The 72,089-nt window shown below is 33.4% G+C and overlaps 1 protein-coding gene and 1 non-coding gene across 2 annotated transcripts; one reads left to right on the top strand and one right to left on the bottom strand.

Moving 5' to 3' along the window:
- Positions 1 to 42,482: 42,482 nt before the first annotated feature.
- LOC139860834 (small nucleolar RNA R71) lies at positions 42,483 to 42,589 on the bottom strand. The gene has a single exon (XR_011763449.1). It is a non-coding gene; the product is annotated as a small nucleolar RNA R71 (small nucleolar RNA).
- Positions 42,590 to 43,400: 811 nt separating this feature from the next.
- Positions 43,401 to 43,745, top strand: LOC139859377 (uncharacterized). The gene has a single exon (XM_071848166.1). It carries the CDS (start codon positions 43,401 to 43,403, stop codon positions 43,743 to 43,745), a length of 345 nt encoding a protein of 114 aa, XP_071704267.1.
- The last annotated feature ends 28,344 nt before the right edge of the window (positions 43,746 to 72,089 follow it).

The raw sequence follows: 72,089 nt of genomic DNA, 5'->3' as shown, positions 1-72,089 counted from the left end.
TCTATTCTTGATTGAAACTTACTTTACACTTTTTGATTAATGATGAATGATGATGATACTTAAGACCTAATTTACATACTTTTAAACCTTTGGGAATGATTTACTGAGTTAGTAACTTTTGACTTAGGTTGAGGACCTTTTGGACAAACTACTTGCTTACTTTCCCGAATCAACTTTACTACTTTTCACTGTAAGTTATAGCATCCCTTTTTTACTTTAACTATTTTGGGAACTGAGAATACATGCACATTTTACGTTTTACATACTAGGCACGAGTACTTAAACTTTATATATGTGTGGGTTATATAGCATAAACTTTCCCCTTAGCTCGGTAACGTTTAGTCATTGGTCTTTGAACCGGTGAACGCAAATCTTAGATATGGATCCATAGGGTTTGACATCCCCACTCGGGCTAGTCGCGCTAGCATTTAACGGGTGTTTAATACTTCGTAAACTTACGCACTCGCCAAGTGTACTTTTAGGGGGTGTTATTTACGTTAAGTTAGTTACCAAGTGCCCACAGTTATACATATACTTTTCATACTGTTTTGAAACACTGAAATCTCGTAGCCTATCTTACATTACTGTTACATTAAACTATAGCTCACCAACCTTTGTGTTGACATTTTTAAGCATGTTTTTCTCAGGTGGATAAGAGGTTTGTTTGCTTCCGCTGTTGTAGTCTTGCTGTAGACACCCGCTGCTTGTGTTAGAGATGTCTTCGCATGAAACGTTTATCTTGCATTCACAAACTTTATTACTTTTGAACAATGTATTCGTAATGACTATTGGGTCACGTACTATTATTAATTGCTTCTATTCATAGAAGCATACTTTCATTGTAAAATATTTGATGTTGGTTAAGACATCACCTTTTCTTATGAATGCAAAACTTCTTTTAAAACAACATATAGTGTTTGACCTTGTAATGATCCTGTTGTTGATGATCCGTACACGTTGATTTTGTAAGGGGCGTCACATTTGGTATCAGAGCATTGGTTGTAGGGAATTAGGTGGCATTAGTGAGTCTAGACCGGATCGAGTAGGATTCACTAATAGGACTAATCTACAACTTGCTAGTTTACTTGTTTCTGCGGAACTTGCTGCATGCTGCTGCTTACTTTTACTGCTATATGCCGTATGCTACTACATGATTTCACTACTGCATGCTACCATCTGCTTTTGCTTGCATGATACTTCTGTAGGATTCGTTATTATTGTCATGCTATTTACTGTTATAGATGATCTAGACTGTCGTAGTTACCTTGCCTAATACGTGCTTGCTATATGACTTACTGACATGGAAAAAGTTATTTTTCCTTGTTCAGATGTCGGATGTCCCGCCCGTTATCATTTTAGAGAGCGACTCAGACTCATCCACCACCTCACCTGCTACTACTGCAGACACAAAGATCCAGTCCTCTTTACCCTCCAGCGACTCTGGCGCTTCGTGTGACGACCCGGAAATTTTTGACCAAATTTAAACTTAATCTTTATATAAGTTCGATACGATAAGCAATGTATGTATTGTCGAGTCTTGAAAATTTTAGAACTACGTTCATTTATTCATTTACTCTTTGACTATTCCCGACGATTCGCGAACAATTGTTATAAATAAAGTATGTATATATATATATATATATATATATATATATATATATATATATATATATATATATATATGTAAATATAAATAATAGTATATATAATAATTTGAGATAATAAAATACAATTTAATCTTTTGAATTGAATTGAATATTCAAAGTATTACATAAAATAATTAAGTTGCTATCAACATGAATATATACACATATATTGTAATATAATAAATATTCAGGATATATTATCATAAGATATATTATCCATATGACATAAATATTAATATATAATAGTAATATATTGAATTTAATTACAAGTTTAAATATAATTGTAATATTTTATTTTTATCAATAATATAATACTTATTACCATTACATTATTACAAAGTGTTATTATTATTATTTATAAAATTAAGAAGTATTATTATTATTAGTATTATTATCATATATTACTAATTAATAATTATTAATATTAAATTGAATATAATATAATTCAGATAAATAATTCAGATATATAATATATAAATAAGCGTAATATTTATGTCTTTATCATTTTTTTTTTCCTGTTTGGTTACTATCTGCTCGTGATTTCTGGTCGAACACTCAACTGCTATATGGCAAAATCGATCCTTGTTTGCTTCCTTCAGTGTTACAGATCGTAATCACTAGTACAAAGTTGTTTCCAATCACATTCAGCTTTTAATTCTTTATTATTTATATTATTGATCGAATTTCTTTATTTGTCGACACTTGAACTATAAGTTAATCTAATTGCTTTTGACATTGAGGAGTTTAATCAGTTCTTTTATTCTCACTATCAATTATCATCTTAGATTACTCTAAATCACTGAATTTAATTAAATTGTTTTATTTATTTTTCTTTATTTTTTTACAGCTCGTTGCACTCCGTTCCATTTTTTTTTCAAAGACTCGAAATTGAATGAATGGTTAAAAACTAAAATTACAGAGTTATTAGAAATCATTCACTCAAACTTTCTTTAAAGTTTGGACTTCCAATTTTTCAAAACGATATCGAATTTGTGAGTCAAAGTTTTGAGATAAAAAGTCAACCGAGTGTTCTAGGATTAAATTGGAGTTATAGAAGTCGTTTCAATTGAAATTAATGATTCATAAAGCTTCTATGAATCATTTGCAACATATTTCGTGTTATGAAGTTTGTCTAATATGCTCGAAAAATCTGAATCAATTTTTTTTTAATTTCAAACAGCGACGCTGTATATAGCTATATTCATTTTTTTTTCGTTTTATATATTTTTTTTATTATCAAAAACATAAATTTCTGATTTCTTATTGTCCACAAGTCTTAAATAAATCACGAATTCGTTTGCCTTGGTCCTCTGGTCGATTAGCTCAGTGAAGAAGGGAAGGAGATAGAACACTATGAGGAGGGGTTAAAGAAAAATAAAACGAGTATGCATCAGGAAAAACACAATAGAGTAGTTGGTTAAGGTGTTGGGGGTGTAAGCGGGAGGTCGCCGGTTCGAGTCCCGGCTTGGACGGTTTGATATTTTTTTTGGAGCTTTTTAAGGTAGTAACCATTATTATTATTATCATTATTATTATTATTATTATTATTATTATTATTATTATTATTATTATTATCATTATTATTATTATTATTATTATTATTATTATTATTATTATTATTATTATTATTATGATTGTTATTGTTATTGTTAGTACTAATTATTATTTGTTATAATTGTTATCATTACTAAGTTATTATAATTACTTAGTATTATTATTATTATTAAGTATTAGGATTATTATTATTATTATTACTATTATCATTATTAGGAGCATAATAAAATTATCATTATAAACATTAATTAGTGACAAAAATAATGTAACTTATTATTATTTTTGTAAATATTAGTAATTATACCATTTCTAGTACTATTATTATTAATATGGATATGTTTAGGATTATTATTATTGTTGTTATAAAACAATACAAGTTATTATTATTCTCACTAATATTGGTATAAATATCATTTTTCGTAATTATTAGTTTTACTATTATTATTATAAACATATTTTAACAATATCGTTATTAATATTAGTATTATCAATATTAATAAAATTATTAGTATTAGTAAATCATTATTATCAAAACTATCATTTTCGTTACAAATAAATATTTTGTACCTAAAATATACTTAATACATATATTATAATCATATTAATAGTTTATATATCACATATCAAATATGATAACATTATTTATATAAATACTTATATATAACGAATTAAGAATATTTTTATATAATACTAACCATATATATATATATAGATATATTAATATGACCAAATATATAGATATTAAACATTTTAATTATATACACAAACTAAATAAGTATAATATATAATTCAAGTTATAGTATATAAACTTGTTCGAATACGATTACACATTTTAATATATATACAAATTATATAGGTTCGTGAATCCGAGGCCAACCCTGCATTGTTCAGTTTGTCTAATGTCGTCATATGTATTTTTACTACAAAATACATTAGGTGAGTTTCATTTGCCTTTTTACCCTTTATATTTTTGGGCTGAGAATACATGTGCAACTTTTATAAATGATTTACAAAATAGACACAAGTACGTGAAACTACATTCTGTGGTTGAATTATCGAAATCGAATATGCCCCTTTTTATTAAGTCTGGCAATCTAAGAATTAGGGAACAGACACCCTAATTGACGCGAATCCTAAAGATAAATCTATTGGTCCTAACAAGCCCCATCCAAAGTACCGGATGCTTTAGTACTTCGAAATTTATATCATGTTCGAAGGAGGATCCCGGAATGATGGGGATATTCTTATATGTATATTGTGAATGTCGGTTACCAGGTGTTCAATCCATATGAATGATATTTTTGTCTCTACGCATGGGACGTATGTTTATGAGAAATGGAAATATGAAATCTTGTGGTCTATTAAAATTATGAAATGATTATTTATGTTAAACTAATGAACTCACCAACCTTTTGGTTGACACTTTAAAGCATGTTTATTCTCAGGTACGAAAGAAATCTTCTGTTGTACATTTTGATCATTTTAAAGATATTACTTGGAGTCATTCATGACATATTTCAAAAGACGTTGCATTCGAGTCGTTGAGTTCATCAAGATTATTATTAAGTCAATTATAGTTGGATATTTTATGAAATGGTATGCGTGTCATCAACTTTTGATGTAAAGTAAGTTTGTCTTTTAAAAACGAATGCAACTTTTGTAAAATGTATCATATAGAGGTCAAGTACCTCGCGATGTAATCAACTATTATGAATCATTTGTAATCGATATGGACTTCGTCCAGATGGATTAGGACGGGGCATTTCAGTTGGCATCAGAGCTGGTATAACGCCGTCCATGTGTGGCGGGTTAGTCGTAATGGAGGTTCTCACAGTGTTACCTGTGACGAAGCATTGGCTCTTACTCCTTGCGATCCCTTACGAGGGTTGGCAGTAACCGAGAGGCAGGCCCTATTATCAGTATCTGAGGTACACTCAGTGGTCACCAGGCGGTTAGCTGGGAAAGCACTGGGTGGGACGGTGGTTGTCCCCACTGTAATTTCAGTTGGTATCAGAGCGGTGGTCTTAGCGAACCAGGTCTTGCATTAGTATGTCTAACTGATAGTTATTTAGATCCATTAGTGAGTCTGGACTTCGACCGTGTCTGCATGTCAAAAGTTTTGCTTATCATTTCGTGTCGAAAATTACCTGCTTATCAATCTTAGGGAATCACTAGCTTATCATTCTTAGTCTAGACACATCATACTGCAATGATTGCATGAATAGTGTATAGACAAAATTCATATCTTAGCGTATCTGCTAATTCATATCTTAGCGTATCTGTTATTGTTACCTTTGCCTGACAGATTCCGTAGATTCCTCTGTAAATTTATGAGATTTTAGTATTTTATATGCATATGTAAATTATGTATTGCAGGATACTAATCTACATCCTATAATCTATTTCTTATCGAAATTCCTTCATCTGATCGTACGAGATGAATCCCATAACCAGTTCGAATCCCTCAGATTTCGATAGCTATTCCAATAGTTATTTCGACAGCTATTCCAACATGGATATTCACCTAAGCTCTGAAGGCGGAGTCACCAGAATAAATCAATCAATCAGCCATTCCCAATTCACCTGATGGGTTCGTAGTTGACTTAATAAATGGAGACGTGAAGAAGGCGATCCTTTCCGTCAACCAAATTCACCATTTGGCGAAGAGCCTGAAGCACTTACCGGCAAACTCATTCGAAACACCATTTTCACACTCATTTCCTGAATATCTCTCCACGATTACATACTATCTCAAATTCAAAACCTTATTCATCCACTCGTTCTGACTGACAATCATCCCATAATAATAGAAGAAGTCAACGAACTTCGCGCTCGAGAAATAAATTTGGAGAATATGGTGCAAAATTTACCAGCTTCAGCAACATCATCGGTACCAACGGTACCATCAGCGACAGCACCAGTATCATCAACAATCCATGCCTCAACATCTCATTATGTACCTCGAGTATAACCAACTTTCTACGAATCGTTCTAGATCAATTATCTTCATTCGACATAGCGATTATGTAATCTCTAATGTTTTAGAGATTATATATCCTAGTTTTGACGGTAAACCAAATGAGTTTAATACAAAATTAACTCATTAAATCCATGATTACATCTGAAGAAAATATATATGTATATATGTTTTCATAAAGATTGTAATTAAAAATTCTTTTGTACAAACTGTTAATGGTGAAAATATTTTTAACGGGTAGGTAATACCCGAGGAATATTTAAGATTTCACATTAATAAGTTACACTGTACATTCTTCAAATCTGATTCAACATTCATTTACTATCCTATTTACATCTACAAAGATACGAATCCGTTCACCGCAGAATAACCATTTTCATTCAATTTCATATTTGGATTTTGACCTATCAGAATCCAACAAGTGGCATAATGAAGAAAACATTTGAAAAATAAAATTTGTTAGAAACAAACAATTTAACTATGAAAGGAATTTTGTTAAGAATCCACGCTAACTGTTCCTAGCTAACTGTTCCTAGCTAACTGGTTACATTTTATTTATTGCAATTTAATTATCGCAATTTACATTATTGCAATTTAATTATCGCAATTTACATTCTCGCAATTTTATTTATTGTCATTTAATTTCTATATTTATTTTACGCACTTTAAATATCGGGACACGTATACAAGGTTTTGACATATCATATCGACGCATTTATATATATTATTTGGAATAACCATAGACACTCTATATGCAGTAATGATCGAGTTCTCTATACAGGGTTGAGGTTGATTCTACAATAATATATATAATTTGAGTTGTGATCGAGTCTGAGACATGTACACGGGTCACGATACGTATTAATTAATTCGAATATTATATATTAAACTATATATGAATTATTGGACTATTAACTGTGGACTATCGACTGTGGACTAATAACATTGGACAATTAAAATGAATTAAAATATGGATTATAACATATGAAACTAAATATTCTTCAAGTTTGCCACTTGATTTCATCTTACACCTCATTTGTATCTTGACAATCACAATCTGCGTTCAAACCTTTCATGATTCTTGAAAACACCACAATCGAGAGGATGAACCAACCGCACTTCATCTACGGAAGAAAAGATTGATACATATAGTTATGCACCTGAAAAACTCTCGGAAACTGAGTAAACATTTAAAACGTAGCTATGCTAATTTCTTAGTGTTATTAGTACCCAAAATAACTTTACAATTCTTTTCCAAATTAGTCAATTTCGTCACAGCTCCAGCAAGTCAACTTCGACTTCTCAGTAGAATTAACTTTATTATAACCTCGATATCTAAGTTTGCCTTTCGTCATCGTTATCAGGAAACCGTTCATATTCCACCGCACTAACAGTAAACTTACCAGCAATATAATTGATCTTTGACTTTCCGAAAAATCATTAACTTTGTTGAAACCTATTCATATACTCATCCACATCTTGTAACGAGAACTGCCATACCAATTACTGAGAATCAGCAATCAGTATTTCGAATCTCGTAGCCTTTCTACATCAACAGTTATATGTATAACATTTATCATTTAGAATTATGGTCTTTTATTCTGAAATTCTGAACAGCACTCAGTCTACAAATCAATACTCTGAATATTGAAAAAGCTGAATGAAGCAGCAGAAACTGTAGACAACCGTAAACGACCTTAATCGTCAGAAGTTTAATGATAAAGAATTGTATATTGGCAAAGCTTAGAAAAAGTTTGAAACTGAAAAACTGATTGAACAAACTACAAAGGAGTCTCTGAACAAATTACAAGTACTAAACTTGTACATTACGAATCCTGATGATTCTGTTTCTGATGAAATCTTTAGTGAATACCTTGCTTCTGACTCCAAACTCTTGCGGACAAATTTTCTTCACCATCTTTCGATATTAGAAATTCCAAGATATCATCATAATTTTTCATTATAAATATCCTCCATATTTCTGAAGATATTTTCATAACTATTCTTATCTGAAATCATTAATCTCTTAGTGCTATCAGTGTTACATCATATAGAAACTGTTAGTTTCTATGTTCTGTAAACTTTCGAACTTAAAATATGAATGTTATTGAAGTAATGTTGGGAATTGATGCATGAGTTAGTATAATATAATGACACTTGATCAACGTGATTATATTACAGTAAGTCATGCTGAGTTTCTAATGAAACGTGATGGTGGTTCACAGTAGATCATACCATCATCATCTGTCATGTTACATAACCTTATCATTCTACTTAACTCCTGAATATATCAAGAAAATGTATTCTTGATGGTTCTATCTTCCGTGATGTTGATAAATTTAAAAATCAAATCGTGCTATCACGTTCCTTCCTGCCTAGAACATTATAATCATTCGAAACTCTATATCTACAAATTATGGACTATTATTCGCTTGGTATAGAGTCGGGATGAGAAAACAAAAGCATGAAGCTCCGAAATAGAAAAAGGGTATAAATCACAGCAAATAAAAGAGAGCATTAACTGTGAATGACGATAATTATAGAAGACGGAAGCAGGGACTCTAAATTGTCAGTGAAAATATAAAACCCAATAACAACACGGAGGTTACAAACCATGAATATTAATACGAATAACAATACAAAGAGACGGTATAATTAAGAATAGTATCACCCCAAGGTAATAGTAGAAGTAAACAGATTCTTCTGGTGGAAGATTGAAAAGAAGGATGACAGAAATGATAACTAGAAAAATATCAAGGATTAGAACTGGATTAAGCATTTTCAAAATCTTTTGGATGTATGAACTAAGAAGGAAAGTATAGGAATGATGAAAATAATGGGACGCAAAAAGCTTAATTTATAATGGAAATATCAGACAGAGTAATCGAGGCAGATCACCGTATTTAATTATAGAGATCTTAATTTCCTTACTCGCCGAAGAACCAAATCTTTTAGATTTCGAAGATTTTCTTTAAATCCTTTGAATTTCTAAATTCAACCCTCTACGTCAAAAGTTAAGACGTACCTTATTTTCTAAATTCAACCAAGACTACGTCAAAAGTTAAATACTATCTCAATCTTTTATGACAACTTCACTCGTACGCTCCGCATAATCGAATCGTTCTATCTATATTAATCAATAATGATAAAACTCTATTTATCAACTGATATTCGTCATAAAAATATATTTATCATTAACCATGACGACCTCACTCAAATTTCGGGACGAAATTTCTTTAACGGGTAGGTACTGTGACGACCCGAAAATTTTCGACCAAATTTAAACTTAATCTTTATATAAGTTCGATACGATAAGCAATGTATGTATTGTCGAGTCTTGCAAATTTTAGAACTACGTTCATTTATTCATTTACTCTTTGACTATTCCCGACGATTCACGAACAACTGTTATAAATAAAATATGTATATATATATATATATATATATATATATATATATATATATATAAATATAAATAATAGTATATATAATAATTTGAGATAATAAAATACAATTTAATCTTTTGAATTGAATTGAATATTCAAAGTATTACATAAAATAATTAAGTTGCTATCAACATGAATATATACACATATATTGTAATATAATAAATATTCAGGATATATTATCATAAGATATATTATCCATATGACATAAATATTAATATATAATAGTAATATATTGAATTTAATTACAAGTTTAAACATAATTGTAATATATTATTATTATTAATAATATAATACTTATTACCATTACATTATTACAAAGTGTTATTATTATTATTTATAAAATTAAGAAGTATTATTATTATTAGTATTATTATCATATATTACTAATTAATAATTATTAATATTAAATTGAATATAATATAATTCAGATAAATAATTCAGATATATAATATATAAATAAGCGTAATATTTATGTCTTTATCATTTTTTTTCTGTTTGGTTACTATCTGCTCGTGAGTTCTGGTCGAACACTCAACTGCTATATGGCAAAATCGATCCTTGTTTGCTTCCTTCAATGTTACATATCGTAATCACTAGTACAAAGTTGTTTCCAATCACATTCAGCTTTTAATTCTTTATTATTTATATTATTGATCGAATTTCTTTATTTGTCGACACTTGAACTATAAGTTAATCTAATTGCTTTTGACATTGAGGAGTTTAATCAGTTCTTTTATTCTCACTATCAATTATCATCTTAGATTACTCTAAATCACTGAATTTAATTAAATTGTTTTATTTATTTTTCTTTATTTTTTACAGCTCATTGCACTCTGTTCCATTTTTTTTTTCAAAGACTCGAAATTGAATGAATGGTTAAAAACTAAAATTACAGAGTTATTAGAAATCATTCACTCAAACTTTCTGCAAAGTTTGGACTTCCAATTTTTCAAAACGATATCGAATTTGTGAGTCAAAGTTTTGAGATAAAAAGTCAACCGAGTGTTCTAGGATTAAATTGGAGTTATAGAAGTCGTTTCAATTGAAATTAATGATTCATAAATCTTCTATGAATCATTTGCAACATATTTCGTGTTATGAAGTTTGTCTAATACGCTCGAAAAATCTGAATCAATTTTTTTTTATTTCAAACAGCGACGCTGTATATAGCTATATTCATTTTTTTTTTCGTTTTATATTTTTTTTATTATCAAAAACATAAATTTCTGATTTCTTATTGTCCACAAGTCTCAAATAAATCACGAATTCGTTTGCCTTGATCCTCTGGTCGATTAGCTCAGTGAAGAAGGGAAGGAGATAGAACACTATGAGGAGGGGTTAAAGAAAAATAAAACGAGTATGCATCAGGAAAAACACAATAGAGTAGTTGGTTAAGGTGTTGGGGGTGTAAGCGGGAGGTCGCCGGTTCGAGTCCCGGCTTGGACGGTTTGATATTTTTTTTGGAGCTTTTTAAGGTAGTAACCATTATTATTATTATTATTATTATTATTATTATTATTATTATTATTATTATTATTATTATTATTATTATTATTATTATTATTATTATTATTATTATTATTATTATTATTATTATTATTATTATTATTATTATTATTATCATTATTATTATTATTATTATTATTATTATTATCATTATTATTATTATTATCATTATTATGATTGTTATTGTTATTGTTAGTACTAATTATTATTGTTATAATTGTTATCATTACTAAGTTATTATAATTACTTAGTATTATTATTATTATTATTAAGTATTAGGAATATTATTATTATTACTAGTATCATTATTAGGAACATAATAAAATTATCATTATAAACATTAATTAGTGACAAAAATAATGCAACTTATTATTATTTTTGTAAATATTAGTAATTATACCATTTCTAGTACTATTATTATTAATATGGATATGTTTAGGATTATTATTATTGTTGTTATAAAACAATACAAGTTATTATTATTCTCACTAATATTGGTATAAATATCATTTTTCGTAATTATTAGTTTTACTATTATTATTATAAACATATTTTAACAATATCGTTATTAATATTAGTATTATCAATATTAATAAAATTATTAGTATTAGTAAATCATTATTATCAAAACTATCATTTTTGTTACAAATAAATATTTTGTACCTAAAATATACTTAATACATATATTATAATCATATTAATAGTTTATATATCACATATCAAATATGATAACATTATTTATATAAATACTTATATATAACGAATTAAGAATATTTTTATATAATACTAACCATATATATATAGAGATATATTAATATAACCAAATATATAGATATTAAACATTTTAATTATATACACAAACTAAATAAGTATAATATATAATTCAAGTTATAATATATAAACTTGTTCGAATACGATTACACATTTTAATATATATACAAAAGATATAGGTTCGTGAATCCGAGGCCAACCCTGCATTGTTCAGTTTGTCTAATGCCGTCATATGTATTTTTACTACAAAATACATTAGGTGAGTTTCATTTACCTTTTTACCCTTTATATTTTTGGGCTGAGAATACATGCGCAACTTTTATAAATGATTTACAAAATAGACACAAGTACATGAAACTACATTCTATGGTTGAATTATCGAAATCGAATATGCCCCTTTTTATTAAGTCTGGTAATCTAAGAATTCGGGAACAGACACCCTAATTGACGCGAATCCTAAAGATAGATCTATTGGGCCTAACAAGCCCCATCCAAAGTACCGGATGCTTTAGTACTTCGAAATTTATATCATGTTTGAAGGAGGATCCCAGAATGATGGGGATATTCTTATATCTATATTGTGAATGTCGGTTACCAGGTGTTCAATCCATATGAATGATATTTTTGTCTCTATGCATGGGACGTATGTTTATGAGAAATGGAAATATGAAATCTTGTCGTCTATTAAAATTATGAAATGATTATTTATGTTAAACTAATGAACTCACCAACCTTTTGGTTAACACTTTAAAGCATGTTAATTCTCAGGTACGAAAGAAATCTTCCGCTGTGCATTTTGATCATTTTAAAGATATTACTTGGAGTCATTCATGACATATTTCAAAAGACGTTGCATTCGAGTCATTGAGTTCATCAAGATTATTATTAAGTCAATTATAGTTGGATATTTTATGAAATGGTATGCGTGTCGTCAACTTTCGATGTAAAGTAAGTTTGTCTTTTAAAAACGAATGCAATGTTTGTAAAATGTATCATATAGAGTCAAGTACCTCGCGATGTAATCAACTATTATGAATCGTTTGTAAGCGATATGGACTTCGTCCAGATGGATTAGGACGGGGCATTTCACTTCGTCCTCTGGGGACAGTAGCCATGCACCCGACCCAGTGATCATCTCAGACGGACACGAGGATCCACCAGAGATTCCAGATCCACTTATCCCAGGGCCTTCGGAGCCACAGCACCATTCCGGTGGTGCTGTGATTCCTGGGGAAAATGGGGAGGGTGCTTTTCGTAATGAGCGTAACCATTGGGTCAGACGCCTTCCTGATAGACGTGTCGTGCCGATCCCGCCTTGCAGATACCGACTTATGATTACTGGTCAGGCACATCCACCTCCAGATGATTCAGATGACTCATCATCTGACGACTCATCATCCGATGACTCCAGCGACGAGGATTCCGACGAGGACCCTGAGGAGACACCCGTGCAGCCGCCCTCTACCTCGCCGAAGAAGTAGTATCATTTTGATGGTACTGTTATTCCAGGGGTTAATGGAGGTAGATCGTTCGTTAACGCACATGGACTGAAGGTTAGGGTCACCGCCCACAAGCGGGTTGTGCCTTAGCCTACCGATCCATTCGTGCGTAAGGCTTCCCGTTATGCAGCATCCACTTCGGGTGCCGGACCGTCTGCACCACCAGCTCCACCAGCATCATCTGCACCACCAGCTCCACCGGTACCATCTGCACCGCCTGCCCCACCAGCATCCCCCGTCATCGAGGAACTGACGAGGGAACTGCATATCCTTCGTGCTCGGGTAACTGAACTCGAGGATCAGATGTCCCACATAATGGACATCCTTTACCCACCATCACCATAGGGCTTTTGTATTAGATTTCTTTATGTAATCCCGTTTGTAGTTTCATGTTTCACTCATGTATTGTACGAATCTTATGTGAATGTATGCAACTTTTTAGTAATGAATGGAATTTAGTGTTGTTTAATTATAGTATGACGTTCTATTTATGTTACTGTATGATGATTTTGTGGTATCTGTATCTAGTTGCATTACTTAATTAACATTTGTTGTGTTAATTCCTTGTTGGTTACCATATACTGTATTATTATTATTTGAATGCTGGATTTTGATTTGAGTCAAAATTTTTGTTTAGAAGATCAATGGCCAACGCAAGATCAACGCTCACAGCAGCACAGATTGAAGAAATGATAGCCGAACGGGTGGCTGCAGCTATAGCGGAAATGAACCCCCAAGCTCTACCGGTTATCCAACAAAATCATAACGGGTGCACATATAAGGAATTCCAAAGCTGAAAGCCCCACAATTTTAGTGGTACTGAGGGGCCAGTTGGACTTACAAGGTGGTTTGAGAAATTGGAAGCTGTATTCCGTGTAAGTAACTGCTCAGAGATGAACAAAACCAAGTATGCCTCATGTACGCTGTCGGACGGCGGCTTAACCGGGTGGAACACACTTGCTCAGGCTAAGGGTATCGACGAGGCATATGCTACCCCGTGGGAGGAATTTAAAGGGGCCATGATCGAGGAGTATTGCCCTAGAACTGAGATACAGAAAATGGAGGCTGAGTTCTGGGATTTGAAGGTTGTAGGAACCGATCTCGATGATTATAACCGTAGGTACCAGGAATTAGCTCTGATGTGTCCCACGATGGTTACCCTGGAATATAAGCGTATGGAACGGTATTTATGGGGACTCCCTAAGACCATTCAGGGGAATGTCACATCTTCTAAGCCAACAAGTGTCCCGGAAGCTATGCCCATGGCGCATACCCTGATGAACCAAATCACCAGCAAAGAACCAGAAAAGGCTAAATCCGAATCAGGGGCTAGCAGTGAAAAGCGTAAGTGGGACAACAACAAGGGGAGAGTCTTTGATCAAAACCCAGCTAAGCGACATGAGGGTTTCAAGGGAAACAACGATGGGAGGAACCCCAATCCGAACACTAGCGCGAACTCTAACTACAAGGGTAGTCTACCGCAGTGCAAGAGATACTACAAGCATTATACCGGGTACTATAACGTGGTATGTGAAAAATGTAAAAGGACCGGGCACATTGGCAGAGACTGCAAGATCACCACCCTAACTGGGAAGACGAACCCCACTGGACCAAGAAAGTGCTATAAATGTGGACATCAGGGCCACTTCAGGAATGAGTATCCCAACAAGCGAAAGGATGGCTGACCACCGCGTGGCAGAGCTTTCAATGTAAACACAAGGGATGACCGTGAGAACCCCGACTTGGTTACAGGTATATTCACTATCAACAATCTATTAGCTTCTGTCCTATTTGATACTGGTGTCGATCAGAGTTATGTGTGTAGACACTTTTGCTCCAAGATAAATTGGTCGTTAGTTCCTTTAAAGGAGAGTATGCTTGTCAAGGTAGCCAATGGAAAACTTGAGAAAGTTGACCAAATTAGCCGAGGAGGTATTATCAACGTAGCTGGTGTGGATTTCGAGATTGACTTGATACCCATCAAATTGGGAAGTTTTGATATGATTGTCGGTATGGACTGGTTGACCAAGGTAAGGGCCGACATTATCTATGGAGATAAAGCTATTCGTATACCACACGGAGATGGTGAGCCACTGATTATTTACGGAGAGAGATGTAACTCAAAGTTGAATCTCATTAGTTGCATGAAAGCACAAAAGATCATGAAGAAAGGATGTCTTGCTGTTTTAGCACATGTGAAAACATTAGAAACCGAGGTAAAGAGCGTGGATGATGTAAGAATTATGAACGAATTTCCCGATGTCTTTCCAGAAGAATTGCCTGGATTACCGCCATCAAGAGCAGTAGTGTTTCAGATCGATTTAGTGCCAGGGGCTGCACTTGTAGCTCGCGCACCTTATCGACTCGCACCTTCCGAAATGCAAGAGTTGCAGAGCTAATTACAAGAACTGCTAGACCATGGATTTATCCAACCAAGTTCTTTGCCTTGGGGTGCTCATGTTTTGTTTGTGAAGAAGAAGGACGGATCATTCCGCATGTGTATCGACTACCGTGAACTCAACAAATTGACGATCAAGAATCGGTATCCTCTTCCCCGAATTGACGATCTTTTTGATCAACTACAAGGATCGAGCGTTTACTCTAAGATCGATTTGGGATCCGGTTATCACCAGTTGAGGGTGAAGGAGAGCGATGTGATGAAAACTGCGTTCAGAACCCGTTATGGTCATTATGAGTTTCTCGTGATTCCATTCGGTTTAACCAACGCACCTGCCATGTTCATAGATCTCATGAATCGTGTATGCAATCCATACCTGGATAAGTTCGTTATCGTCTTCATAGATGATATCCTCATCTACTCCAAAAGCGAAGAAGAACATGAACAACATCTTCGTCTAGTGTTGGAACTCTTGAGATAAGAGCAACTTTATGCAAAATTCTCCAAGTGTGAGTTTTGGTTGAAGGAAATCCAATTTTTGGGTCACGTTGTGAGTGATCAAGGTATCAAAGTTGATTCCGCAAATATCGAAGCTATTAGCAAGTGGGAAACCCCCACTACTCCGACTCACATTCGCCAATTTTTAGGCCTCGCCGGTTACTACCGAAGATTTATTGAAGGTTTCTCTCTGATTGCGCGTCCTTTGACCGCGCTGACTCACAAAGGGAAGAAGTTCATTTGGGAATCCGAACATGAATCAGCATTTCAAACCTTGAAAAAGAAGTTAACCACCGCACCTATCTTATCACTTCCTGAAGGCAGTGACGATTTTGTCGTTTATTGCAATGCTTCGAAAAGTGGTTTTGGTTGTGTACTGATGCAACGAACAAAGGTTATCGTTTACGCCTCTCATCAACTGAAGATTCACGAGCAAAATTACACAACGCACGATCTCGAGCTTGGAGTCGTTGTCTTTGCATTAAAGCTGTGGAGGCACTACTTTTATGGAACAAAGAGCACTATTTTCACCGATCATAAAAGCCTCCAACACATCTTTGATTAGAAGCAACTAAATATGAGACAGCGTCGATGAATCGAGATGCTGAACGACTATGATTGTGAACTTCATTATCACCCTGGCAAGGCCAATGTTGTAGCTGACGCTTTGAGCCGAAAGGAGAGGATGGAACCTCTTCGTGTTCGGGCCCTGAACATCACCATTCATTCGAACCTCAATAGCCAAATCCGAGCAGCCCAAGATGAGGCTCTCAAGGGGAAGAATATATTTCATGAACACTTGAACATTCTCGTCTCTCGATTCGAAGTTAAGGAGACTGGACACCGATGCTATACCGGAAGAATTTGGGTACCCCGTTATGGAGATCTACGGAGCCTTATACTAGATGAAGCCCACAAGTCGAGATATTCGATTCACCCAGGAGCCGATAAAATGTACCACGATCTTAAGGAACAGTACTAGTGGCCTAATCTTAAGAAGGACGTTACAACTTATGTTGGGAAGTGTTTGACTTGCTCGAAAGTTAAGGCCGAACATCAGAGGCCTTTTGGGTTACTTCAACAACCGGAAATTCCACAATGGAAGTGGAAAAGGATAACAATGGATTTCATTACGAAGTTACCAAAGACGGTGGGCGGATACGATACCATCTGGGTTATCGTTGACCGTCTTACCAAATTTGCACACTTTTTAGCCATGAAGGAAACTGATACGATGGAGAGACTCGCTTAACTATACATAAAATAGGTTGTATCTCGTCATGGTGTGCCCTTATCGATCATCTCAGATCGCGATCCCCGTTTTGCTTCCAGATTTTGACATTCTTTGCAAGATGCCTTGGGGACTCGTCCAGACATGAGTACTGCGTATCACCCGCAGACCGACGAACAAAGCGAACGCATGATTCAAACTTTGGAAGACATGTTGCGTGCATGTGTTATTGATTTCGGAAAGGCTTGGGAAAGGCATTTGCCGCTAGCCGAATTCTCTTACAACAACAGTTATCATTCGAGTATTAATGCCGCACCTTTTGAAGTTGTATGGCTGCAAATGCTGATCTCCTATTTGTTGGGCCGAAGTAGGCGAAAAGCAAATCACCGGACCTGAGATAGTCCATGAAACAACTGAGAAGATTGTCCAAATTCAAGCGAGACTCAAGACGGCCCGTGATCGCCAAAAGAGTTATGCAGACCTTAAACGTAAAGACTTCGAATTTAACGTGGGTGACCGTGTAATGTAGAAAGTCACACCTTGGAAAGGTGTAATTCGTTTTGGAAAACGTGGGAAGTTCAACCCGCGATACATTGGTCCTTTTGAAATCTTGGAGCGTGTTGGACCCGTTGCTTACCGTTTGGATATTCCAACTCAATTGAGCTCAGTTCATCCTACCTTTCATGTATCAAATTTGAAGAAGTGTCTTGCTGAACCGGAACATGTCATACCATTGGAGGAACTTACAATTGATGACAAACTCCATTTCAGGGAAGAGTCTGTCGAAATTATGGACCGTGAGGTCAAAAATATGAAACACGACAGGATTCCGATCGTCCGAGTCCGATGGAATGCCAAACGAGGACCTGAGTTTACCTAGGAACGAGAGGATCAAATGATGCAGAAGTATCCTCACCTTTTCCCAACTCCTCCATCTCCCTCAGCTTAAAATTTCGGGAAGAAATTTTCTTTAAAAGGTGGGAATTGTAACGACCCTGGATTTTCCAACTTATATTTATTAATATTTATTATTAATACTTGTGTTTTAATAAATGTATTCTTGTACATTTACTTGTCACCGTATTTGACTTTCCATGTCCCGACTTGTCTTTGTGACACACGTACTTTTCACGAATAATATTTCGAATATTATTTACATTCATAATTAATTATTATTAATTATTTTTAATTAACTAATGCAAGTAGTTAATTACTTGGGCTTTTTATTTAATTTGTTGCTTACTTGGACTTGGGCTTGTATTAATGGACTTGGAAGCCCACCCTACTTCTCTTAATGGACTAGTTGTGAGCCCACTATATTACTAGTAACTTATTAAGGCTTAAACTAGATTAATTAGTGAAATAAGGAGATAAATACTTCAAGCATGCTTACACCTCTTTTCCATGCAATTTAACTTTAATCCATTTTAAGCTTACACCATCTCCCAACACTTGAAAGATTGCTTTTGACCTTGCCTCTTTTGGCTCCTTTGGCCATCGGCTTTGATGGGCATGAAAGGGAGTTCAAGTTTCAATTTTTGTTACTTATTTGCTAGTGTACTACTTCATTTTCTCACATACAAACTTACACTTTCTTTCTATCATCTCTTTTCTCTCAAACTTGTAAGTAACAAAGCTTTATTTTCTTTCTTTTTCTACCATTAAAATCGACATCTATCATCATCATTTCTTCTTCTTTTGTTACTTGTTGTTTGTTGTTGTTAAAGATCAAGTTATCTAGATTGTATCTCCATGTAATCTTCTTACTTTCATCTTTGTTTGATGAAGAACCAAGAACAAGGATCTAAGTTTCCATAACTTATGGTTCTACACTTAAAATGTTATAAGATTTAAAGTTCATAAGCTTTATAACCATACTTTTGTTCATGTTTTGTAGACTTGAAGCTTATTTCCTTAAGATCCAAACTTTGATTTGAATCTTCTCAAGTATGAAACAAACATAAACATAATACTTGTAACTTTAGTTTATATCTTCATTTTATTTATTTAAAGTTGTGATATTGTTAATTTGGTCAAGTATTACTAGTTAAACTTGATCTCATATTTCTTGAAACTAAAGTTAAACTTTGTAAGTTCAAGAATATGGAAGTATAACTTTCTAGTTATAACTTTGTGCACTTATGTTAGATCTAAGTTTCTATAGCTTATGGTCTTCTAATTTTGTTGTAAATAAGAGCTTATAAGCTTACTGATATTGCTCAAATTAGACATATCTTTAGTCGCAATATCAAGTTCTATCGTTGTTTATTTCGTGTGTAAACATTGTATTCTTGTTTGTATTCCATTTTATTGTAAAATAGTTAGAATCATTGTGTAATTGAAGAAATATGGAAGATTTTGGATGATACTACTCAGAGATCGAAAACAAGTCAAAAAGTCTATGAATAGTAGAGTGCGCCAATGAGTGCGCCACGGGTGTGCGCTCAGCTCACTCGTCCAAATTTTGATCAGAGAATTCTGGGATCGAAAACAAGTCAAAAAGCATGAATAGTAGAGTGCGCCAAGGAGTGCGCTCAGCGCACTTTCTCCGCGCACTCTGACATGTAAAGCAGATCTGAACGTACAACTCGAGCTGTAAAGTGAAATTGTGGTAGGTGAACAGTGCGTGCCGCGCACGTGCTTTTGTGCGCTCGGCGCACCCTACTTTCCAGCTACTGTTCTGCCTTTTTAAACCCCTTTCCAGCTTCATTCTTGAGACACCACTACACAGTCATTTTCAGAGGTAGAGGTTACGATTCAAGGTGATCCTTGGAGTAATCCAGGATCACCTAATCCATCATTTCAATCCGGAATCAAAAATCATCAGGATCATCATCCAAGATTGCTTCAAGAGGTCGATTCTTGTTACTTCAATGAATTCTATCTTTGTTTGCAGTTTGTTATTGTCTTTAAATATGATTGTTAGCTAGTTCTTTTTATGCTTGTCTAGATTAATAATCGAGATGTTGATTGTTTACCTTTGTTGATTGATTGTTCTTATGCATGATAGTTTGATGTTTGAATACAAGAACCATTCTTGTTAAGTTTAATCTTTTCGATTCAATTAGTTAGTATACTTGTTCAACTAAGAAACACCTTCTTGTTGATTTAGTATATTGATTTGCACCTAGTGACAAGTGTTTGCCCGTCTTTTACCAAAAGGGGTAAGTTGCGTTCAAACGATTAATCTATATAGGAATGTAAGAACGACTCTTGTAGATACTTTCGGATAGCTTAATTGATATGTGTAGTTGTCTAGGAGAACGATCAATTCCCTAGAATCTGTTATACATATTTTCATTACTTAATTCCATATAACTAATAGGTGTTAGTAATTTGCCTTATCTAGTGACATTTATAAGGATCCTATTGCTACATTAAATTGATTACTTGGGTTGGGTAAATTGGGCATTTAACCGGACCAAGGGAATGAACTAAGCTAAACCATTAGTTGACATAGGAGTGGATCATGATCAACACATCATTGGCATGATCATCATTTAAGTCTTTAGGCTAGTTGAATTAATTGATTACAAATAGGAGGTCATAGATGACAAGAACATCACTTGCGTCGTGTAATCCCATTTGAATGTTTGCACAAGACTACTCTTGGTAAACCAATTAATTAGTTCTCGTGCATAACCAATCAATCCGATCTTAATCCTAAATAACAATCAACATTAAGGGTAAAAAGTCTAGATAAGCATATTTCTTTAATTTGATATCAAAACTATCTTTTTGTTTTCATAAACTTAAAAGACCAAAAATATTGTTCTTTAAACTTATTCCTTTATTGATTTGTCCATCGTTAAACGGCAACCCAATATCTTGTATTTGTTTGATTTCATTTTATCTAGTTAAAACTCAATTTAGTTTATGCAATCTTAACTTGCACATATAACTGTCCTTGGAACGATACATGGATTTTACCATTATCTATACTACTACACGATTGGGTACACTGCCCGTTAGTGTGTGTAATCTTTAAAATCGGTATTTTCCATACAACAATTCATATACCACGTTTCGCACATCAAGTTTTTGGCGCCGCTGCCGGGGATAGTTGTGTCAAGATAAGAATTGTTAACTAAGTTGTGATTATTATTTTTTAGATTTTATCAATTTTTGTAGAGTTTTTATTATTTTTTTTATCACTGTTTAGTGTCGGTGCTTTTATTCTTTTCTAGTTTTTGTCAGTTGCAGGGAAATGGTTGACCACAGAAATATGACAATGGGTGAGAGAATGAGAGTAGAACGAAGGGAAACTAATCGAATTATATTTATCTCCTAGTGTTACCAACGAGGGGTACCAAGAGAAAGAAGAAGATGAAGTTGTGGTTAACACTAAAAACATGTCTATGAAAGAGAGGATGATAGTCGAAGGTTTATGCCCGTGTTTTTATGGGTCTTGGTAATGTTGCATGAATCCGAACGTAAAACATTCGAGTCCCCTACCCACTATGCAACTCTCTACCGATCATTATTCACCATTGATTCTGTTTCCAGAACATTCGAATGTGACAGAGTCCAGTCTAGCTCCACAACTTATAACTTCACAATTTATTTTGCAAGACGAACTGGTTGTTGAAAAATGTACTCGTTTAGATCCACTTTCTGAGCTTTTGCAGGATTTCCCTGAGTTACATTCTTACTCTTCTACTTATAAAGATGAGATTGTGGTAAAGGAGGAAGACGGTTTGCTACTCGTTCTCATGGCTAATGGTTATGAACCTACAACTGAAGAATTAAAGGAATTGAAGCTGGAAATTGAGCCCCGCTCAATAGTTGAGATTCACAGCGGGTCCACGCTTATTCCAGAGGATGTCAATTTGGGGAAGACAATCTTTAAAGACCCATTTGACCAAGATCCACCAATAAGAATAAAAGTTTTACTGAAATCCGCACTGGAGAGGAGTCGTATGTTAACCCTCTGGTTAGGTCATCCTTTTTCGGGAAACTAAAAAAGGATTTATCACATATAATATACACCACCCGAGGTGTAAATGATTGGCTCACTATTCTGATTCGTGGAACTTTTTCCACCAACTTCACGTCTCGTCCGATAAAGTGTGGAGGAGTTTAACCCCACTAGGCATTAAATTCTGGGGTCCAGTCGAGTGCATGACGCGTTAATAAAAGTGCACGATGTTTTTCAAAGATTTTAGTGACACTAGCATTAAAATTCAGCAAGGTACCTATCAAATTAGAATTTGTGTGATGAAGATCAAGGAATGAAGGATGCGCCATCGCTCACCTATATTCCACGATCTCCGGTTTTTGAACCTAGGTTTTTCGAACTCCTTTTTCTCAATATCGTCCTCTCAAATTTAAATTTTACTGATTTTAAGTAATGTGGGCATTACTTAATCTTAAGTGTGGGGGATGGTATAAATTCTCGCGGGTATTCAAACAGTATTCAACTTGGCTCATTTTTGTAATTTAATGGGAAATTTTAAAATTTTTTTGAAATAAAAGTCTTAACGAAAAAGCCAAGTGTGGGGGATTTTACTAATCTTTTCGAATTACTATCACCAAATTTTGCTAAGAAAAATGTTTAAAATACTTTTGGCTTGAAAGGAAAAAGAATAATGTCACTAAACCTAAAGGATGTATCTAGTCCATCCTTGAAGGAAGTAAAGTCTTCTGAATGTTACCTTACTTGATATAGCAAACTTCCTAAACTATGTCATTTCATACCAATATCATTTCACGATATAAAGGTAAAGTGGGAAGGGAAAGTTTTGAACTTTCAAACCCGAAAATAAACTTGGTAGGGTAAATCCAAGTCGCTATCCAGTGTAAGACCGATTACGGTGAATAAACTGGAGCAGGATCTATCCCACGCGATAGCTTAGTCTTCGCAATTTTAACCCTTAAATTAAAATGTACAAATTGTCATGAAAGACCGATATTAATATCGCGTCAGGGGACGCTCGGTTAAGAGTTCCATGATACTACAATCATGGGGGCGGATAGCTTGCTAATCGCCGACTGAGACTTCGGTTTTCAGTTACCCTCAACCGGAATTTGAGGTTAAAACCGGAAAACGTGTCTAGTTTAAAACTAGCATTAACATTTTTTTTTAAAAAAACTTAAAACGTTTTCTCAAGATCTACTTTTCCCTAAGGATCCAAATTTTTAAGAACTTTCACCAAAGTTCGTTTCTCCCAAACAATCCAAATGTGTGCGTGTGATTCATAAATTGTGCGTGTACCTCAACGTGTGAGTATTCCATTTGTGTATTATGTGTTTCATATAGCGTGAGTTTGGTGTTCCAAAAGAACGTGTGTGTTTCGTGTACTTCGTGTGATTAGTGTAAACTTGTGTACTATATTGTGTGAGTGTGATTCCTATTATTGTGTTCTCCAATAAATGTGTGTGTATTCTATTTTGTGCTCTGTATTAGTATTTTTGAAACAAGACTTGCTTGAGGACAAGCAAGAGTTAAGTATGGGGGATTTGATATTGCTCAAATTAGACATATCTTTAGTCGCAATATCAAGTTCTATCATTGTTTATTTCGTGTGTAAACATAGTATTTTCGTTTGTATTCCATTTTATTGTAAAATAGTTAGAATCATTGTGTAATTGAAGAAATATGGAAGATTTTGGATGATACTACTCAGAGATCGAAAACAAGTCAAAAGGTCGATGAATAGTAGAGTGCGCCAAGGAGTGCGCCACGGGTGTGCGCTCATCTCACTCGTCCAAATTTTGATCAGAGAATTCTGGGATCGAAAACAAGTCAAAAAGCATGAATAGTAGAGTGCGCCAAGGAGTGCGCTCAGCGCACTTTCTCCGCGCACTCTGACGTGTAAAGCAGATCTGAACGTGCAACTCGAGCTGTAAAGTGAAATTGTGGTAGGTGAACAGTACGCGCCGTGCACGTGCTTTTGTGCGCTCGGCGCACCCTACTTTCCAGCTACTGTTCAGCCTTTTTAAACCCCTTACCAGCTTCATTCTTGAGACACCACTACACAGTCATTTTCAGAGGCAGAGGTTACGATTCAAGGTGATCCTTGGAGTAATCCAGGATCACCTAATCCATCATTTCAATCCGGAATCAAGAATCATCAGGATCATCATCCAAGATTGCTTCAAGAGGTCGATTCTTGTTAGTTCAATGAATTCTATCTTTGTTTGCAGTTTGTTATTGTATTTAAATATGATTGTTAGCTAGTTCTTTTTATGCTTGTCTAGATTAATAATCGAGATGTTGATTGTTTACCTTTGTTGATTGATTGTTCTTATGCATGATAGTTTGATGTTTGAATACAAGAACCATTCTTGTTAAGTTTAATTTTTTTGATTCAATTAGTTAGTATACTTGTTCAACCAAGAAACACCATCTTGTTGATTTAGTATATTGATTTACACCTAGCGACAAGTGTTTGCCCGTCTTTTACCAAAATGGGTAAGTTGCGTTCAAACGATTAATCTATATAGTAATGTAAGAACGACTCTTGTAGATACTTTCGGATAGCTTAATTGATATGTGTAGTTGTCTAGGAGAACGATCAATTCCCTAGAATCTGTTATACATATTTTCATTACTTAATTCCATATAACTAATAGGTGTTAGTAATTTGCCTTATCTAGTGAAATTTATAAAGATCCTATTGCTACATTAAATTGATTACTTGGGTTGGGTAAATTGGGCATTTAACCGGACCAAGGGAATGAACTAAGCTAAACCATTAGTTGACATAGGAGTGGATCATGATCAACACATCATTGGCATGATCATCATTCAAGTCTTTAGGCTAGTTGAATTAATTGATTACAAATAGGAGGTCTTAGATGACAAGAACATCACTTGCGTCGTGTAATCCCGTTTGAGTGTTTGCACAAGACTACTCTTGATAAACCAATTAATTAGTTCTCGTGCATAACCAATCAATCCGATCTTAATCCTAAATAACAATCAACATTAAGGGTAAAAAGTCTAGATGAGCATATTTCTTTAATTTGATATCAAAACTATCGTTTTGTTATCATAAACTTAAAAGACCAAAAATATTGTCCTTTAAACTTATTCCTTTATTGATTTGTCCATCGTTAAACGGCAACCCAATATCTTGTATTTGTTTAATTTCATTTTATCTAGTTAAAACTCAATTTAGTTTATGCAATCTTAACTTGTACATATACCTGTCCTTGGAACGATACACGGATTTTACCATTATCTATTCAACTACACGATCGGGTACACTGCCCGTTAGTTTGTGTAATCTTTAAAACCGGTATTTTCCATACAACAATTCATATACCACATTTCGCACATCACTTACATACATTCTACAAGATTAAAACCTAAGTTTCATGACTTATGGTTTCATTAAAGTTAAGATCCAAGTTCTATAGCTTAGGGTTTAACTTAAGAACACTAGATCTAGAATTTTTGGTCTAGGATCTTTAAGATATAACTAAGAACTAAGTTCTACAACTTAAGATCGTGTTTACTTAGTTTACTTTCAAGTTTGTAACTTAATATTACTATTAGAACTCATGTATGTGTCGGATCTAAGATCTTGATGTAACTTTGGTTCATCAAACTACTTACAACCCTTAAATGAGTTATGCTACATATCTTAGACATATATTAGTGTTATGATGGTCAAAACTTGGTAAATATGATGCAAACACATCAACAAGTTGTACACTTGAAGCTATAAGCATCAAGGATGAGAACCGTGATGAGCATCAAGCACCAAGAACCCACCGGAGCACCTTACCTACTGTTTTCTGGGTCTGATCATTAACCTGAGCTACTGGAAAAGTTGATTTCCAGCTATTTCAGTTCAATTATATGATTTTCCGTTTAGGCCTCGTCTTAATCCGAGTTACGGTTTAGGATTTATGGCATTCCGAAAGTCACTACACCCTTTTAACGTTGTGCTGAAATATCTGACCTACTCGCACTTAAACCGTCGCCATGGTCAAACAAAGACCATTTTGGTTTTGGAAATTGTTCAGCCTCTAGGGGACTCATATACGGAGCCATGGCCACTGGTCTCACCTCATTTCAGTTTGTATAGAGGTCATGGCGATTGAACGAAATCAGCCTTTATTCAAACTCTATTCTTGATTGAAACTTACTTTACACTTTTTGATTAATGATGAATGATGATGATACTTAAAACCTGATTTACATACTTTTAAACCTTTGGGAACGATTTACTGACTTATTAACTTTTGACTTAGGTTGAGGACCTTTTGGACAAACTACTTGCTTACTTTCCCGAATCAACTTTACTACTTTTCACTGTGAGTTATAGCATCCCTTTTTACTTTAACTATTTTGGAAACTGAGAAAACATGCGCATTTTAAGTTTTACACACTAGGCACGAGTACTTAAACTTTATATATGTGTGGGTTATACAACGGCATAAATGTTTCCCTTAGCTCGGTAACTTTTAGTCATTGGTCTTTGAACCGTGAACGCGAATCTTAGATATGGATCCATAGGGTTTGACATCCCTACTCGGGCTAGTCACGCTAGCATTTAATGGGTGTTTAATACTTCATAAACTTACGCACTCGTCAAGTGTACTTTTAGGGGGTGTTATTTACGTTAAGTTAGTTACCAAGTGCCCACGGTTATACATATACTTTTCATACTGTTTTGAAACACTGAAACCTCGTGGCCTACCTTACATTACTGTTACATTAAACTATAGCTCACCAACCTTTGTGTTGACATTTTTAAGCATGTTTTTCTCAGGTGCTTAAGAGGTTTGTTTGCTTCCTCTGTTGTAGTCTTGCTGTAGACACCCGCTGCTTGTGTTAGAGATGTCTTCGCATGAAACGTTTATCTTGCGTTCACAAACTTTATTACTTTTGAACAATATATTCGTAACGACCATTGGGTCACCTACTATCATTAATTGCTTCTATTCATAGAAGCATACTTTCGTTGTAAAACATTTAATGTTGGTTAAGACATCACCTTTTCTTATGAATGCAAAACTTCTTTTAAAACAGCATATAGTGTTTGACCATGTAATGATCCTGTTATTGATGATCCGTACACGTTGATTTTGTACACGGCGTCACACGTATGCTATTTGAGTTAATGCACGTTGGATTGTGTGTATTGTAAATGTCGGTTGCATGTATGTTAAAACAGGGGTACTTATTATAACGTTAAAGTTTAGTTACCAGGGTGCTCAATCTTGTAGAATAATTTGATAAACGTTTCGGATGAAACAACTGAAATTTTGTGATCCACCTTTTTATACAGATTATGCGCAACATTAAAACTATGAACTCACCAACCTTTGTGTTGACACTTTTAAGCATGTTTATTCTCAGGTTCCTAGAAGTCTTCCGATGTTTGCTTATACGTTATACAAGCTATGTGCATGGAGTCATACATGCTTTATTCAAGAAAACTTTGCATTCACAAAATCATCACCATGTATCTTATTTGACTATATTGTCAACGGATGTATTGTTAGAAACTATCATATACGATGATTGTCTATACGTAGAAATCATCAGACGTCGAAAACCTTGGATTTATATATTAATTTATGGCGTACCTTTTCAAAAGAATGCAATGTTTACAAAACGTATCATATAGAGGTCAAAACCTCACTATGAAATCAATGAATGATGTATTTGTTCAAATGGATTTGGACGGGTCATCACATAATGAGATATCAAAATAGGCAAAACGGGGCAAGCCAAGCATAGAGAGGATTAGATAAGTGAGCACATCTTAGTTAATTTGTTTTAAGTCTTAATACTTCACTACTTGTTTCTTGCTACTAGCTTAATTGTTAAATTTAGGTTTGTTTAATTGCGCAAGTTTTAGTTGTTAGTTGATATCAATCTAAACCCCCCCAATCAAACAAACCCTAGGACAATTGATAGTTTCAAATATCCGACTTACACCGTTTCCCTTGGGACGAACTTGATAAGAATACTTACATTAAAGTGCTATAATAACCGAGTTCTAAGTGCTCGTTAGTTGTGTGTGCTTGATTGTAGTGTTTGAATCAAATATAAAATTTAGAGGGTAAAAGATGTATACCGCACGAACGCATCACACTTTCTTGGCACCGCTGTCGGGGATGCGGTTAGCCTAGTTGGTTATTTGGTTTAAACTTTTGATTGTTCGATCCTTTCGTAGGGGTTTACCCTTACGGAAGTTACTTTTCGCATTTCATATTATTATTTTCGTTTGGAAAACCGCTTGTGTTTGTGTTGTGATTGAAGGATAGGTACCTTTGGTGTATGAAAACAAGGTCTCACAAGGATCAAGAGTTCACACTTCCATTCTCCGATCCGGAAAGACACGTGCACAGGGTTTATAAACGTAGAGAAGAAAGGGTATTAAGAAAGAATTTCGAAGCTTTGCCATTTTGTTTAGAAGAGATGGATCCAAATGGTAATCCGATTCACGATGAAGAGGGCAATCCTAATGGTCCTCCGGTTAATCAAGAATTATTGAATGATCCAAACGACACACCAATGTGGAACGCTAGATTAGTTGCACCAACAATGATAGCACTGGCTATTACAAAACCACCAATTTGAAATGTCCTGTTCTTATTGATTAAAAACGTTCCATATTAATTGATTTCGTTGCGAGGTTTTGACCTCTATATGAGACGTTTTTAAAAGACTGCATTCATTTTAAAACAAACCATAACCTTTATTTCATCAATAAAGGTTTAAAAAGCTTTACGTAGATTATCAAATAATGATAATCTAAAATATCCTATTTACACACTACCATTACATAATGGTTTACAATACAAATATGTTACAATAAAATAAGTTTCTTGAATGCAGTTTTTACAAAATATCATACAAGCATGGACTCCAAATCTAGTCCTTATTTAAGTATGCGACAGCGGAAGCTCTTAATAATCACCTGAGAATAAACATGCTTAAAACGTCAACAAAAATGTTGGTGAGTTATAGGTTTAACCTATATATATCAAATCATAATAATAGACCACAAGATTTCATATTTCAATACACATTCCATACATAGAGATAAAAATCATTCATATGGTGAACACCTGGTAACCGACATTAACAAGATGCATATATAAGAATATCCCCATCATTCCGGGACACCCTTCGGATATGATATAAATTTCGAAGTACTAAAGCATCCGGTACTTTGGATGGGGTTTGTTAGGCCCAATAGATCTATCTTTAGGATTCGCGTCAATTAGGGTGTCTGTTCCCTAATTCTTAGATTAGCAGACTTAATAAAAAGGGGCATATTCAATTTCGATAATTCAACCATAGAATGTAGTTTCGCGTACTTGTGTCTATTTTGTAAATCATTTATAAAACCTGCATGTATTCTCATCCCAAAAATATTAGATTTTAAAAGTGGGACTATAACTCACTTTCACATATTTTTACTTCGTCGGGAAGTAAGACTTGGCCACTGGTTGATTCACGAACCTATAACAATATATACATATATATCAAAGTATGTTCAAAATATATTTACAACACTTTTAATATATTTTGATGTTTTAAGTTTATTAAGTCAGCTGTCCTCGTTAGTAACCTACAACTAGTTGTCCACAGTTAGATGTATAGAAATAAATCGATAAATATTATCTTGAATCAATCCACGACCCAGTGTATACGTATCTCAGTATTGATTACAACTCAAACTATATATATTTTGGAATCAACCTCAACCCTGTATAGCTAACTCCAACATTCACATATAGAGTGTCTATGGAAGTTTCGAAATATATATAGATGTGTCGACATGATAGGTCGAAACATTGTATACGTGTCTATGGTATCTCAAGATTACATAATATACAATACAAGTTGATTAAGTTATGGTTGGAATAGATTTGTTACCAATTTTCACGTAGCTAAAATGAGAAAAATTATCCAATCTTGTTTTACCCATAACTTCTTCATTTTAAATCTGTTTTGAGTGAATCAAATTGCTATGGTTTCATATTGAACTCTATTTTATGAATCTAAACAGAAAAAGTATAGGTTTATAGTCGGAAAAATAAGTTACAAGTCCTTTTTGTAAAGGTAGTCATTTCAGTCGAAAGAACGACGTCTAGATGACCATTTTAGAAAACATACTTCCACTTTGAGTTTAACCATAATTTTTGGATATAGTTTCATGTTCATAATAAAAATCATTTTCTCAGAATAACAACTTTTAAATCAAAGTTTATCATAGTTTTTAATTAACTAATCCAAAACAGCCCGCGGTGTTACTACGACGGCGTAAATCCGGTTTTACGGTGTTTTTCGTGTTTCCAGGTTTTAAATCATTAAGTTAGCATATCATATAGATATAGAACATGTGTTTAGTTGATTTTAAAAGTCAAGTTAGAAGGATTAACTTTTTTTGTGAACAAGTTTAGAATTAACTAAACTATGTCTAGTAATTACAACTTTAAACCTTCGAATAAGATAGCTTTATATATATGAATCGAATGATGTTATGAACATCATTACTACCTTAAGTTCCTTCGATAAACCTACTGGAAAATAGAAAAATGGATCTAGCTTCAACGGATCCTTGGATGGCTCGAAGTTCTTGAAGCAGAATCATGACACGAAAACAAGTTCAAGTAAGATCATCACTTGAAATAAGATTGTTATAGTTATAGAAATTGAACCAAAGTTTGAATATGATTATTACCTTGTATTAGAATGATAACCTACTGTAAGAAACAAAGATTTCTTGAGGTTGGATGATCACCTTACAAGATTGGAAGTGAGCTAGCAAACTTGAAAGTATTCTTGATTTTATGTAACTAGAACTTGTAGAATATATGAAGAACACTTAGAACTTGAAGATATAACTTGAGAGAGATCAATTAGATGAAGAAAATTGAAGAATGAAAGTGTTTGTAGGTGTTTTTAGTCGTTGGTGTATGGATTAGATATAAAGGATATGTAATTTTGTTTTCATGTAAATAAGTCATGAATGATTACTCATATTTTTGTAATTTTATGAGATATTTCATGCTAGTTGCCAAATGATGGTTCCCACATGTATTAGGTGACTCACATGTGCTGCTAATAGCTGATCATTGGAGTGTATATACCAATAGTACATACATCTAAAAGCTGTGTATTGTACGAGTACGAATACGGGTGCATACGAGTAGAATTGTTAATGAAACTGAACGAGGATGTAATTGTAAGCATTTTTGTTAAGTAGAAGTATTTTGATAAGTGTATTGAAGTCTTTCAAAAGTGTATAAATACATATTAAAACACTACATGTATATACATTTTAACTGAGTCGTTAAGTCATCGTTAGTCGTTACATGTAAGTGTTGTTTTGAAACCTTTAGGTTAACGATCTTGTTAAATGTTGTTAACCCAATGTTTATAATATCAAATGAGATTTTAAATTATTATATTATCATGATATTATCATGTATGAATATCTCTTAATATGATATATATACATTAAATGTCTTTACAACGATAATCGTTACATATATGTCTCGTTTAAAAATCATTAAGTTAGTAGTCTTGTTTTTACATATGTAGTTCATTGTTAATATACTTAATGATATGTTTACTTATCATAGTATCATGTTAACTATATATATATATATATATCCATATATATGTCATCATATAGTTTTTACAAGTTTTAACGTTCGTGAATCACCGGTCAACTTGGGTGGTCAATTGTCTATATGAAACATATTTCAATTAATCAAGTCTTAACAAGTTTGATTTCTTAACATGTTGGAAACATTTAATCATGTAAATATCAATCTCAATTAATATATATAAACATGGAAAAGTTCGGGTCACTACAGTACCTACCCGTTTAATAAATTTCGTCCCGAAATTTTAAGCTGTTGAAGGTGTTGACGAATCTTCTGGAAATAGATGCGGGTATTTCTTCTTCATCTGATCTTCATGCTCCCAGGTGAACTCGGGTCCTCTACGAGCATTTCATCGAACCTTAACAATTGGTATCTTGTTTTGCTTAAGTCTTTTAACCTCACGATCCATTATTTCGACGGGTTCTTCGATGAATTGAAGTTTTTCGTTGATTTGGATTTCATCTAACGGAATAGTGAGATCTTCTTTAGCAAAACATTTCTTCAAATTCGAGACGTGGAAAGTGTTATGTACAGCCGCGAGTTGTTGAGGTAACTCAAGTCGGTAAGCTACTGGTCCCACACGATCAATAATCTTGAATGGTCCAATATACCTTGGATTTAATTTCCCTCGTTTACCAAATCGAACAACGCCTTTCCAAGGAGAAACTTTAAGCATGACCATCTCTCCAATTTCAAATTCTATATCTTTTCTTTTAATGTCAGCGTAGCTCTTTTGTCGACTTTGGGCGGTTTTCAACCGTTGTTGAATTTGGATGATCTTCTCGGTAGTTTATTGTATAATCTCCGGACCCGTAATCTGTCTATCCCCCACTTCACCCCAAAAAATCGGAGACCTGCACTTTCTACCATAAAGTGCTTCAAACGGCGCCATCTCAATGCTTGAATGGTAGCTGTTGTTGTAGGAAAATTCTGCTAACGGTAGATGTCGATCCCAACTGTTTCCGAAATCAATAACACATGCTCGTAGCATGTCTTCAAGCGTTTGTATCGTCCTTTCGCTCTGCCCATCAGTTTGTGGATGATAGGCAGTACTCATGTCTAGACGAGTTCCTAATGCTTGCTGTAATGTCTGCCAGAATCTTGAAATAAATCTGCCATCCCTATCAGAGATAATAGAGATTGGTATTCCATGTCTGGAGACGACTTCCTTCAAATACAGTCGTGCTAACTTCTCCATCATGTCATCTTCTCTTATTGGCAGGAAGTGTGCTGATTTGGTGAGACGATCAACTATTACCCAAATAGTATCAAAACCACTTGCAGTCCTTGGCAATTTAGTGATGAAATCCATGGTAATGTTTTCCCATTTCCATTCCGGGATTTCGGGTTGTTGAAGTAGACCTGATGGTTTCTGATGCTCATCTTTGACCTTAGAACACGTCAAACATTCTCCTACGTATTTAGCAACATCGTCTTTCATACCCGGCCACCAAAAATGTTTCTTGAGATCCTTGTACATCTTCTCCGTTCCAGGATGTATTGAGTATCTGGTTTTATGAGCTTCTCTAAGTACCATTTCTCTCATATCTCCAAATTTTGGTACCCAAACCCTTTCAGCCCTATACCGGGTTCCGTCTTCCCGAATATTAAGATGCTTCTCCGATCCTTTGGGTATTTCATCCTTTAAATTTCCCTCTTTTAAAACTCCTTGTTGCGCCTCCTTTATTTGAGTAGTAAGGTTATTATGAATTATTATATTCATAGATTTTACTCGAATGGGTTCTCTGTCCTTCCTGCTCAAGGCATCGGCTACCACATTTGCCTTCCCCGGGTGGTAACAAATCTCAAAGTCGTAATCATTTAATAATTCAATCCACCTACGCTGCCTCATATTCAGTTGTTTCTGATTAAATATGTGTTGAAGACTTTTGTGGTCAGTATATATAATACTTTTGACCCCATATAAATAGTGCCTCCAAGTCTTTAATGCAAACACAACCGCGCCTAATTCCAAATCATGCGTTGTATAATTTTGTTCGTGAATCTTCAATTGTCTAGACGCATAAGCAATCACCTTCGTTCGTTGCATTAATACACAACCGAGACCTTGCTTTGATGCGTCACAATAAATCACAAAATCATCATTCCCTTCAGGCAATGACAATATAGGTGCCGTAGTTAGCTTTTTCTTCAATAACTGAAACGCTTTCTCTTGTTCATCATTCCATTCAAATTTCTTCCCTTTATGCGTTAATGCAGTCAAGGGTTTTGCTATTTTGGAGAAATCTTGGATGAATCTTCTGTAGTAACCAGCCAATCCTAAAAATTGACCTATATGCTTCGGAGTTTTCGGGGTTTCCCACTTTTCAACAGTTTCTATCTTTGCCGGATCCACCTTAATACCTTCTTTGTTCACTATGTGACCGAGGAATTGAACTTCTTCCAACCAAAATGCACACTTTGAAAACTTAGCGTACAATTCTTCCTTCTTCAATACTTCTAACACCTTTCTCAAATGTTCACCGTGTTCTTGGTCATTCTTTGAGTAAATAAGTATGTCATCAATGAAAACAATGACAAACTTGTCAAGGTATGGTCCACACACTCGGTTCATAAGGTCCATGAACACAGCTGGTGCATTAGTTAAACCAAACGGCATGACCATAAACTCGTAATGACCGTAACGTGTTCTGAAAGCAGTCTTTGGAATATCATCTTCTTTCACCCGCATTTGATGATACCCGGAACGTAAGTCAATCTTTGAATAAACAGACAAGCCTTGTAGTTGATCAAATAAGTCGTTGATCCTCGGTAGTGGGTAGCGGTTCTTGATGGTAAGTTTGTTCAACTCTCGGTAGTCGATACACAACCTGAATGTACCATCTTTCTTCTTGATAAACAAAACAGGAGCTCCCCACGGTGATGTGCTTGGTCGAATGAAACCACGCTCTAAAAGTTCTTGTAATTGGCTTTGCAGTTCTTTCATCTCGCTGGGTGCGAGTCTGTAAGGAGCACGAGCTATTGGTGCAGCTCCTGGTACAAGATCTATTTGAAATTCAACCGATCGATGTGGGGGTAATCCCGGTAATTCTTTCGGAAATACATCGGGAAATTCTTTTGCAATGGGAACATCATTGATGCTCTTTTCTTCAGTTTGTACTTTCTCGACGTGTGCTAGAACAGCATAGCAACCTTTTCTTATTAGTTTTTGTGCCTTCAAATTACTAATAAGATGTAGCTTCGTGTTGCCCTTTTCTCCGTACACCATTAAGGGTTTTCCTTTTTCTCGTATAATGCGAATTGCATTTTTGTAACAAACGATCTCTGCTTTCACTTCTTTCAACCAGTCCATACCGATTATCACATCAAAACTCCCTAACTCTACTGGTATCAAATCAATCTTAAATGTTTCGCTAACCAGTTTAATTTCTCGATTCCGACATATATTATCTGCTGAAATTAATTTACCATTTGCTAATTCGAGTAAAAATTTACTATCCAAAGGCGTCAATGGACAACTTAATTTAGCACAAAAATCTCTACTCATATAGCTTCTATCCGCACCCGAATCAAATAAAACGTAAGAAGATTTATTGTCAATAAGAAACGTACCCGTAACAAGCTCCGGGTCTTCCTGTGCCTCTGCCGCATTAATATTGAAAAATCTTCCGCGACCTTGTCCATTCGTGTTCTCCTGGTTCGGGCAATTTCTAATAATGTGGCCCGGTTTTCCATATTTATAATAAACTACATTGGCATAACTTGCTCCGATACTACTTGCTCCGCCATTACTCGTTCCGACACCATTTGTTCCTTTCGTTCTATTAACCCCTGGTCCGTAGACCTCACACTTCACCGCGCTATGACCATTTCTTTTACACTTATTGCAAAATTTGGTGCAGAACCCCGAGTGATACTTTTCACACCTTTGGCATAGCTGCTTCTGATTGTTGTTGTTGTTGCGGTTATTATTGTTGTTGGGATGATTGTTGTAGTTGCTGTTGTTGTTGTTGTTGTTATTGTTGGGCCGTTTGTTGTAGTTGCGATTGATGTTGCGATTGTTGGGATAATTGTTGCGATTATTGTTGTAATTGCTGTTGTTGTTGTATTGGTGATTCTTTTCACCGTTTTCCTCCCACTTTCTTTTGACTTGCTTCACATTGGCCTCTTCAGCGTCTGTTCTTTAATTCTTTCTTCAATCTGGTTCACTAGTTTGTGAGCTATTCTACATGCCTGTTGTATGGAGGCGGGCTCGTGTGAACTTATATCTTCTTGGATTCTTTCCGGTAATCCTTTCACAAACGCGTCGATCTTCTCTTCCTCATCTTCGAATGCTCCCGGACACAATAGGCACAATTCTGTGAATCGTCTTTCGTACGTGGTAATATCAAATCCTTGGGTTCGTAACCCTCTAAGTTCTGTCTTGAGCTTATTAACCTCAGTTCTAGGACGGTACTTCTCGTTCATCAAGCGCTTGAATGCTGACCACGGTAGTGCGTACGCATCGTCTTGTCCCACTTGCTCTAGATAGGTATTCCACCATGTTAACGCAGAACCTGTGAAGGTATGCGTAACGTACTTCACTTTGTCCTCTTCAGTACACTTACTTATGGCAAACACCGATTCGACCTTCTCGGTCCACCGTTTCAATCCTATCGGTCCTTCGGTTCCATCAAATTCCAAAGGTTTGCAGGCAGTGAATTCTTTGTAGGTGCATCCTACACGATTTCCTGTACTGCTAGATCCAAGGTTATTGTTGGTATGTAGCGCAGCCTGTACTGCGGCTATGTTTGAAGCTAGAAAAGTACAGAATTCCTCTTCATTCATATTCACGATGTGTCGAGTAGTCGGTGCCATTTCCTTCAAAATAGTCAAATGGAACAAGTTAATCATACAGAATATTAAGAGTAGTTAATAGTATTTCGTAGCATAATATGAACTCATTTATAAAAGCTTTTTCTTCATATTAGCGTTTTATAAGTTTAAATTCGGGTAGTACCTACCCGTTAAGTTCATACTTAGTAGCTAATATACAATTCAACTACTACAATTCTATATGAAAAACTGATTATAATAATATTTCGCGTTCAAACTTTTACACAATATTTTACAAACTTACAATACCGCTTATTTTACATATAGCATGAAATATAGCACACAATAAATTTGATACAAGATGGTTGTGAAGATAATTCTAGCTAGTACACAAGTCGTTCAGCAAAGGCAATAAAGACACGTAATTCATACATCCAGAAACAAGTCATGCATTCTGGTTTTACTAGGATTACTTCCCATCCTTGGTCTTGTGGAACATAACCGTTATGGCCATTGATAAGACAGCGTGTTGTAACGTCGTCAAAGGGACAAGGGTTACGTAATGTCCAACAGTCCCGTAACAATCTAAAAACCTCATTTCTTACCCCAATTACCGACTCCGTCACTTGTGGGAACGTTTTGTTTAATAGTTGTAGCCCGATGTTCTTGTTCTCACTTTGGTGAGAAGCGAACATTACTAATCCGTAAGCATAACATGCTTCTTTATGTTGCATGTTAGCCGCTTTTTCTAAATCACGAAGTCCAATATTCGGATATATTGAGTCAAAATAATTTCTTAACCCATTGTGTAAAATAGAATTTGGGTTCCCCGCAATATATGCGTCAAAGTAAACGCATCGTAACTTATGGATTTCCCAATGTGATATCCCTCATCTTTCGAACGAAAGCCTTTTATAAACCAAGGCATTCTTGGAACGTTCTTCGAATGTCTTACAAACTGATCTCGCCTTAAATAGTTGTGCCGAAGAATTCTGACCGACTCTAGACAAGATTTCATCAATCATGTCTCCGGGTAGGTCTCTAAAAATATTAGGTTGTCTATCCATTTTGTGTTTTTATACTGTAAAATAGACAAGAGTTAGATTCATAAAAAAAAATACTTATTAATACAAGCAATTTTTACATATATCTTAAAGCATAAGCACACTATATTACATATATTACACCACACGAATACAACTATCTTATTCTGACTCGCTTGTTTCTTCTTCTTCGGTTTTGGTTCGTTTTGCCAAGTTTCTAGGGATATATGATGTTCCCCTAATACGAGCCGTCGTTTTCCACATTGGTTTAGAAAAACCTGGTGGTTTAGAGGTTCCCGGGTCATTGTTACAACTTAAGGACTTCGGGGGTTGACGATACATATAAAGTTCATCGGGGTTGGAATTAGATTTCTCTATTTTTATGCCCTTTCCCTTATTATTTTCTTTTGCCTTTTTAAATTCAGTTGGGGTAATTTCTATAACATCATCGGAATTCTCGTCGGAATCCGATTCATCGGAGAATTGGTAATCCTCCCAATATTTTGCTTCCTTGGCGGAAACACCATTGACCATAATTAACCTTGGTCAATTGGTTGAGGATTTTCTTTTACTTAACCGTTTTATTATTTCCTCCACCGGTTCTATTTCTTCATCCGGTTCCGATTCTTCTTCCGGTTCCGATTCTTCTTCCGGTTCCGACTCTTCTTCCGGTTCCTCTTCGGAAACTTGTGAATCAGTCCACGAATCATTCCAATTTACATTTGACTCTTCATTATTATTAGGTGAGTCAATGGGACTTGTTCTAGAGGTAGACATCTATCACATAATATCAAACGCGTTAAGAGATTAATATATCACATAATATTCACATTTTAAAAATATATAGTTTCCAACAAAATTTGTTAAGCAATCATTTTTCAAGTAAACATGGTCGAAGTCCAGACTCACTAATGCATCCTAACAAACTCGATAAGACACACTAATGCAAAATTCTGGTTCTCTAAGACCAACGCTCGGATACCAACTGAAATGTCCCGTTCTTATTGATTAAAAACGTTCCATATTAATTGATTTCGTTGCGAGGTTTTGACCTCTATATGAGACGTTTTTCAACGACTGCATTCATTTTAAAACAAACCATAACCTTTATTTCATCAATAAAGGTTTAAAAAGCTTTACATAGATTATCAAATAATGATAATCTAAAATATCCTGTTTACACACGTCCATTACATAATGGTTTACAATACAAATATGTTACAACAAAATAAGTTTCTTGAATGTAGTTTTTACACAATATCATACAAGCATGGACTCCAAATCTCGTCCTTATTTAAGTATGCGACAGCGGAAGCTCTTAATAATCACCTGAGAATAAACATGCTTAAAACGTCAATAAAAATGTTGGTGAGTTATAGGTTTAACCTATATATATCAAATCATAATAATAGACCACAAGATTTCATATTTCAATACACATCCCATACATAGAGATAAAAATCATTCATATGGTGAACACCTGGTAACCGACATTAACAAGATGCATATATAAGAATATCCCCATCATTTCGGGACACCCTTCGGATATGATATAAATTTCGAAGTACTAAAGCATCCGGTACTTTGGATGGGGTTTGTTAGGCCCAATAGATCTATCTTTAGGATTCGCATCAATTAGGGTGTCTGTTCCCTAATTCTTAGATTACCAGACTTAATAAAAAGGGGCATATTCGATTTCGATAATTCAACCATAGAATGTAGTTTCACGTACTTGTGTCTATTTTGTAAATCATTTATAAAACCTGCATGTATTCTCATCCCAAAAATATTAGATTTTAAAAGTGGGACTATAACTCACTTTCACAGATTTTTTACTTCGTCGGGAAGTAAGACTTGGCCACTATTTGATTCACGAACCTATAACAATATATACATATATATCAAAGTATGTTCAAAATATATTTACAACGCTTTTAATATATTTTGATGTTTTAAGTTTATTAAGTCAGCTGTCCTCGTTAGTAACCTACAACTAGTTGTCCACAGTTAGATGTACAGAAATAAATCGATAAATATTATCTTGAATCAATCCACGACCCAGTGTATACGTATCTCAGTATTGATCACAACTCAAACTATATATATTTTGGAATCAACCTCAACCCTGTATAGCTAACTCCAACATTCACATATAGAGTGTCTATGGAAGTTCCGAAATATATATAGATGTGTCGACATGATAGGTCGAAACATTGTATACGTGTCTATGGTATCTCAAGATTACATAATATACAATACAAGTTGATTAAGTTATGGTTGGAATAGATTTGTTACCAATTTTCACGTAGCTAAAATGAGAAAAATTATCCAATCTTGTTTTACCCATAACTTCTTCATTTTAAATCCGTTTTGAGTGAATCAAATTGCTATGGTTTCATATTGAACTCTATTTTATGAATCTAAACAGAAAAAGTATAGGTTTATAGTCGGAAAAATAAGTTACAAGTCATTTTTGTAAAGGTAGTCATTTCAGTCGAAAGAACGACGTCTAGATGACCATTTTAGAAAACATACTTCCACTTTGAGTTTAACCATAATTTTTGGATATGGTTTCATGTTTATAATAAAAATCATTTTCTCAGAATAACAACTTTTAAATCAAATTTTATCATAGTTTTTAATTAACTAACCCAAAACAGCCCGCGGTGTTACTACGACGGCGTAAATCCGGTTTTACGGTGTTTTTCGTGTTTCCAGGTTTTAAATCATTAAGTTAGCATATCATATAGATATAGAACATGTGTTTAGTTGATTTTAAAATTCAAGTTAGAAGGATTAACTTTTGTTTGCGAACAAGTTTAGAATTAACTAAACTATGTTCTAGTGATTACAAGTTTAAACCTTCGAATAAGATAGCTTTATATATATGAATTGAATGATGTTATGAACATCATTACTACCTTAAGTTCCTTGGATAAACCTACTGGAAAAGAGAAAAATGGATCTAGCTTCAACGGATCCTTAGATGGCTCGAAGTTCTTGAAGCAGAATCATGACACGAAAACAAGTTCAAGTAAGATCATCACTTGAAATAAGATTGTTATAGTTATAGAAATTGAGCCAAAGTTTGAATATGATTATTACCTTATATTAGAATGATAACCTACTGTAAGAAACATAGATTTCTTGAGGTTGGATGATCACCTTACAAGATTGGAAGTGAGCTAGCAAACTTGAAAGTATTCTTGATTTTATGTAACTAGAACATGTAGAATATATGAAGAACACTTAGAACTTGAAGATAGAACTTGAGAGAGATCAATTAGATGAATAAAATTGAAGAATGAAAGTGTTTGTAGGTGTTTTTGGTCGTTGGTGTATGGATTAGATATAAAGGATATGTAATTTTTTTTCATGTAAATAAGTCATGAATGATTACTCATATTTTTGTAATTTTATGAGATATTTCATGCTAGTTGCCAAATGATGGTTCCCACATGTGTTAGGTGACTCACATGGGCTGCTAAGAGCTGATCATTGGAGTGTATATACCAATAGTACATACATCTAAAAGTTGTGTATTGTACGAGTACGAATACGGGTGCATACGAGTAGAATTGTTGATGAAACTGAACGAGGATGTAATTGTAAGCATTTTTGTTAAGTAGAAGTATTTTGATAAGTGTATTGAAGTCTTTCAAAAGTGTATAAATACATATTAAAACACTACATGTATATACATTTTAACTGAGTCGTTAAGTCATCGTTAGTCGTTACATGTAAGTGTTGTTTTGAAACCTTTAGGTTAACGATCTTGTTAAATGTTGTTAACCCAATGTTTATAATATCAAATGAGATTTTAAATTATTATATTATTATGATATTATCATGAATGAATATCTCTTAATATGATATATATACATTAAATGTCTTTACAACGATAATCGTTACATATATGTCTCGTTTAAAAATCATTAAGTTAGTAGTCTTGTTTTTACATATGTAGTTCATTGTTAATATACTTAATGATATGTTTACTTATCATAGTATCATATTAACTATATATATATATATATATATCCATATATATGTCATCATATAGTTTTTACAAGTTTTAACGTTCGTGAATCACCGGTCAACTTGGGTGGTCAATTGTCTATATGAAACATATTTCAATTAATCAAGTCTTAACAAGTTTGATTGCTTAACATGTTGGAAACATTTAATCATGTAAATATCAATCTCAATTAATATATATAAACATGGAAAAGTTTGGGTCACTACACAATTGAAGCGGATAATTGGAAGATCGAGGGTAACTTTTTCACGTTAATCAAGGATACATACTTTCATGGGTTGATAGATGAGAATCCCTTCGAACATATTCTTCACTTTAATGATCTTTGTGATATTTACAAAACCAAAAACGTCACCGATGACGCTTTTAAGCTAAGGGCATTCCCCTTCACACTTCAAGGAGACGCGAAAGCTTGGATGCGAAGTTTACCATCCGATTCCATAAGGTCTTTTCAAGAATTAACAAACGAGTTTATCAATTATTTCTTTCCACCATCAAAAGTAGAGTGACTTAGAATGGAGATTAATGGGTTCACACAACGGGGTGATGAGAGTTTGTATGATGCATGGGTTCGATTCAAAAAGCTACTAAGAGCTTGCCCACCGCAAGGTTTGACGAAGAAGGAGTATATCAACACATTCTATCGGGGTTGTAATACTTTTACGAAGCAATATCTTGATTCTTCATCCGGTGGGGTATTTATGTATAAATCACCAAATGCGGCCGAAACTATGTTAGAAAACATCTCGGTCAACACGTATGAATGGGCACCTTCACCGCGAGATTTGATAAGGAAAAGTGTGGCACAAGTCGAGAGTGATAATGGACAAGTGACGCTTGCAAGCTTGAACAATTAATTTCAAACATTTGGAAAAGAATTGAAGAAGATTCAACAAACGGTAGTTGCAATGCAAGTAGGTTGTCAACGATGCGAGGGTCCACATCTCACGAAGAATTGTCCTCAAATTACTCAATGCAATCATGTTGATCTAGATGATATTCCCATGAATTCGGATGCAATCATGTTGATCTAGATGATATTCCCATGAATTCAGATGCTCATGTGAACTACGTGAGTAATCAAAACTACCAACAGGGAGGAACATCTAACCAAAGCTACTACAATCCTAATCAAAAGCAAGTATCATTCAACAACCAAACCGAAATCAAGGTTACAACAACTATAACCAAAACCGAAACAACAATTTCCAATACCAAAACCAACCTTACAACAATCAAGTCAATTCAAATTATCAAAACAACCAAGGTTATAGTTAATCACAAAATATCTAAGGTTACAATCAACAACCTCAACAAAACAATCAACAATCCCAACCTTCTAAAATTTCTTAATTTGATGGCTAAACAATCAACAATCTCAACCTTAATTTGTTTTTATACTTACGACGGAAGGTCTTAATTTGATGGCTAAAGCGGCGTTCGATAACGGATTATTCAAGGATATTGAGTTTGGTATAGATAAAATCCCCATCTCGTACCTTCAATATGCGGATGACACTATCTTTACTGGAGAATGGAGTAGGTCGAATGCATCTAGCCTTCAAAACCTTCTAAAATGCTTCGAACTAACTTCCGGACTAAAAGTCAACTTCCATAAGAGTTGCCTATTTGGTGTTGGTGTGAGCAATGAAGATGTGTCCGAGGTGGTGAATATCATCGGTTGTCAAGTAGGCTGGTTCCCTTTTACTTATCTTGGCCTCCCGATTAATTCTAGGATGAAGAAGATTAAAGAATGGCACCCGTTATAGAAAAGTTCAAATGTAGGTTATCGAGTTGGAAAATGTGATCGATGTCATTTGGAGGAAGATTAGTCCATATTAAATTGGTTCTTTCGAGTCTCCTATTGTACTACTTCTCACTCTTTTGTGCTCCGCCTTGTGTGTTAAAACTATTAGAGAGTGTTAAGCGTATGTTTTTTTGGGACGGGTCGGATCCGGGCTCAAAAATTTCATGGGTTAAATGGGATAATGTTTTGTCATCTTTCGGGAATGGGAGGTTAAACATCGGGCCTCTTAATAGTAAAAATCTTGCTTTGTTGGGGAAATGGTGGTGGAGGTTTAAATCAGAAACCAATTCACTTTGGGTTAAAGTTATCCGGAGTATTCATGGTACGTGTGGTGGCTTGAGGTTAGGAAGTGGATCAAATCGTCCCTCGACCCTAAGTACTTGGCATAATATTATTATTGCAGGTAGCTCTTTGGATGATTTAGGTATTCCATTTAAGAATTCTTTTATTAAAGCAAATGGGAACGGGTCATTAACATCTTTTTGAATGATTTATAAATCGGTGATTGCGTGAAATCGTACCTTAAAATAACTAGCTAAAAACTTAACAATTATCACACACTTACAGGCAACTATAACCCGATCATGCAGTAATCTATAAGTAATTTGACCAGTTCGTTCCTCAGAGAGCAGTTTAATCGAGATCTTAAAATTAGTAATTATCCTAGAGATTTAATAGAAGAGTTGGTTTGTATTTTAAATTCACGCAATTAACGTGAAGTTAATAAAACGAATTAACAATTAAGATAAAACAGTGACCACTTGAATGATTCACTATGGATATGGATTGTTCTTGCGATTATTACCGATTATTATGTCCTAATATAGTTATATGACTTCTCACAAAGTTCTAATCAGTCAAAGTTAGTAAACTCACATAAACTCACTTTGAGAGATTAAACTATATTTGATAAAAACTAATGACACTTGATTTGGACTAAACTCACGTAAAATCCTAATTATAACAATCGCTTGCAATAATTACACTCTTATGCATTTCACAAGCCTTTCAATTACCAATTAAATCAAAGACACAATCACTTGAAATCACTTCTCTAATTGTCTAAATCACCTAAATATTGAAGCACAAATTGCATCTCAAATCTAACTCACATTAAACGATTAACAATCTATGTAATTGAATTAAGAACATAGAACATGCATATGAGTGGATCTTTAATCAAACACAACCAATTTCAATCACAAAACATTAAATCCAAATGATAGAACAATCCAATATTCATAGTTTCACATTCGAGCAAACACTAAGCTGATTTAGCCTAGCATATTAAAGTAGCAAGAAACAAATAAACAATAAAAACTAAGAGTATTCATGATTACAATGATAAACTGATGATAAAAACTAGTACCGAATGTTATGATTAACTGAATAGAAGTAAAGAATGAGCAAATCTTCAATGGTAGGGTTTAGGTCTTCAAAGAATCCTTCAATTCGTATCTGGAAAACTGCACACCCTTTTAGGGCTAAAAACCTCGACTATAAATAGCTGCACAAAAAGTCACCAGAACAGGCCCGCATCGCGACCGCGATACGGCCATCGCGACAGGGATTATTCATCACCATCGCGACCGTGATCATCCTATCGCGGCCGTGATTCATCTCTTTTCGATTTCTGTCAATTTCTGCCAATGTATTACGGCCGGGACTCCACCTATTGCGACCGGGATCAGCCTCCAGACTCAGTAAAACTTCAATTTCTCGTGTCCAAACATACTTTAAGCTCAAATATCACCAATACTTAGCAAGACACAACCAAAACACTAACCTGAAGACCTCTGGAGCTATATTCATCATTTTATCTCAATTAATCACCAAAGTCTTAACATTCCCTCAAATAAACGACAATAAAGAACCGATATCCCGATGTAAAATATATATAAATTGAGCGATATCAAATCCCCCACACTTGAACATTGCTTGTCCCCAAGCAAGTCTATCTTCAAATAATATCAACTAATGTTGAAATAAACAAACTTGGACAAGTCTTCAAGAATTAAGAAATCAAGACATACCGATATCATTCTTAAAAAGCAATAATTCCATATCATGTAGTCTTCAACATAACAAGCACAAGGTTCAAGTCATTCACCCCGGAGTCTATCGTATAAAAAGTGTACGCCTTCCAAAAAGTATAATCCTCTAATCCACCAACAATCTTATCCCTCTTCCATCTCCATGCCCCCAAAACACCAATGATCCGTCAATTCCAAAATAATCGTCAATTCCAAATTTGGGTTAAGGTGGGTGCGCCAAAGCGTAGGGGACTAGTTACCCCTATCTTTATGGTCAATCCGGGCACAGGATAACCGGCACTCATCAAGCTTTCTATCACAACTCTATGGTTTTTCTCATAGTAGGGCGAAAGCATTGACGGAGGTTCGTGGAATTAGGGCCCCACGTGGCTAATTAAGAGGTCTATCAATTCCAAAATTTTGCTCAAAAGGTGGTGTGCATACAAGCCTTCCCGGTTATGGGAGTTGCCAACTCGGTTTTTCACCGAAGTAAAACAACTACCTTGGGTGTAAATTTTTTGGAGGGTTTAGTGCACGAAACCCTGAAATACTTTACTTTCAAGCAATGGTCTTTTGAAACAAACTTAACTTGTAAGACTTTACTTACAAGCTTCGAAAGACTTTACTTCCTAAAACAACATGGGAGGACTCGATTCTCCCGGAAGTGTTTAAACACTTGTTAATTTTATTTAAGGTCCTTGGACCCTACTTCCCACTCATATATCTTTTATGCTAGTTTAAAAAAAATGTAGGAAGCAGATACGACATTCCCATATTTTAAAAGGTATTGTTGGTCCCTTGATAAACAACAAGAGTATTGTAGAGGGGGGTGAATACAATTCTTTTAATTAACTTAACAGTTAAGACACAGTTTAGTATTCACGCAAGTAAATTAAATAGAGTCACAGGTAATTTTCAACGCTTTATTCTTTATTGATTGAATCACAAAGAATTACAACTATCCTTGGCGGAATGATAGTTGGTTGATATAGATTTACCTAGTTTATAGCTATGAGGATAAACTTAAAGCTATTACACGTTTTGGACTCTAAATAATAAAACCCTCACCACTAGTTGTTACAATAGTGGATACATCAATTTATAGTAGTCCTATTGTCCGTGTAATTGTTCTATGGTCCACTGGTACATAGGATGTATGTACTTGTGGAGACAACGGCATCAGAGAGCGTGCTCTCCTCTTTCCTCTATGGTAGCTATTTGCAGGAACACCACAATTCGGTTTGGCACCAATATTTGATTAGACAAATAGAATTTTGTGTTCCTTAGGCGTTGATAAAGGATAACACATGTCTGCACATGCGTTAAACTTCTGCATTCTCATGTGGTATTGTAAGGTCACTTGTCAGCCGCCGACACGTGTCCTTTTCTGTTCAACTTTGTCTTTGACTTCTGTTGAATAGTACAATTGATGTAGACCACTCAAGAAACCACTATGCTTGTAATGGAGCATAGCTGTCTTGTGTAGTAAGCTGCATTCCAGCTATGCTGGTTCTTCATTGCTGAGTCACTTGATATTCTTGAATTGCTGGGTATACATCCTGTGCTAATTGAATAATATTGTCTACCTTGTACTGGTAGACTAGGCAGCATACTAAACACTTGACACAACGAAATCTGCTGTCTATACATAAATAAACTTGTGCTGGCTGCACATAACATTTTAGTGCAAATAAATTATGTTTTTTCATAATTAAATCCTTAATTATTTTGAGGACTCAACAGTTACCATGGCGTTTGACCATGGCGTGTGTTGTCTAGCAACACTAGCACGAAGCCATTGCTCTTCCTAAAGAAGACAGCACTTTGTGAAGCTCAAGGCTCCTCTTCCCACAGTACGCTACATCAGTGTAACACATCGTGAAATGAAGTATTAACCAATGTCAGTATGAAATGATGTAGATTAGGAAGTCTCCTACACCAAGTAAGACGGGCATTCGGAAGACTTGACTTCCTTTATGGATGCACTTGAATCGTCCTACAATTTAGATTTTTAAAATCCTGGAAGACTTTGCTTCCTTATTTTTAACAAAAACCATTAAAAAAGTTCATAAAAATTTTCAAATTGGTGACAAATGTTTGCGAGGATTTATCTTCCCCCCCTCCCCACCCACACTTAAGATCATATAATGCCCTCTTTGACATGAAATCTGACAATCTGATAAATGGGCATTCTCGAGGATTTAAAACGGTGCACGATGGCGCTGAACTGACTGCCAGCATAAGAACATCGGCATCCACTCGAACATCAATCACACAAGAATCATCAAATGCAATATAAGTCGCTGAACTTAATGCCAGTCTTTGAAAATAGCAGCATGCGAATCATCATAACCTGCAAATCAAATACAAACCACGCATGCAAACAATGGGGTGGTACCACCACGGTACCGAAATGCCCCATCAAAGTATCCAAGAACATAGTTTAAAAATATCAAATACAGTCATCCAAAATAAAGCAGAAATTAAAAATAGTTTGAACAAACACACACACGCACATGCCTACTTGCCATCATCATAAAAGCTGCTCAAAAGAACCCCCAGAAGGACCCATCACTTGGTCTAGGTTTTTCCTGATCCTGATGCTGCTGCTGAGACTGTTGGTGATGTTGCTGCATTGCAAGATGGTGAGCGGCTTGAGCCTGGACAAGAGCTGCATCATAGTCATAAGAAGGGCGAGGCGACCCCGGGCCTCCCCAGTCAGTCCATCCGGGCAGTTGAATGAAGTTCTGCGGGTCACGATGATAAAGATCGAAGGAATGTTGAGTCCATTTCACATTTGCCCAAATACCTGCTTGATTATACCAAGTCTGCTCAAAACCATGGTCAACGTACTGACGAAGCAATCTGTTCTGCTCATCATAGTATGCTCGATCATCCCGACTATGATCATCAACATATCCTCTCATACCCGCAAACTGCCCCTCTGAATGAAGTCTCATCCAACTAAACTGGTTTGTAATAAAATCACATGTCAAACCAGCACCACTAAAACTACCAGCCTTGGTCATTTCCACATCAGCACCTAGAGGCACATCCTCATCCTCATCCAGATCAGTTAAATCTGCTTCAGACTGAGCATGCATACTCGTATACTTACAAATCTTCTTCTTCTTTCTCACCAATACTTTACAACCTTCATAAACATGGGCACCTAACGCCCTTGTACCCTCATTCTCAATCTTAGAAGGCTGAATACGCCTAACATGCAGAGGTGTCAACGAAAGACCTAGAAACTCAGCAATCAAGGTAACATAAACTCCCCCACTTAACGGACTGTTTGGCTTAAGATTGTGACCCTGCCCGCAAAGAGACTTAGAAACACCATAAGGAATGTTAACATTAACATCATCTCGCAAACAACTAAGATAAAACAAATCCGCAATACTGACTTTCTCGGTATTCTGCCATCTCTGATTAATGGTATTTGAAATGAATCGCTAAATGATGCGAAGACGATTGTCTTTGATCGAAGTATAAGAGCTGCTACTCGGCTTGTAACTGTGCTTATAAGTCATACTGTACCAAGCTACATCATGCTGAAATGAATTAGTGGAACGCTTACACATAGTCAGATAATAATCCAAAGTATCCTCATCTACCTCGGCATCCTCATAAATCGTAGGTAAATGAGCCATGTCCATGATAGTCATGGAACGCATTTGACCCCCCAATTGAAAATATAACAACACATCATCGTAACGTAAAGCAGTTGGGATGAACTTAGCAGTTGAAAAGATCTTTAAACACCACACTTTGTAAATCGGACGATCAAGATGGAAGAACTCATACCAATCATTAAACCCAATACTTTCCCCAGGACCTATTATATATTTTTGAACCAACATGTCGCGAACCTCCTCAGCTAAATCAACCTCCTCGAGAGGTTCCAAATCAGGATAACGTGTAGACAAGAACTTACGATCTTCAATCTCAGTCAAAACATCCATCCATTCGATATAGTTTTCATTAGTACGATCCCAAACCAAATAAGGATGCAAATCCTTAGGAAGCTTATGAGCTCTTGGATGAACGGGTGCCATAGGCACAGATTGTAAAGCACTTGGTCGTTTAGTTCCCTACAAAATAGCCAACATACACAAGAAACCAAATGGGAAAAAGAAAATGTTAGCGTTAGTTAAAAACAAAATGATAGTTCAACTTCCATATTCGCTTTCATGTTGACAAATATCCTTCATGCTCAAAAACTCAATCAACAAAAACTCATCATCTCATAACATGTAAACTTCATACAAATGCCATTATCAATCAGTCATGGATTCATAATCATATTTAAATTAACGCATACCATATAAAATTAGGCATCTAACAATCTCGCAATTCAACTTTTAAAGTCAAAAGTCAAGATGAGTCAAACTCAGGTCAACTAACCCAAATTGACATGAACCCTAAATTTAAAAATCAAGCAATTGAATGATTCATGACAATTAACAACTAACAAACTCAATAACTAGCATGAATAACATCAATTCATAGCAATTAAACATCAAAATCAAAATGAAGACCAAATTCTCACATACTCAAGAACCCTAGAATCAAAACTAGCAATTAAAGAACAATAATCATATGAAACTAGAATCAAGCATGTTATAGAATCATAATACATAACAAATTCGGCCTAAATCAAAGCAATTGACACCCCCACACTTGATTTCAACCAAACCCACATGAACACCCAATTAAAATTCAAAATTAGATGAAAATACACTTAAAAAGGGTGTTAAAATCATTACCTTAGTCTTAGGAGGCATGATTAAAGATGGATTTGAAGTTGATTTGAAGTAAAAATCGATTAGGGTTTGTGTGTGGAAGCTCAAAAATTCGGCGGGTGTATGTGTGTGTGTATTTTGAAAACAAAATAGCAAATAAAAAGCAAAAAAACGAGTTTGGGCTGGGACCGCATCGCGGTCGCGATGGTCTGGATCGCAGTCTCAATTCAGCTTGTTTCTGGCACCCAATGTTCTATCAATTAACCGCGGTCGTGATAGGGGTTATCCCGGCCGCGATTTGACGCCCAACTTTTTTTAAAAAAGGTTTTATACTTTTTATGGTTTTTCCTGTTTTAAAAATGTATGCAATAATAAAAGACAAACTTACAAATTTTACACGCTTGTGCAGTGTTTTACTCCGGAGTCACGCACTCGACTCCTCTTCTATGCTTAGCAATCGTTGGGATCCTCGACTCCGAAGTTGATAGAGTCGAATCCATACCCGAATTGGTCTTTGAGAGTAGTCATTACATCTTTATCCCGTATTATCAATGTTCCCGTGTCGAAATCCAATGTTATTCTTGCGGTTGCCAAGAACCCCCGACCCAACACTGTCGGTGTTTTCTCCTCCGGAGCACAATCCATTATGAAGAAATCTTCTTCAAAGTTAACACCGTGAATATTAACAGGGACGTCTATCGCGATTCCTATTGGGCTATCAACAGTTTGGTTCCCAAAATGGATGCTTGTATTAGTGCAAATTAACTCCCAAATTCCCAACGACTTTGTAATCTTAACCGACATCATATTAACACTCGCACCTGAATCTAGTAATGCCGAGTAAATATTCCCATTCCGAAACCGACATAGGACCGAAAATTCCCCCGGATCTCTAAGTCTTCTACGAGGCTTAATTTCAACCTCTTCGATCGTCCAACCCTCACCATCAACAAACGAAGTTTTTGTGTTTTTCATGAACCTGTTCATATTTTTCTTACCCCACATTTTTTCAAGCGTTCCTCGAATTTCCTCCACATCTACATCCGGTTCGTTTTCTACTTTCGCTACCTCTTTTACCGCGCTCATGCGAACAGTGACAACTTTGCTTACATCCTCATCACTTTCATAATCATCCTTGAATTCCCTCTCAACTATATATGCCGAAGGAAAACGCATATTCTCTGAATTACAGAATCTGAAAATGCCGTTACCCCTTTCAAAAGTTATAGCTCCTGCCCCCGGATCTATTTTACCACCCGCAGTAGCAATGAATCCACGTCCCACCAATAAAGGAACGTCTTCGTCCATCGGCATGTCAAAAATAGTAAACGGTACTTCATGAAAAACTCCCTTGATACTTACCAACACGTTACTAAGCAACCCATCTGCCTAGCATTCCGTGTTATTACAGAGTGTAATTACCGAATTAGATTCTCCCAAAGAACATAGTGTGCAATTGTCATGGAACAATCGTCTATACATGTCATAGGACATGATATTAACGGAGGATCCGGAATCGGCTATTACAAACCTATCCCCAATTCATCCAAAATAGATGATGGCTGATTGGTTGATCCATTCTAGTCACACTGCTTTCGGAGCTTGAGTGGGATTCCATATCGGAATTCGAGGGACTTGAACTAATGACGAATTCCATTTCGTTCAGTTGAATAAAGGATTTTTCGATATGAAATAATTTTCCGGCTATCGGGTGGTATTCTAATTATATAGAATATCTATATATATGGCGCAAAAGATTTCGTAGATTACGGAAGAATTTACGGGATATGTCAGGCAAAGTTTACAGTAACAGATACGCTAAGATATGAATTTTGTCTATACACTATTCATGTAATCAATGCAGTAAGACGTGTCTAGACTAAGAATGATAAGCAGGCAATTTTCGGCAAAAATGATAAGCAAAACTTTTGACATGCAGACACGATCGAAGTCCAGACTTACTAATGCATCCTAACGACTATCAGTTAGACACACTAATGCAGACCTGGTTCGCTAAGACCACCGCTCTGATACTAACTGAAAGGACCCGTTCATATACATTATAAACAATTCACAATAGTTGATTACATCGCGAGGTATTTGACCTCTATATGATACATTTTACAAACATTGCATTCATTTTCAAAAGACAAACTTTCTTTACATCGAAAGTTGACGGCATGCATACCATTTCATAATACATCCAACTATAATTGACTTAATAATAATCTTGATGAACTCAACGACTCGAATGCAACGTCTTTCGAAATATGCCATGAATGACTCCAAGTAATATCTTTAAAATGAGCTAATGCATAGCGGAAGATTTTCTTAATACCTGAGAATAAACATGCTTTAAAGTGTCAACCAAAAGGTTGGTGAGTTCATTAGTTTATCATAATCAATCATTTCTCATTTATATAATAGATCACAAGATTCTCATTTTTCCATAAATCTCATTACACTCGCAAGTGTATAAAAATCATTCATATGATGGACACCTGATAACCGACATTAACATAATGCATATAGAATATCCCCCGCATACTCGCAAGTATGCCATAAATATTGGCAATCGCAATCACCATTTAAATCGAAGTACTAAAGCATTCCAAATTCCAGAATGGGGTTTGTTAGGCCCATAGATCTATCTTTAGGATTCGCGTCAATCAGGGGCCATTTCCCTAATTCTTAGGTTACCAGACTTGAAGGGTCGATATTCAATTTCGATAATCCAACCATATAATGTAGTTTCGATTACTTGTGTCTATTTCGTAAAACATTTATAAAAGCAGGGCATGTATTCTCAGTCCCAAAAATATATATTGCAAAAGCATTTAAAAAGGGAGCAAATGAAACTCACAATATTGTATTTCGTAGTAATTAAGCATATGATGGCATTGAACAAGTGCAAGGTTGGCCTCGGATTCACGAACCCATATTAATTATATATTTATATGTTTGATCAATATTTGTCTAACAATTTAGGTCAAGTCGTAGTGTATCACAATCTTAATGCTCGAGACTAAATATGCAAAAGTCAACAAAAGTCATATTGACCAAAATGTCTTCCAAAATTTATACATGATTATTATATAGTTTAAATATAGTCGTTTTATATATTTAAATATTTTTAACAGATTTTATTAAAGTAAATAATATAATTCTTTTATTAATAAATAAAATTTTATATTAAAATTTATATAATAAAAATATACTTTTATATATCTTAAGTAATAAAATTTATAAAGTTCATTTAATATCATAAAAATAATATGATAGGTATTATTAATGTAATTATATTATACGTAGTAAAATATCTTTGTATCACATATTTATTTGATAAAATAATATTGATAATAATAATAATAAGTAAAAGTTGTATTATTTTGTAATAATTATTATTATTCTACTAATAAAAATAACAATAATTATATTTTCTAAAAATGATAAAATAATAATTTTTATTAATAATAGTACTAAAATGATAATAATAATGATGTTTCATATTAACAATGATATTTTATTAAAAATAATAATTTTAGTAAAAATGATAGTTTTAATATTAATAATACTTTTAATAATAATAATAGTAAAATAATGAAAACGATATTTTTTCCTTTAAATCAATATCTTACAATATCTTAATTTCATCATGATACTCATACTCATTATTTCCTAATCGCTTCGTTTAATAGCTTTTAGTCGTCTTTTATATCGCGTTCATATTAATAATAATAATAGTAATCATAATAATTAGATGTTACTAATATTAGTTTTAATTATAATAATACTAATAATAATCATAATAATATTAATGATAATACTAATAACTATTTGAATGATAATAATAATAATAATAATAATAATAATAATAATACTAATTATAACCTTAACGATAATAACAATAATAATAATAATAAAAATAACAATAATATCTTTTATTAATAACAACAATGATAATAATAATAATAATAATAATAATAATAATAATAATAATAATAATAATAATAATAATAATAATAATAATAATAATAATAATAATAACGACGATAATAACGGCGATAATAATAATCACTTTTACAAAAATTCAATTGACTATAACTTCTAAACCGTTCATCGAAACCATTCGATATCTAAATGAAAAGTTCTCAATTTTTCGCTAGCTTTCCAACGACATACATATCATATACCTTATCTTAATAGCATATGTATTTAATTCAAGATTCGACATAACCTATCTAACAACAATAACGAACGTTTAAGCATGCATAATCCTATATACTCGAGCACTAGTCAGGGATACACTAATAATATATAAAAGTTAAGTTATGAGTGCTCAAGTATCAATATTGAGATTCAATATTGCAGAAAAAGTACGTAGACGCAACGGAGATGATAAACACTAGTTTGACTCACGAGCAATACTCCCGAACCATACACATAACCTCCATAGCTATATCCAACATCTAAGTTATTTACACTCTACGTTCTTACTTATAAATCACTTTACCATTTTCCGAATGTTGTCAAAAAAAAATAGATTTCTTAAATCACAGTGGACCTCATAACATGGACCCGTAATCATATCACAATGTATCTGATAAATCAATCATTTGATATTATCTTCTAATTCCATCGATAAACATATTGAAACAAATACGTTCGTGTAAAGTATTATACGTTTAATACTTTATTAATATTCTCAAGTTATAATATATATATATATACATATATATACATATCTATTTATATATAACGGTTCGTGAATCGTCGAAATTTGGTCGAGGTTATAATGAATGTATGAACACAGTTTAAAATTCTTGAGATTTAACTTAACAAACTTTGCTTATCGTGTCGGAATAATATAAAGATAAAGTTTAAATTTGGTTGGAATTTTCCGGGTTGTCACAGTACATACCCGTTAAAGAAATTTCATCCCGAAATTTGAATGGGATGGTCATGGCTGACAATAAGTATGTTTTCATGACGTATACGAGTTGGAAATTAGAGTTTTATTATCATCAAGTAATATAGATAAAGCAATTTGATTTTTGTGAAGAGTACGAGTGAAGTTATCATAAAAGAATGAAATAAGTAAATGCACGTTCTTTTTAACCAATGACATAGTCACGGTTGATTTCCGGAATTCAAGGAATTTAGAGAAAATCTTTGTAATAAGATTTGGTTCTTCGGTAATTAAGGAAGGTAGGATCCGCTTTGATTAAATGCGATAATCTATTTTGATTGCTCTGTCGGATATTTTACTATAAATCCACCCCCTTCGTTTCCTTGTAATTTACACCTTCTATTCTTTCTCCCTCAACTCATATTTTAAAGTATTCATCAATATGCTCCATCCAGTACTGATTCTTGATATACTCCTCACTTTCATATCTGTCATTCTTCTCTTTCATCTACCACCGGAGGATTTTATTTATTTCTACTGTTACTCTGGGGTTATAATAATTTTAATACTCCCGTGCCTCTACGTGGCAATACGTATTGATATGCACGGTTTGTAATTTATATGTTGTTGTCGAGCTTTATATTTTCTTTTATATTCAAGAGTTCCATACTTTTGTCTCCCCTTTCCGACTTTAAGTCAAGCGAATAATGGTCCAGAATTTGTAGGTATGGATTTCGGAATGAACATAATTAATGTTTTATGAAAGGAATTGTAATGACAAAATCTTGATTTGTCAAATTACTAGAATACCTCGGACAAGACCGAATCATCAAGAAAATATTTTTCTTGATATTCTTAGGGGTTAAATAGAATACCAGAATCGTGTAACATGGCACATGATAATGTTATGATCTGTGAATCATCACGTTCCATTTAGAAACTCAGCATGACTTACTGTAATATAATCACGTTGATCAAGTGTCATTATATTATACTAACTCATGCTTCAGTTTCCAACACTACTTCAAAAATATTCTAATTTTAAACTTGAAGGTTTCAGAATTTAGAAACAAAAATAGTTTTTTTTATGATGTAATACAGATAGTGCGAAGAGGTAAATGATTTCGGATAAGAATAATTATGGAAATATCTTCAGAAATATAGAGGATATTTATAATGAAAGATACGATGATATCTTAAAATTTCTAATATCAGAGGATGATGAAGAATATTGTCCGCAAGGGTTTAGAGTCAGGAGCAAGGTATTCGTTAATGACTTCAGCAGATACTGAATCATTTGGATTCTTTGAAGGTGGTTTAGTCTTTGTGATTTGTCCACAGCCTCCTTCATAACTGGCTCAATCCGTTTTCCAGTTCCAAACCTTCTCTTTTTCTGAGCTTTGCCAACACACTATTCTTTATCATCAAACTTTTTACTGTTAAGGTCGTTTACAGTTTTTGCTGCTTCATCGGCATTTTTTCAAAATTTCGAGAACTAGTTTGCAGTTTAGGGTGTTTTTCAAAAACTTCACATTCGAAGTATGTAAGTCCAGGAGATAGATGTTATATGTACACATATAACTGTTGGCGTAGACATGCTGCGAGATTTCAAAATACTGATTGCTAATTCCTGATGATTCGTATGGGAATTCCCGTTACAAGATGCAGATGAGTAAATGATGAGGTTTTGATGATTTTTCGGAAAATCCTAGATCATTACGGTTGCTGATAAGTTTACTGCTAATGTGGTGGAATATAAATGGTTCCCCGGTAACGATGGTGAAAGGGCAACGTATATATCAAGGTTATAATAAGGTTAGTCCGACAGAAAAGTTGAAGTCGACTTGCTGGAGCTGTGACAAAACTGGATACTTTGAAAAGAGATTGAAAAGTTATTTTAGCTAATAAATGCCAAAGGGTCTGGCACGGATACGTGTTAAACTTTGACTTTGGTTTCAAGAGTTTTTCAGATACATAACTGTGGGTAACATGTGGTTGGATCATCATCTCAATTGTTCATTATTTGAAGTGTCTTCGGGAATTTCGGAGGGTTTGAACACAGATTGTAATCGTTAATATACATATGATGTTCTAGCACAGTTTTGAAGTCAAAGTATAACTTGGAAAGATATAGGAATCTAAGAGTGATGATACTGGTTATATTTCGAATTGAATTCTGCGATTTCAAGATCAGCATATGTAATTGAATTTGAACGAGTATGGTTGTATTGATTTTTATAAAAGAATGTATATTATTGAGAAAATAGTGTGTATAGTTGTTGATTGCTGAATCAGATTTGAAGAATGTACCATATTAATTGTGAATTTATATATCTCTCGGGTATTACCTACCCGTTAAAAAAAAATTCACAATTAATATTTTTTACAAAAGAATTTTATTACAGTCTTTACGAAAATATATATGTGTATATTTTCTTTAGATGTAACATAGATTTAATGAGTTAATATTAAATTAAACTCATCTGATTTATGGTTGAAACTAGAATTGAGTAATCCCTAAAACTTTAGAAATTACATAAGTATTTCTTCAATAATATTGTGAATCAATAATTCGTTATTTGTTGATACATGATGCTGGTTTTTGTGAAATTCTTGTGAACTTCGCCAGGTACGAATGATGTTATTTGGAAAGTTTCGAGTACATCGATGATGAAAGTGTAAAATCAAACATATATTTAAATAATACACTTGGTTTATTATGAGTTAGAATTTATTGAATTGAGACAGAAATTGTAGCTAACGATGGTTAAGTTGCGGACGAATGACGTACCTCATTGCATATTAGTAATATAAATTAACCGAGTAGTTAAGATTCACACATAATAGCTTAGTATGGAAAGATTTATTTTGATCTCAAAATATATATATATATATATATATATATATATATATATATATATATATATATATATATATATATATATATATATATATATATATATAAAATATACATATAATTTCTTCAGAGGGAGTGAGTTAATACTTCATAACTCGTTGATACAATATACGCGTTATTGATTCGTAATGATGTCCACAGTGATTCTTGAACTAACGGAGTTTGTGATGTTATAGGTGCTGCTAATTCTGACGACACTGACGGCACTGACTGTGATGGTGATGCTACAGTACTGTTGATGCTGTTGGTAAAACAAGTCTAGCTTATAAATCACGCATCATTCTTGTCAGGGTTTCTACTCTTCCTTCTATCATTTCGATTCACTCATCTAATTTATGGTTAGGATTAGAATAAATAATCTCTAAGACTTTAGAGATTATATAATCACCGCGGAGTGTTTCTCCAATGAAGTTATGAATCAACACTTCATCGTTTGTTGTTGTTGTTGGTATTCCTTGGTATCTACAGGGCGTATGACATTGGTGCTCGTGGGACAGATTGTAAAGTTGAGGTTTACGACGCGGTTGTGGTTGGGGGTGGTAATGGTACTGTTGGCGTTGATGATGGTAGTACTAGTTATGCTGCTGGTGTTTGTAACCTTTGCACCATATTCTCCAAAGCCACTACCCGAGCGTGAAGCTCGTTGACTTCTTTTATTACATCGGGGTGATTGTCGGTTCGGACTAGCGGATAAATAAAATCTAGAATTTGATGTAGTATATAATCGTGACGAGATACTCTGGAAATGAGAGAGAAAATGGTGTTTCGGACAGGTTCCTCGGTAAGTGCTTCAGTTTCTTCGCCAAGAAGGAAATGTGGTGGATGGAAAGGATCGCCTTCTTCTTGTTTCCAATGATTGAGGAGGCTACGAACCTACCCCCAATTCATCCAAAATAGATGATGGCTGATTGGTTGATCCATTCCAGTCACACTGCTTTCGGAGCTTGAGTGGGATTCCATATCGGAATTCGAGGGACTTGAACTAATGACAAATTCCATTTCGTTCAGTTGAATAAAGGATTTTTCGATATGAAATGATTTTCCGGCTATCGGGTGGTATTCTAATTACATAGAATATCTATATATATATATAGCGCAAAAGATTTCGTAGATTACGGAGGAATTTACGGGATATGTCAGGCAAAGTTTACAGTAACAGATACGCTAAGATATGAATTTTTTCTATACACTATTCATGCAATCAATGCAGTAAGACGTGTCTAGACTAAGAATGATAAGCAGGCAATTTCCGACAAAAAATGATAAGCAAAACTTTTGACATGCAGACACGGTCGAAGTCCGGACTCACTAATGCATCCTAACGACTATCAGTTAGACACACTAATGCAGACCTGGTTCGCTAAGACCACCGCTCTGATACCAACTGAAAGGACCCGTTCATATACATTATAAACGAATCACAATAATTGATTACATCGCGAGGTATTTGACCTCTATATGATACATTTTACAAACATTGCATTCGTTTTCAAAAGACAAACTTTCTTTACATCAAAAGTTGACGGCATGCATACCATTTCATAATACATCCAACAATAATTGACTTAATAATAATCTTGATGAACTCAATGACTCGAATGCAACGTCTTTCGAAATATGCCATGAATGACTCCAAGTAATATCCTTAAAATGAGCTAATGCATAGCGAAATATTTCCTTAATACCTTTGAATAAACATGCTTTAAATTGTCAACCAAAAGGTTGGTGAGTTCATTAGTTTATCATAATCAATCATTTCCCATTTATATAATAGACCACAAGATTCTCATTTTTCCATAAATCTCATTACACTCGCAAGTGTATAAAAATCATTCATATGATGGACACCTGATAACCGACATTAACATAATGCATATAGAATATCCCCCGCATACTCGCAAGTATGCCATAAATATTGGCAATCGCAATCACCATTTAAATCGAAGTACTAAAGCATTCCAAATTCCAGAATGGGGTTTGTTAGGCCCATAGATCTATCTTTAGGATTCGCGTCAATCAGGGCCATTTCCCTAATTCTTAGGTTACCAGACTTGAAGGGGTGATATTCAATTTTGATAATCCAACCATATAATGTAGTTTCGATTACTTGTGTCTATTTCGTAAAACATTTATAAAAGCAGCGCATGTATTCTCAGTCCTAAAAATATATATTGCAAAAGCATTTAAAAAGGCAGCAAATGAAACTCACAATATTGTATTTCGTAGTAATTAAGCATATGATGGCATTGAACAAGTGCAAGGTTGGCCTCGGATTCACGAACCTATATTAATTATATATATTTATATGTTTGATCAATATCTGTCTAACAATTTAGGTCAAGTCGTAGTGTATCACAATCCTAATGCTCGAGACTAAATATGCAAAAGTCAACAAAAGTCATATTGACCAAAATGTCTTTCAAAATTTATACATGATTATTATATAGTTTAAATATAGTCATTTTATATATTTAAATATTTTTAACAGATTTTATTAAAGTAAATAATATAATTCTTTTATTAATAAATAAAATTTTATATTAAAATTTATATAATAAAAATATACTTTTATATATCTTAAGTAATAAAATTTATAAAGTTCATTTAATATCATAAAAATATGATAGGTATTATTAATGTAATTATATTATACGTAGTAAAATATCTTTGTATCACATATTTATTTGATAAAATAATATTGATAATAATAATAATAAGTAAAAGTTGTATTATTTTGTAATAATTATTATTATTCTACTAATAAAAATAACAATAATTATATTTTCTAAAAATGATAAAATGATAATTTTTATTAATAATAGTACTAAAATGATAATAATAATGATGTTTCATATTAACAATGATATTTTATTAAAAATAATAATTTTAGTAAAAATGATAGTTTTAATATTAATAATACTTTTAATAATAATAATAGTAAAATAATGAAAACGATATTTTTTCCTTTAAATCAATATCTTACAATATCTTAATTTCATCATGATACTCATACTAATTATTTCCTAATCGCTTCGTTTAATAGCTTTTAGTCGTCTTTTATATCACATTCATATTAATAATAATAATAGTAATCATAATAATTAGATGTTACTAATATTAGTTTTAACTATAATAATACTAATAATAATAATATTAATGATAATACTAATAACTATTTGAATGATAATAATAATAATAATAATAATAATAATAATAATAATAATAACGATAATAATAATAATAAAAATAACAATAATATCTTTTATTAATAACGACAATGATAATAATAATAATAATAATAATAATAATAATAATAATAATAATAATAATAATAATAATAATAATAATAATAATAATAATAATAATTAGATTATAACGACGATAATAATAATCACTTTTACAAAAATTCAATTGACTATAACTTCTAAACTGTTCATCGAAACCATTCGATATCTAAATGAAAAGTTCTCAATTTTTCGCTAGCTTTCCAACGACATGCATATCATATACCTTATCTTAATAGCATATGTATTTAATTCAAGATTCGACATAACCTATCTAACGACAATAACGAACGTATAAGCATACATAATCCTATATACTCGAGCACTAGTCAGGGATACACTAATAATATATAAAAGTTAAGTTATGAGTGCTCACGTATCAATATTGAGATTCAATATTGCAGGAAACGTACGTAGACGCAACGGGGATGATAAACACTAGTTTGACTCACGAACAATACTCCCGAAACATACCCATAACCTCCATAGCTATAACCCATAATTTCCTTAGCTCTATCCCGCTCGAAAAATAATTTTGAAATCACTCGGACAACACTCCGTCGTAATATTTTATGTATACTAATAATATCTTGAAATAATACGGAGTAAATATATATATATATATGTAAATCGATTGAGAGAGTTTAGAGAAAAATATTTTCAAGTTTCTATGAAATAATGAAACCTATTGAATTCTATTTATAATAGATTTTTGAATTATTAAAGTGAATTATAAAAGTATGAATTATTAAAGTGAATTATTAAAGTATGAATTATTAAAGTGAATTATTAAAGTATGAATTATTAAAGTGAATTATTAAAGTATGAATTATTAAAGTATGAATTATTAAAGTGAATTATTAAAGTATAAATTATTAAAGTTAAAGTAAAGGAAAAATAAAGTAAAGGTAAATTTTAAGTATAGTAAAAGTATAAAACTATGTACGTATAATACGAGTATAAATATATATAATATTAATTTAAATCGTTATATATATTTAATAAAATAAAATATAAATATCGTTATCTTTATCATACTGGTTAAGTAATGAGTTGTCAAAAGTGGTTCTAGATATTTATAAAAGTTATATACATTTTAATAATAAAGTTTTTTTTTAAACTGAAATCGTTTTTGTACGTTTGAAACTAAATCAAATAAATATGATAATTTTGTTTTCCAAAACTAAATATATTTAAGAATCATTTTGTTTAAAGGTTAAAATAATAGAAATCGTTATATCATAAAATGTTTTAGAAAAGTAGAATAATATATATTCATAATAGGTTTCAAGTTTTTAAATTACAGTCTGTTGGAGAAGCATGGGATAAAGTCCAATAGTTAAATAAACTTATGAAATCATCTTAATGACAAATGTCAAGTTACTTAACTTGTCGATATCTAATATCTAAGTTATTTACACTCCACGTTCTTACTTATAAATCACTTTACCATTTTCCGAATGTTGTCAAAAAAATAGATTTCTTAAATCACAGTGGACCTCATAACATGGACCCGTAATCATATCACAATGTATCTGATAAATCAATTATTTGATATTATCTTCTAATTCCATCGATAAACATATTGAAACAAATACGTTCGTGTAAAGTATTATACGTTTAATACTTTATTAATATTCTCAAGTTATAATATATATATATATATATATATATATATATATATATATATATATATATATACACACACACACACACACATATATATACATATCTATTTATATATAACGGTTCGTGAATCGTCAGAATTTGGTCGAGGTTATAATGAATGTATGAACACAGTTTAAAATTCTTGAGATTTAACTTAACAAACTTTGCTTATCGTGTCGAAATAATATAAAGATAAAGTTTAAATTTGGTTGGAATTTTTGGGGTTGTCACAAGTTTCAAATACAATGAATAAGGCATTAAATTAATGATTTCCCCCAAGTCAGCTAGTGCATCATACACTACCGAATCACCCAATAAACAAGGAATAATAAAGCTACCCGGGTCTCCTAATTTTGGAGGCATCTTTTGCTTTTGCAAAATGGCTGAACACGCCTCATTGAGGAACGTGGCCGACACCTCTTGGTACTTATCTTTCGAAGAGATCAGGTCCTTTAAAAACTTTTCGTAGTTGGTCATCGCCTTAATCACTTCCGCCAATGGCATATTGATGCTGATTTGATTGATCATATCCAAGAATTTCTTGTACTGATTTGCCAGCTTATCTTTCTTCAGAGCTTTAGGGTATGGAATTGGTGCTTTGTACACTCTCAATGGCGGCTTAGCTATGATCTTCGGTGGATCATCTTTCTCTTGCTCTTGAGCTTTTGGCTCGTCATCCTTAGGTTCATCCCTCTTGGACTCCTCATTAGTAGGTACCTGCAAAACATTAGGAGAAACAAAAGGAGAAACGACAGGAGGAGACTTTGGTGTCACCTCGTTAATAACCAAACCACTTCAGGTGGTTATGGCATTCACATGCTCATTTCTAACCGGTCCTTTGTTGTTCGGATTGGACTGCGTATTAGAAGGGAGAGTACCCGGTGGTCTCTACGATAAAGACTGAGCAATACGTCCCACATCTCGTTCCAAGTTCTGAATCGAGGCCTGCTGACTTCTGACCTGCTATTTTGTAGATTCATCATCTTGCCTCAAAGTAGTAATACTCACATCAGTTTTCATGATGCTTGATCACAATCTTTCGTAAGATGTGGTTCCTGACATAACTCACAACCAACTTTTATCGCGTGCATTTCTTTAGTCATTGAGTCCATCTGTCTTTTAAAAGTTGCAAGTTGAGCCTTAACTGAAGCAAGTTCGTCACTAGTTTCGGTACTAGCAACGTGAGAAGAGCGAGAAACATCCATCTCTTGATGCCAATCATAAGAATGCGTAGCAGATTCGAAGATGATGTCATAAGCTTCATCCGGAGTCTTTTTCATTAATGAACCACCTGCAGCAATATCAATTTCTTTCCTAGTCGACACATTGACACCCTTGTAGAAAATCTGGACCTTATTAAAATTGTTCAACCCGTATTGAGGACAATTGTGTAGCATTTTACCGAACCGTGTCCATGCATCATAGAGTGTCTCATTAGATTTCTGTACAAAGTGATTAATGTCACTCTATAATTTAGCAGCCTTAGAAGCTGGAAAGAAACGCTGCAAAAATTTATCCTCCATTGTAGGCCAATTTTCAATCTCACCTTCGGGCAATGATTCCAACCAATCCTTGGCATCGTCTTTTAAGGACCAAGGAAACACTCTCAAATAGATAACAGTGTCAGCAACATTTGCAATCTTGAACAAGTTGCAAATACTTTTAAAGTTTTGAAGATGCTCGAATGCATCCTCTTTCGGTGTACCCTGTACTGGCATTTGTGTGTTATCATATTCAAAATCTGTCCCTTAACCTCAAAATCCGTGGTGACTGTCGGTTGTCTAATGGCATGTCTGTTACCTGCCCTCGTGGCTTTCATCATTGCTTTCATCGTTTGACCTTCTCCTCCTTCAGCCATTATAACTTCTTCTTTTTTAATATATTCAAAATCCAGAATATAAAAAGGTAACTCAGTGAAACCTTCGGCGATTTCCTGTTCTTCTTTAGCTTTGCTGCGTGTATGGTAAACTCCAGACGGTTCCAGAGTTATTTGTACCTAACCTGCGATCACACCACAACAAAACCAAATACAAGTAACTTTAAAAGCAAACTTTTGCAAGAATTGACAGAAAAGTAACTTTTACAAGAATTGCTTCTCACAAAAGGATCGAATAATTAAAAGCAAACTTTAAAATCCCAATGTAACACCGCTCCCCGGCAGCGGCACCAAAAGGTTGATTGCGTGAAATCGTACCTTAAAATAACTAGCTAAAAACTTAACAATTATCACACACTTACAGGAAACTATAACCCGATCATGCAGTAATCTATAAGTAATTTGACCAATGCGTTCCTCAGAGAGCAGGTTAATCAAGATCTTAAAACTAGTAATTATCCTACAGATTTAATAGAAGAGTTGGTTTGTATTTTAAATTCACGCAATTAACGTGAAGTGAATAAAACGAATTAACAATTAAGATAAAACAGTATCCACTTGAATGATTCACCATGGATATGGATTGTTCTTGGGATTATTACCGATTATTATGTCTTAATATAGTTATATGACTTCTCACAAAGTTCTAATCAGTCAAAGTTAGTAAACTCACATAAACTCACTTCAAGAGATTAAACTATATTTGATAAAAACTAATGAGACTTGATTTGGACTAAACTCATGTAAAATCCTAATTATAACAATCACTTGCAATAATTACACTCTTATGCATTTCACAAGCCTTTCAATTACCAATTAAATCAATGACACAATCACTTGAAATCACTTCTCTAATTGTCTAAATCACATAAATGTTGAAGCACAAATTGCATCTCAAATCTAACTCACGTTAAACGATTAACAATCTATGTAATTGAATTAAGAACATAGAACGTGCATATGAGTGGATCTTTAATCAAACACAGCCAATTCCAATCACAAAACATTAAATCCAAATGATAGAACAATCCAATATTCATAGTTTCACATTCAAGCAAACACTAAACTGATTTAGCCTAGCATATTAAAGTAGCAAGAAACGAATAAACAATAAAAAAAACTAAGAGTATTCATGATTACAATGATAAACTAATGATAAAAACTAGTACCGAATGTTATGATTAACTTAATAGAAGTAAAGAATGAGCAAATCTTCAATGGTAGGGTTTAGGTCTTCAAAGAACCCTTCAAATCGTACCTGGAAAACTGCACACCCTTTTAGGGCTAAAAACCTCGACTATAAATAGCTGCACAAAAAGTCACCAGAACGGTCCCGCATCGCGACCGCGATCATTCATCACCATCGCGACCGCGATCATCCTATTGCGGCTGTGATTCACCTATTTTCGATTTCTGTCAATTTCTGCCAATGTATTACGGCCGAGACTCCACCTATTGCGACCGGGATCAGCTCCAGACTCAGTAAAACTTCAATTTCTCGCGTTCAAACATACTTTAAGCTCAAATATCACCAATACTTAGCAAGAAACAACCAAGACACTAACCCGAAGACCTCTGGAGCTATATTAATCATTTTATCTCAATTAATCACCAAAGTCTTCACATTTCCTCAAATAAACGACAATAAAGAACCGATATCGCGATGTAAAATATGTATGAATTGAGCGATATCAATCGGGAACAACAAACTCAGCGTATTAGTCCAAGAATTTATAGGCTAGAAGGTTCGAAGGAGGCGTCTGTTAGCGAAAGAGTAATCTGTACAGGTTCTTCGGTTGACTTCAGGTGGAATTGGTCGGTTAATAATATCGTTTCCAAGCTTTTTCAGAAAAATAATAATTATCATTTAAGATAATTGAACATATTCATAGAGTCGTTCTCATTTGATATATAAAGTAATATATATTTCAATAAGATTTAATTATTATCTTATAACCTTATACTTGTATATTAATATTAGATACTCCTTTCATCTTAATTTAATAGTCATATTTATTTTTTTGGAGATGTCTCAAATTAATAGTACACTTCAATAAATATATACGGATAATAAGATAACGTTCTTTTATATCTTTATTTTTTTGCATCTAAAATAAAAAATATGTACAAAGTAAAAGGTAAAACTATCAAGTGAATCAAATGTACACTGTAATAATACGTAGTAACATTTATTAATTATACTGAATGTCATTTTATCCGTAAGCTATTAAATTGTGATGAATGGATTATTATACATACATTTACACATGTTTATATGTACGCTTTTTACACACAACGTACTAACGTCCACCAAATACAACATAAATTTAAAAAAAAAAAAAATCTAATCTACTAACTTTTTAATTATTATTTTATAATCTTATACGGAATTACGGAGAACTAGTACTAGTATTATATATACATGTACAAATGTTCATATATACGCTTTTTACACATTATGTACTGTAACGTGCACCGAATACAATATAAATTTAAAAATTTATATTTCTAAACCTTCAACTTGTACGTCTACAACATATCAATCCTTATTGATCTTTAGTAAATTTACTGCATATAATATTTTCTCAACTTAAAAGACGTATAAGGTTCAATTTATAACTAGAAATGTGTTATCGATTTTAACAAGCAAAAGAGCAAATAACATTTCTCATAGTGATGATCCGTACACAACCACTTTTATTTATACACGTTGATGTTTTGAAGTGTTGTATTGTTTGAGTGTGTATAGACAAAATTGGTTGTTTACGAATCTCCTTTTTTTCTTGTTGAGTAGGACAAATGATAATTTTTTTACAAGATTTATGTGTTTTTATTAAATTAATAATAGAGGTATCGCAATGTTTTTTTTTTTGTTATTATTATTTTTATTTTATTTTTATAAAAAAAGTCTATGATATTACATAATTATTTAGAAAGAAAAAGAAAAAAAAAACAAGGACATAAGTCACAACTAGGATGTTCAAATTTTAAGCTAAGTTTCTTGGCAAATTGCCCATGAATTATTAAGGATGGAAATTGACAAGAACTAAAGTTGAACTTTTCCAGATAATTGAAAAGAAAATACATGTTGCATTATTAATAAAATAAAATAAAAATTATGTTCATTAAATGTGTGATAAAGTTGAAAACATGCATGAATGGGGTGGTGGGGTGAAGAAGGGTAAATGCGTAACCCGACCCGTAGTCGAACCCTCGTGCGCCATCTCTATCATTTGATCCCCTCTTTATCATATTTTCATCATTGGTCGCATCACTCGCATGCCCCCGGCCCCCTTAATTTTTTATAACGAACTTATAAATTCCTTTTACTTTCATTAATTAGTTACCCATGCCTATGTCCTTTTGATTTGATTAGATATTTGCATAACCATAAAAAAAAAAAAAAAAAAAAAAAAAAAATCATGTTACCATTTGATCCTAATACCTTTCCAAGCACTCACATATACAGAAATAAGGATCGTCTTTCATAAGTATTTTTTGGTTATTTAATTTGCATGTGTCATCATGTTATTATGTAAGAGGATTGGTCAAATTAAAAAGTAAAATCAAATATATACCATTATTACCTTATAAAAAGTTACTTGGATGGTCCTTGTGTTTTATACCAAATTTTACGTAGAGTTCATGTATTTATTTTTTGACTTGAATGGTCACTGTGTTTTACAAATGTTATGTGGGTGGTCCCTACCTCCAACAGCTGTTAAAAAAGTTCATTAACTTAGAGGTATTTTCGTTCTTTCAATATTTCTCACCCATTTATATTGGGAGTTGATATTTTCAAACAAGTTTTCGATAAATCCACACATATTTACTAAATTGTCCTTAATGACATGCTACAAAAGTTTTTTGCTACAATTTATTGAAGGACATTATCGAAAAGTATCAACAAAAGTGTGTGGATCTATCAAAAACTTGTTTGATAATATCACCTCTCATTTATATTTTCAAATGTTACGTGGGTGGTCCCTGTGATTTACAAGTATTACTTACGTATATAATATATATATATATATATATATATATATATATATATATATATATATATATATATATATATATATTATATTTATATTTTTAATATACATAGTTATATTATATTTATATTTATGATATACGTATTTATATTATATTCATATTTATATATACGTATTATATTATATTATATTTACATTATTATATGTGTTTATATTATATTTACATTTATATTTATTATATATGTATTATATTATATTTATTATATATGTATTATTATATTTATTTATACACGTATTTATATTTATTATATACGTATTATTATATTTATATTTATTATACATGTATTTGTATTATATTATATTTTTATTTATTATACACGTCATAATTTCTTTATCTCCTTCTCCACTTCTTCCTTTATTGCAATCTTCGGATATATCTACCTGACATTTTGCCAAACCATATGTGATGACCCGGAAATTTCTGACCAAATTTAAACTTAATCTTTAACGTTTTCGACACGATAAGCGAAGTCTATAAAACTGAATCTCAAAATTCTTGAACTATTCAATTACCCTGTTTGTCCGACGATTCACGAACGTCATAACATGTATTATATAAACATAAGAGTTTTCAATAAATACGGAATCATGCGAATAATATTTATATATGAAATGATAAAAATTTACTATTAAACGATGCTATTCAAATTAAAAATTTTACGTATTAAGTCGTTTTATTTTTATGATATAATTTTTGTAATTTTTTTTAAGAAACGAAGTTAAATTAAAAATGTACAATTTGTAAAGCACAACGTACAATAACGTGTAGCTTAAATAGTTGAATCGAAATTAATTCATTTACTATTCATATGAATAGTAAATGAAACGAAATTAATTAATTTACTATTCACTGGTTAAAATTATTAATTATAAGTTACATAAAATACCCCTGAAGTATTTTAAAAATAGGACTTTTAAAATCTTAATCGATTCGATTTTATTATTATATTATTATATTCTACTTTATTATATTATTATTTTATTATTATATTATTACTTTATTATATTATTATATTATTATAATTATAAACGTACGATTACTTTTATTATTATATTATTATTTTATTACTTTATTATATTATTATAATTAAACACGTTTGATTCCTTTTATTATTATAATATTATTTTCTAACTATATATATCGATCGATCGATCGATCGACTGCAGAAACACACACACATATATGTACATATATATTTATTTCATATATTTTTATTCCGTAATAATTCTAGTGCAATATTCAAATTAAGTATTAGTAGTATACATAAAATACTATGACGGAGTTATGCTCGGGTGATTTTCAAAACGGATTTTATGAGCGGGATAGAGCTAAGGAAAATTATGGGTTATAGCTTTGGAGGTTATGGGTAATGTTCATTGCTATTGTTCGCAAGTCAAACCTAGTGTTTATCATCTCTGTTGCGTCTACGTACTTTCCTGCAATATTAAATCACAATATTGATACGTGAGCATTCATATCTTATCTTTTATATATTAATAGTGTATACATGTCTAGTGCTCGAGTATATATGTTTATGCATGCTTGTATGCTAAATTTCATCGTTAAACAGTTTATAATGAATCACGAATTAAATACATATATTACTGATAAAAGGTATATGATATGCATGTTTTTGGAAAGCTGGCGAAAACTCAATAACTTTTCATTTTGAAATCGCGTAATTTCGGTGAACGAATTAAAAGATATGTGAAATGTCCCGTTCTTATTGATTAAAAACGTTCCATATTAATTGATTTCGTTGCGAGGTTTTGACCTCTATATGAGACATTTTTCAAAGACTGCATTCATTTTTAAAACAAACCATAACCTTTATTTCATAAATAAAGGTTTAAAAAGCTTTACGTAGATTATCAAATAATGATAATCTAAAATATCCTGTTTACACACGACCATTACATAATAGTTTACAATACAAATATGTTACATCGAAATCAGTTTCTTGAATGCAGTTTTTACAAAATATCATACAAACATGGACTCCAAATCTTGTCCTTATTTTAGTATGCAACAGCGGAAGCTCTTAGTATTCACCTGAGAATAAACATGCTTTAAATGTCAACAAAAATGTTGATGAGTTATAGGTTTAACCTATATATATATATATATATATATATATATATATATATATATATATATATATATATATATATATATATATATATATATATATATATATATATATATATATATATATATATATATATATCAAATCATAACAATAGACCACAAGAATTCATATTTCAATACACATCCCATACATAGAGATAAAAATCATTCATATGGTGAACACCTGGTAACCGACATTAACAAGATGCATATATAAGAATATCTCTATCATTCCGGGACACCCTTCGGATATGATATAAATTTCGAAGTACTAAAGCATCCGGTACTTTGGATGGGGTTTGTTAGGCCCAATAGATCTATCTTTAGGATTCGCGTCAATTAGGGTGTCTGTTCCCTAATTCTTAGATTACCAGACTTAATAAAAAAGGGCATATTCGATTTCGATAAATCAACCATAGAATGTAGTTTCACGTACTTGTGTCTATTTTGTAAATCATTTATAAAACCTGCATGTATTCTCATCCCAAAAATATTAGATTTTAAAAGTGAGACTATAACTCACTTTCACAAATTTTTACTTTGTCGGGAAGTAAGACTTGGCCACTGGTTGATTCACGAACCTATAACAATATATACATATATATCAAAGTATGTTCAAAATATATTTACAACACTTTTAATATATTTTGATGTTTTAAGTTTATTAAGTCAGCTGTCCTCGTTAGTA

Source organism: Rutidosis leptorrhynchoides, chromosome 7, assembly GCF_046630445.1.
Source record: "Rutidosis leptorrhynchoides isolate AG116_Rl617_1_P2 chromosome 7, CSIRO_AGI_Rlap_v1, whole genome shotgun sequence".
NCBI lineage: Eukaryota > Viridiplantae > Streptophyta > Magnoliopsida > Asterales > Asteraceae > Rutidosis > Rutidosis leptorrhynchoides.
This window is presented reverse-complemented; position numbering and strand designations above follow the sequence as displayed.

What these genes read in the sequence shown, in the direction of transcription:
- LOC139859377 (XM_071848166.1), top strand. Translation starts at nt 43,401, where the DNA reads ATGGCTAAAGCGGCGTTCGATAACGGATTATTCAAGGATATTGAGTTT.